The 70479-nt window shown below is 38.5% G+C and overlaps 7 protein-coding genes across 12 annotated transcripts in view; 4 read left to right on the top strand and 3 right to left on the bottom strand.

The window, feature by feature from the left end:
* The window catches only part of LOC144475981 (lachesin), an 82258-nt gene extending 80015 nt beyond the window's left edge, over window positions 1–2243 (bottom strand). Inside the window, exon 1 of the mRNA XM_078192471.1 lies at window positions 2069–2243. The gene's annotated coding sequence lies outside the window, so the exon portion shown is untranslated. The remainder of the gene's footprint in view (window positions 1–2068) is intronic.
* Window positions 2244–3103: 860 nt separating this feature from the next.
* Ints7 (Integrator complex subunit 7) lies at window positions 3104–7401 on the bottom strand. Its single transcript, XM_078193073.1, has 13 exons — window positions 7162–7401; window positions 6683–7002; window positions 6381–6605; window positions 6074–6323; window positions 5935–6008; window positions 5717–5862; window positions 5295–5640; window positions 4968–5227; window positions 4695–4895; window positions 4516–4609; window positions 4337–4440; window positions 3680–4175; window positions 3104–3498 (listed from the first exon to the last, which is right to left on the bottom strand). Exons 1-13 carry the CDS (start codon window positions 7250–7252, stop codon window positions 3220–3222), a joined length of 2886 nt encoding a protein of 961 aa, XP_078049199.1. The 5' UTR covers window positions 7253–7401; the 3' UTR covers window positions 3104–3219.
* Window positions 7402–8014: 613 nt separating this feature from the next.
* On the top strand, window positions 8015–10203 carry Cdc37 (cell division cycle protein 37). Of its 2 annotated transcripts, XM_078193585.1 has the most exons (6): window positions 8015–8132; window positions 8208–8255; window positions 8678–8811; window positions 8885–9332; window positions 9417–9722; window positions 9804–10203. In XM_078193585.1, exons 2-6 carry the CDS (start codon window positions 8223–8225, stop codon window positions 10089–10091), a joined length of 1209 nt encoding a protein of 402 aa, XP_078049711.1. In that variant the 5' UTR covers window positions 8015–8132; window positions 8208–8222; the 3' UTR covers window positions 10092–10203. The 2 variants fall into 2 exon arrangements, with proteins under 2 accessions (XP_078049711.1, XP_078049710.1); XM_078193584.1 differs by having other exon boundaries at window positions 8039–8255.
* Window positions 10204–12097: 1894 nt separating this feature from the next.
* Window positions 12098–26122, top strand: Chd1 (chromodomain-helicase-DNA-binding protein 1). 3 transcript variants are annotated; one of them, XM_078193582.1, is made up of 21 exons: window positions 12098–12561; window positions 14992–15104; window positions 16061–16342; window positions 17400–17588; window positions 17663–17832; window positions 17911–18547; window positions 18628–18835; window positions 18910–19187; window positions 19260–19986; window positions 20060–20305; window positions 20394–20561; window positions 20648–20771; window positions 20837–20988; window positions 21064–21422; window positions 21492–21723; window positions 21963–22082; window positions 22160–22387; window positions 22472–22798; window positions 22880–23370; window positions 23457–23570; window positions 23643–26122. In XM_078193582.1, exons 1-21 carry the CDS (start codon window positions 12556–12558, stop codon window positions 23860–23862), a joined length of 5391 nt encoding a protein of 1796 aa, XP_078049708.1. In that variant the 5' UTR covers window positions 12098–12555; the 3' UTR covers window positions 23863–26122. The 3 variants fall into 3 exon arrangements, with proteins under 3 accessions (XP_078049708.1, XP_078049707.1, XP_078049709.1); XM_078193581.1 differs by having other exon boundaries at window positions 22877–23370; window positions 23643–26121; XM_078193583.1 differs by lacking the exon at window positions 16061–16342 and having other exon boundaries at window positions 22877–23370; window positions 23643–26120.
* Window positions 26123–27779: 1657 nt separating this feature from the next.
* Window positions 27780–31295, top strand: LOC144476156 (saccharopine dehydrogenase-like oxidoreductase). 2 transcript variants are annotated; one of them, XM_078192787.1, is made up of 8 exons: window positions 27780–27917; window positions 28551–28733; window positions 28843–29018; window positions 29105–29421; window positions 29495–29635; window positions 29709–29799; window positions 29943–30205; window positions 30293–31295. In XM_078192787.1, the coding sequence occupies exons 2-8, from the start codon at window positions 28562–28564 to the stop codon at window positions 30396–30398; spliced, it is 1266 nt and encodes a 421-aa protein (XP_078048913.1). In that variant the 5' UTR covers window positions 27780–27917; window positions 28551–28561; the 3' UTR covers window positions 30399–31295. The 2 variants fall into 2 exon arrangements, with proteins under 2 accessions (XP_078048913.1, XP_078048914.1); XM_078192788.1 differs by having other exon boundaries at window positions 27796–27905.
* A 747-nt stretch (window positions 31296–32042) lies between these two features.
* On the top strand, window positions 32043–57453 carry LOC144476046 (GTP cyclohydrolase 1). 2 transcript variants are annotated; one of them, XM_078192601.1, is made up of 6 exons: window positions 37029–38305; window positions 40438–40651; window positions 44943–45152; window positions 50549–50714; window positions 51958–52074; window positions 54162–55125. In XM_078192601.1, exons 2-6 carry the CDS (start codon window positions 40474–40476, stop codon window positions 54289–54291), a joined length of 801 nt encoding a protein of 266 aa, XP_078048727.1. In that variant the 5' UTR covers window positions 37029–38305; window positions 40438–40473; the 3' UTR covers window positions 54292–55125. The 2 variants fall into 2 exon arrangements, with proteins under 2 accessions (XP_078048728.1, XP_078048727.1); XM_078192602.1 differs by lacking the exons at window positions 37029–38305; window positions 40438–40651 and adding an exon at window positions 32043–32170 and having other exon boundaries at window positions 54162–57453.
* Window positions 57454–57575: 122 nt separating this feature from the next.
* Window positions 57576–62686, bottom strand: LOC144476045 (uncharacterized). Its single transcript, XM_078192599.1, has 8 exons — window positions 62656–62686; window positions 62284–62575; window positions 61942–62044; window positions 61210–61437; window positions 60581–60754; window positions 60322–60512; window positions 58223–58599; window positions 57576–57785 (listed from the first exon to the last, which is right to left on the bottom strand). Exons 1-7 carry the CDS (start codon window positions 62684–62686, stop codon window positions 58308–58310), a joined length of 1311 nt encoding a protein of 436 aa, XP_078048725.1. The 3' UTR covers window positions 57576–57785; window positions 58223–58307.
* Window positions 62687–70479: the final 7793 nt, after the last annotated feature.

Raw genomic sequence — 70479 nt, 5'->3', positions numbered from 1 at the left:
CGACCAGTGTGGTTCACTTTTCCGTCGTTGATTCTGTAAATAAACATCTGTACATATGGAGAATGAAAAACGATTGTTGGCAACAGCTAAACAAGCTCAAGATACTAGCTGAAACTATCTTAGTCCATTTCCATTGCTAAAATCATTTATTAAATGGACTTCTATTATAAAACGTTAACAGCATTTAATAAAGGTGGATTGTGCACTTCCTGGACATTAGTGTATGTGATACGACTTCAAAGTGACATGTATTTCAATCGATTTGTCTATTTTTATGTACGGCAGTGATAATGGACCTGCCAATTTAACTGCAATTAAACATTAAAATACCCGTTTTTAGAAGCTGTTTCCGATACAGCTTTCTGCCGCATAAATACCGTAATTAATAGCTGTTCGAAATTATATTTTATCCACGGTAATAATATAAATTCTTACACATCACGATCATTCGGAAATTGTCAAGTAAGAAAATGTGGAGTGCATAAAAAACAAGTTGCTTGAGATTAAATAGCAAAAACTTCACGCAAATTTCTATTTATACGGATCATTATGTAAGAATTGGGGAAAGATTGCTGCCTCGCTGATTATAATTCCGCGATCTAATTGTGTGAAAGACTTAATTTGATCGTAAGTAGACAAATGAGATCCGCAATCTGTGATGTGACGCCTGATTAATTAACTACCACTGTATTGTGCTTGCATCCTGAGGTCTCGTAATACCCAAGAATTGAAGAGTTAAAAAGAATGCAGAAATGAAAAAGTTCGAACCGTTCTATTCAGAGTACTCTAATCGCAGGCCGCCAAGAATATTCGACTATTAAAAACCAGTTCCGCACAGTTAAACGGGTAATCATTCCAGCCAAAGTACTGGCCGAATACTCGGTTACAATGGCTACAACTCCTAATAGCGTTACAAAAGCAGTTATTCCAATTCCCCACCCTTTTCCTTGATTCACGGAGGTCAGATTCGAAAATAGCAGTAATTTCGAAATCCAGAACTATGTCCATTATTATGCACTAAGGATACTGTTTCCGGCGGGGGTTGCTTGAACACGAGTAACATCCTACGGTTCATTTAAGAGAATCATTTTCTACGAACAGTCTGCGAACAGCTCTTTTCAAAAATTGACGAATACATTTATTTACCGAGGAACGCATTATAATAAAAACTTCGTAAATTCTACGTAAATGTAACTTTGCTATATTTTAGCGTGTTCAACGTTCATCGTTTCTAGTATTAATACTTTTAGGCAACCAAAATATACAAATGAGTTTCGAACTAGGGAAATTCAACTACTTTATGATGGCATAAGTTGGACAAAATTTGTTGAAAACTTCATTCGATTGTAAAGGACATTATTGAAATCGTGGTGGCGCATCCATGAATAAATTTCTTTACCCAATCACGTATTCGAATAAGAAACCCACAAAATCTAGATAAATTGAATCTTGTCGTTTTGATTAAGCAACACAGTTTGAAATTTGAAAAATGTGATTCGAGATAAGAGATAATGGAATCGCGCAAGCTTGGTCACACATCACTTTGAATAAAATCACACAGAAGTACTTGGGACAATTGTTTGAATCCGAATTTATCGAAGTACAAGCTAAAAAATGATTTAATTTGATGGCCTGTCAAGAGAAAGCTCATCTCCATGTGTAAATAAACTGACACACATTTTTTATATATATTTATCAAATCTGATATTTAAAATAATAATTAACCGATTTCAATTTGACATTTTGACTGCCGACCCAACAACCACAAAAGTTGACTAAAGAAAATAGATTTAAAAATTGAAATATGTGATAACGTTCATTTTTCAATGCACTTATATTCTGTGAATATAAAAATGAATATATTGACACGAAAAATAATTTTTATGCGTATGGATAACGTAACATATATTTATTTAAACTATTTCTGTATTCCCAACTGATTTTAAATTTTAGTCAGCGCTGATAAGGGGTCGATGGGAAAACTATGGTGAACCAGTTGGAACCATGATGGGATTACTCGAACAAATGAGGAATGAAAAAGCATTAGAAATGAGTAGGAAGGACTTACCGCGCGCACACGCGTGATGCTTCGATAATGGACCGTGTCAGCCAATGATGCGATGATCTGAGGGCATAACTGTTGCTCTTCTGGGGGATGACGATCGCACGGGATGCGTCGCGACGCCGAGGGATGCCGCGTGCCGTGCAAGCGGGCAGACGGTGCGCGACTGTGCGCCGAGCACCCTCGCGATCTCCCTTTTATGGGCCTTCTCGCGGCGCGTCTGCCCGCTGCTTCTCTGCCCCCCTTTTGTCCCCTTTAGCCCCCTTTCAACCCTCTTTTACCCCGCACCCCTCATCGAACCGCTTTCGCATTTTGCGAAAACGCGGCCAATCGTGGGCAGGTAAAGGTTCCATTCCACCAGGAACAATCCTACACGCAATTGCCGAGCAGTTCCCCCTTTTCATTAACGCGCCTCGTATGGTACCGCTCGCATAATCGTAAGGGCCTTTCCGGAGAGAAACGATTCTTAATTGCTCGGGTAACACCCGGAGCTCCTCTGTACCTGCAACAGTAAAAGTTCCGTGAAAGTTACCTAATAACACAAGCGCAAAGTTATCACTAGTCTGCGGACTTTCATTCACGATCACTTTCTCCAAAAGTTGCTTTAGAAACATTAGAATAAGCGCGACACTGTATGTTACTACTGATCAGAATTAAACAAACATACTTGCTATCTGTATCTACATTAAGATCTACCAATGATTGTTCTTTGATTTTAATGCTAAATTCTGATTCATGTCCATCGTATACTGAGAAATCGTCCTTTAAAAATTTCTTTGCAATTGCTTATTGAAGCTAAGAAAATTGGTGGTTCCTGGTTTGAAAATTGTATAATAATTCCATGAAATTTGACTTTCTCAACATGATAGCAAATAATCCGGAATATTGATCAACAAATAGGAATTATTTGAGTGTCTCTTAATATCGCACATGTGATTGATTCAGGGGATTGGTCAAGGATAGATTTCATTTTAAACAAACAAAAATTGTGCAAACTAAAAGAGGAATTAGAAGAAAATAACCTGAGTCGCAGAAAGTTCATTCTTATCCTCAGTTCAAAGCAGGAAGGGTTTTATTGTAAACTCCTCGCTTTTATTGTAGACTCCGTTGTAAATACAAACAATTGTGTGTAACAAAAATGATGTTTAGACATTCGTTCACGGTAGCTTTCTTTTAGCTGGTTCTTCGTGTACTCTAACTTGGAGCGTGGAACGGGGTCCGCACTTCCAAACGTTGCCATCTTTGTCAAGTATACTCGCGCTCGCTGTGACTTGATACTGCCCGCCCCCTGTGTTCGTGTTGCTGTTTACACTGGAGCTGTTGCTTGCGCATGCTGACGTTCCCGTAGCATTGCTCCCAAGGGAGAGTAAAAACTCACAGGCGAAGAAGTCACGATGCGGAGTAACAGTTTGTTGCAATTCATTCGCGTTGGAATCCTGAAGAACAAAAATGTTTTTTGAGATGCCTCTTTACATACCAGCAAATTAAGAACACAGAATTTCTCTAATATTTTATTAAAAGTTCCTGTTAATATTTTTCCAGTAACTAAAACGATAAAATCTCAGAGTTCCTATGGTAGCAACATTTCTGAATCTTCGGTAAAACCAATATCCTCACCTTTTGGTCTGAATTGATCTTAGACGGTGGAGTGGTGGAAATGGAAATGCAAACGGCAGCAACAGATCTGTAAAGGGAAGCGCGGCGGCCGTGTCGCAGAACTCCTTCAACTTTGAGGGCCAATTGGCTACCCTGAGGCACGGACACAGGTTCGCCAAGTACACGGGGTTGCGGTGAGACAGACAACTTCACAGTAGTTGACTGTAACGATTGGAAGTAGTAACGAGGTATTGGCAATCTCATTTTCTTTCCAGCCAGTAGCATCACTTGCGAGATTAAACAGTTCACTCTGGAATGACTAATGGCCGCGTTCTTTCCTTCGCTAATCCAGGGTGGTGCCAAACGCCGTAATTCTGTACAACAACGAGCTAACTGACGCATCTCGACAGTGTCACCGAAATCAAAGTTTACGTCGCTCTGATGATATGTACAGATTCCCGAACCACCGCAAACCCGTTCGACGCTGTTCGCTAGCAGACGACACATTTCTTGTAATCTACGCATACTCAGTAAAGGAAAATTGTACTGGAAGTGTAGAAACTGGGTCAATAGACACTTCTACTTGTTTAATCAAGATATTTTCAATATCTTGAAAATTATAGTGCATTCGGATGAAAGTTCTCGTTGGCTAAACCTATACATTTTGGTAAAGGATACGCTTTTATATTTGCCAATGAACCAGGATCAGCATCAAAAGCCGATTGATATAGTTTCTGATAGTTGTCAGCACAATTTTTCAATTCTTGGGCCGATTTTCTCAACTAAAAAGTATTCAATAATAACAATGATGACATAATCTATTTGACATAATTCTAAGAAAATAAGAACAAAAATACCTGATGCGTTACTCGACCATAGCGTTGTAGGTCGTCTTTCGTTGCGAGCACTACTGCAACTGCAATGGCTGGCGGTGGAGCTGTACAAAGTGATCTAAAATATGTTTATATAAATATTTTTATGTTTATTGTACACTATGTTTTACTATACATTCTTGTAAGTAAAATATATACATTACCTGCATGAATGTAACAGTTGAACAATACCTTGTAGAAATTCACAACGGAGTTTCGAATACTCGCTAGCAAATTGCAAGCTTCGCAAAGGCGTACTGGCAGCTTTCAACGATGCACATGCACTAGCATAACGTGCAATAGCTCCGTTTAATTTTTCTACGATGAAAACTTTCGCCTTGTTCTCCGTTTCTTCCGTTTTTTCCCTGTAAACGGTAACATTTAATAAATGAAGATACATTAGCAAATAGTATGACAAATCTATAGATTCTACGAACATAAGATGACTTTCGGCTTTTGTAACTAATTCTAGACCAGATAACCAAAAGTGCAGTTGTTCGGAAGCAACTGTTTCCTTTAAACTTTTAAATATTTGGGTTGCTATTGTATGATGACCATATCTTGCAGCACTACGCGCGATTCGGTACTTGGCCCAACCATCCACACTTCTAATAACTTCCTCCACTGCTTCGGTGCATTCTGTATTCCATTCGTAGCCTCCAGCCACCATTTGAAAAAGTAATGTGCACAACATGACCTTTGAAAGAAATTTATTCGTGTAGATTAATTATACTCATTTATGTGTCCAATAATCTTGTGTTTACCTTTGTATGCACATGTAAAGTTTGCTTAAGCTTCGCCAATATGTCCGGTAAAAGCGTAAGTAAAGTGTTTTCTCCTATGCTTCCAATGGCACCTAGAGCTTCACACAAAGCAACTGCTTGTTTCTCACTTTGACCACCTTCGCTATTCGTATTGAAAAGAGTACCACCGATAGCATCCACAAATACAGAGCAATGAGTAGATTGTGCCCAACATAATTTTACTGTTGAACGCAGACAAACTCTTAGTTGATGCAAGTATTTGTCATCCAGGGCTAGTAATACAATTAAAGATTCAAGACAAGATACAACATCTTGTATCCCATAGACGGGCAAACCTTCTTCATAGCTACAAATATGAATTAGAATAAAGAGAAATTTCTAATAAACAAATAAATTCTTCAAATATGAGATTGAATACATACCAGTAACATGCAACTCTGGATAAAATCGTAATTGCTTTTACTGCTACAAAAGGGTCAGGAGAGTAACAGGCACTTACACATAAAGATAACAAAGGATTTCCTTCTTCCCTATTTGCATCGCAGGTAACTGCACTCTGACTAAGTACCTACATAAAATTAAAAACGTTATTATTAATTTCTTAAACAATCTTGACTTAATTTTATAAGTAATCAACAACCTCGATCACATCTAGTGTTCTAATAAGAAGATCTTTGTTTCCAGCACCGTCTTGTAGAAGTGTTGTGGTACTTTCTAAAATATCAAGTTTATTAAATAATTTCCTTTGCAATATAAAATTGTATACACGTTACGTTTACCTATTAAATTATTGAGTGCACCTTGTGGCCACAAATGTGCTCCTTTCCTTGCTAAACTGTGCAGTAGATATAAAGCATGACGCTTGATTGATAATCTTGGATCATCTTGTAAATATCGTAACAGAAGTACTACTTGTTGTGGAATATCAATTAATGTAGCAGAAGTTAAGGTACTTAAGGCACTTAATGTCACTCTAACAAATTCAACTGCCGGATAATTAGCAAGAAGTTCCATACACAATTTATTTACCTGTAATGAATGTAATATTGAAAATCTTTTAAATATGTCTTCATTAAATTAACATACCATTGAGGCTGTATAACTATCGTGATGCATATATTGCAATATAGGTATAAGCTGTAGTTTCATTGAAGCTGGTGTTGCTTGACCTCTAATCATGTCAGATATTTTGCTACACATGGATACTGCAAACAGTTTTGATTGTGCAGCAAACATTTGTGCTGCATAGATTGCTGCTTCAACTTCAACTGAATCATGAGAATCCAATGACCTCCTTATACTGTGATGAACCTTAAAAATTTTATAATTTCTTATATTAAACTTCACATAATTAGAATCGAATTTTAATTTATGAATTTACTTCTTACCTGTTGTCTTTCTGGAATAATTCCAGCTACGCTGCCTAGCGTCCTCAAAGTCAAAGCTCTAGCAACTGGATCATTAGAATGTATCACACTATAAATACGACGTACAAATTCATCAACATTCAGAATCTTGTCTAAATGCTTCTCACTTTGTTGACACACTCTGAGCACCCAGACACGTAAAAAATTGCTACCAGTACGAAAAACTTCAGCTAACTTTAGCAGGGAAGAATTTATCAATATAGGAAAAGGATATTTCTCAAATAATCGTGGAAAACGGACTATTGCCTCACATTGTTCTCCAATCTTTGAAGAACGTAAACCTGAAAAAATATATTTATTAGCCTTAAATACAACATATTAGTATACGTTTGACAGACAATTTATTAATCTAGTTTATATACAACATTGCTGGAGTATAAACATTCAATACATGTTACGAAAATCATGATTCGAATTTAAACTAAAAAACATAAACACACCTTTATCTAATTCTATAAGGGCTGTATTTGCATCTTGTTCCGGTTCACCAAGTCCCGTGTCATTAAATGCATTCATTCGCATTCCAATCATTTTTGTTAATGTACCGAGTACATTCAATTAAAGCGTTACTAATTTGCTCTTCATGACATGACCAACATGTAATCCGTTCCGCGATATTTACACCACTCCGCGTGTAGTGAATGGACTATATCATCTACATATACATAGAGCCGTCTTCCAATTCAAGAACCATATTATCCCCCACCATACTACTGCGCACCCACCTTTGCGCAGTAATTGTAGAAAAGGACGGAATATAATTAAGGGAGACAGAATGAACCCAGCGGTCTTTATGTGTGAGTATTCACACGGACAAGAATACATAGGCTGTCTCACTTTACTCTGTTTGTGGTCGCGCTCTTCCCGCGCATTCGTACGACTGGCGCTCCATCTGATACGCGCGGCGCGATATTCGACTTGTACTTTTCGCCGCGTAGAATTATCGTCCACATTTATCAGCGAATTTGCGAACGATTCTCAATGTATATTGAGATACGTACAAGTGGAACATCGCGCCGCGTGTTTCAGATAGAGTACCAGGTGTACGGATGCACGAAAAGAATGCGACTACAAGCATGGTAAAGGGAGACAAGTTACATTGATCATCGGTGTGACTGGTTTCGCTTGTTTGTGTCGATATCGTGCTCTCTTGCTCACTTATCACTTCCTCTCTTTGTCTAAAACTGTGAGGGCAGCACTGCATAGCTGTGGAGCATCAACCAATCAGAGAAAGACAGTTTCTGTACCGTACCTCAAATTTCTGAGCTCTTTGCCCCTGGCATAGCGCAATATGTTGAGGCAGTACTGTATCTCGTATGGATGGGAGTTTTGTCTGTGTTCACGTCAGTGCAGTTGACAATTAAACTTTGCGAAGTGTGAACGTCTAATTTCTACGTTCTAAGAAAGCGAGGTGACATTTTTTATTGCTGTTACGCTTAGAAAATATCTAACGTGATAAGAACTTAATATTAAAGAGGATTTACAGTCAACCTGGGGAAGAATGGTGGACTACAGCAAGTGGAAAGATATTGAAGTAAGAACCTCCATTTTGGTCCAGTATACTTACGGAATATTCTAGAGTGGTAGTAGAACTTTCGAGGATACAATTCATTTATTGTTTTCGGCGAACTTAATACAATCAACTAGAATGAAATTAAATGTTCTTAGTCTGATGAAATGGAATGCATTCTTTCCTTCTTTATTTATTACATGAAAAAGTATTTTGTTTACACAATTATTTCGTGTATGTATTGAATTATTAAATTCATATAAATATCTAATTTTTACTATGGATCAGAAGTTTCTTGAATTACTTCTGTCTCTAATAAGTTAATTTTATTGAAATATTATTGTGTGTGAATCTATTTTTGTCTATCCCTTCGATTTATTGTGATAAAAGCATTTTTCTTTTGTAATGTCATAAATGATAAGTAAATTGAAATTCCTTTCCATTAGATCTCTGATGATGAAGATGACACTCATCCAAACATTGACACACCATCATTATTTAGATGGCGTCATCAAGCCAGAGTAGAAAGAATGGAAGAACGGCGACGAGAACAGACAGAACTTGAGAAGAAGAAATCAGAGTAAGTTTAATTTATTTATTTTCTATAAAGTACTGATCTTCTATGTTGCTCTATAATTGTCATTTATTTGCAGAACACAAAAGAAATTAAATGAAACGAAAGAGCAGCTTTTAAAACTAGAAAGTGAAAAAAAGGATATTGGTGATATAGCATATTCGTTGAAAAAGGCTTTACAAGACCTTGAAGATGAAGAGAAAAAGATTAAAGACAAGGAAGAAGAAATTAAGAAGAAGGAGAAGCTAACACCGTGGAATGTAGATACTATTGGTCAGGATGGTTTCTCGAAAACTGTAATTAATACAAAGCCAGCTCGTAGAGATGATGATTCTGGTCTATCTGATGAAGAAAAAGAGAAGAAATTAAAACAGTTTATTAAACAATATGAAAAGGAATTGAAAGAATTTGGTATGTTAAGAAAGTACGATAGTAGTAAGGCGTATTTGCTTTCACACCCACATTTGGTGTGTGAAAATACTGCAAACTATTTAGTGATTTGGTGTATTAATTTGGAAATGGAAGGGGTAAGGATATATACAGTATTTGCATTAAAATTTTGAACTATTATTCGAGCACGTCTGTATTAACAAGAATGTTCTTTGTTATAGAAACATGACTTAATGGAACACGTTGCTCATCAATGCATATGTATACAATATATTTTGGAATTATCAAAGCAATTGGATGTTCCTCCAATAGCATGCATGGGATCCTTTTTCACTCGTATTGAGATTGCCGAAGTTGAATATAAAAATTCATTCGACAATGAACTTAGGGCATTCAAAGACAGAATACGTAAGAGATCTGCCGAGAAAGTAGCAGATGCTCTCAAAGAAAAGGAAGAAGAAGAAAGGCAAGCACGTCTTGGTCCTGGTGGTCTTGATCCGATTGACGTATTTGAGAGTCTTCCAGAGGTAAAACTATATTGTATTAATATTGGAAAACAACATTATTTTAACTGACGTCACATTTGTCACGATGATACATTTTTTTAGTCTCTACAAAAGTGTTTTGAAACACGAAATATCCCGTTATTGCATGAAACATTAGCGGCAATGCCTCAATCAGAGGTATTTTACCACATGGAACGGTGTATCCAAAGTGGCCTTTGGATACCTGATGCAAAACTTGCAGAGGCACTGAAGAAAGATGGTACCATATCATTGGATGACACGCAAAGTGATACGAAAGATGAGACGCAAGTTGAAACGCAAGTTGAAACGCAAAGTGAAGTGGAAGGCGAAACACAAGGTGATACACAGGCAGCAGCGGATCCTGAATAACGTGAATCTTTAAATTATATGTGTTGACATTCTTAACTCATTTATGCAAGTATCTTCTAGATTCATGAATATGTTAAAATAAAATATTGTCAGTGGACAATGAAATATGAAATTCTTACCATCGTTGGCTTCTTCTTATTGTAAGAACTTTGTATTATCGTGTTACGTTTTGGATTACTTTAAGACTGAATTGTCGCATAATTCCTACTTATAATAGGATGTGTGAATACAACAAAATCGTTGATTATACAGAATTATTAAGTCGAAGAATGTGATATGTTTTATTGTAACTATATTACGTTGCTCATTTCACATTTTCGTCTAATATGACGTTTGCACATATTAGTATTGTATATACACCGTTAAACATAATAATTGCTTACCCCGGTTATGTTTTCCGCAAGAAATAGCGAAGAACAGTATTCCCAACAATGGTACAATATTATCGGCAAAGAATGGCAGTGCCAAACACATATAATGCTCTCTTACTAACAAACGCATTTTGATTTTAATCTTTTACTGTAATTAAATGCCTACAACATTGATAACGGGTAATAAAATAATCAATGTAAAAACGGTACCAAGTATTTCTGTCATTAAAATTTAATCTGCTAATGAGTTTTTAAATCAGGTTTTAAATTAGGTTAAAGTAGGAATGCTGTTCTTTGCAGCATTTCTCAATGCGAGAAAATGGGATGGACATCTACTTTGTTTACTGGTGTACATGACATGTAATGCAGGCAAAACACGTGTATGTGTATATAAATTTTCCCACGTATTCCTCAAGTGAACACTTAATCTCTTTTGGCGTTACTTTGTATGTATATTGAAAACTGTATAAAAATTAATATAAATAAAGAAAGTATATCCAATTTTTCTAAAGTTTCGACAACAATATTCGTGTTTTCTGTAAATAGATAAGTACAATTTTTTATTTATTATTGTTTCAATGATATCATCCTAAATTGCGTTCTTAAAATTACTCTTTCTTTTGGGAAATTAAGCAAATTTAACGAAATAAAAGAATTCCAAGAAATTCTAGAAGAACTTTAAGTTTACTATAATATAAAGTTATTAAGTTGTTACACATATATAAAATATCGCGTTCTTAATTATTATAATAAGTACTTTTGATTCGTTTTACCCGCCGTATGTCGAACGAGATATCGAAATACGATATTGCGAGATATCGATTTTTCACCGGAAGTTGTAAATAATCGTATCTCGAACGAACGACCCTTTCTTCCTTTTCCGGTACGACGTGCCACGGGCGTTTGGGTAATATTTTTCGTCTTTCATTCTCGTCATAATACGTTAGTTTCATCGCCTGCGAATACACAAGCTGGCTTTCATTGGACAGGGTAAAACTATTTACTTTATTAAAAATCATTTTTTTCATATTTAATACATTCTCTACTAGAATTATTCGATTCGATTGATTTTACCTGCAATCTGTACCCAATCTGATGGAAAACGTCAGCATTTAGACATTTACTTCGCTTCATAAAAATGCTTTTATACTCTGCATGCTGACATCATTAACGTTTATACACTCACCTACCACACACATTTATCGCCTGCTTGATATAAATTAAATAATTATATAGTTCTAAGCAAGATTAAATCTCTGAGCTCCAAATATATTACGCATTTACGGTTTCCACGAGTGACTTAGCAAAATGAATTTCAAAGTACTTTACCGTTTATAATCGAACGTTGTCTCTCATGAGATTACAAATGAAGAGAATAGTATTGATTAATTACGATTCGGTTGAATCGACCTGTATCTCAATTAGTACGATGAAATAAATGTTAATATCGAAAAACGCAAGTCGTTAAGCATGGTTATATGATCTGCTCGATCATCGTAATTGCGCATATACAGAACAATCGAAAAACCGTCGCCAGGAATTCTGGGTAAAATATCCATGAGTAATCAAAATGGCTGTCTTACAACGATTTCCGTTCGGCGTCTACGTTTGAACGTAATTCATGAAACGGTAATTTTTAAAATCCATTATCCACGGAATCGTCGTCAATAATAACGTAGAGTCTAGTGAAACGTGAATTTTCTCATATCTTATATAGACATGTGACGTAAAATACATTTTTATTTCATTTAAAAGACGTTTGTAATAAAAAGGGTTTGGGTTGTAGACGGGGGAAGGGGAAGTACGTGCCTGCGTGCGCGCGCGCACGCGTTGCATGATGGGACGACAGTCGGGAGGACGGTCGGGGAGGGCGAAAGAACGAGTCGAGTTCACAAAATGGCGGCCGAGCTCAGGCCCGTGACCATATAGTACGTGAAAATTCGATAATTTTGCACGATGTCGCGACTCTATACATCCATGGTCGTTTAACATTGCGAATACGTGTATACGCGGTAGTTTAATTGTTAAATTAACGTGATCTTGTGCGTTGTGCGTGTAATATCGAGATATCGGTGCGACGCGCAGACGGGACGATGCAGGTGAGTGGTCGGGTTCGAGAATTGTTTAATTCTTGGCATTCCTCGGGATATTTTACCAACAATTGTTTGTTTTTATTGTAAACGCGAACATAATTGGTACTTTTGATGAACAATTTACGCGATATTGCTGCGGTGTTGTTTGGAATAGGGAAAAATCACATTGTCACATGCGTTTCAGTGTAGTATGATCAGGAAAATACCTGTAAAAATGTAAAAAATCATAGTAATTTGTTTAAAATGATTTCTGTGTGTAGGGCGGGGCCCTATGGACCTTATGAGCTCAGGGACTTACCTCTGCTAAATCACAATTTTTCATAACATTACATAGTTCCCAGTCTCTTAATAACCTATATGTTTGTTTACATTCGTTCAATCTGACATTTATCACAGAAAATATCATTGTTCCACCCTAATTTTCGTTAAAAATGATTCCTTGCATTCTCCTTCATCTTAGACTCATGGTTAATAAAAAATTTGAAATGGACCCATTTTTGCAAATTAAGCTCAAAGATTATGATGCACATTCTCTCCACTATGGTCGAGATTGTGTAGCAGAATCTACTTTGAAAGTTAGAGGAATTAAATGTTCTTCAGTTGGAAATTATTAGACATATTCAAACATTTTTCTTCTAAAAGAATCCACAGATTACTCTAATATTTGAACATTTTTTTCTCTTGTGGATGAGGTTTGATTCTTTATTTTTCCTCTGCAGAATTCAGGAAACTTGGATTTCCATCTTTGGTGCATCATGCAGTCATTTATGTGTTTGTGATTAACAGAAAGATGAGATATTTATGACCTTCATTTTATTTTTCAACAAAATCTATTAATGATGGTTGCAAAATTAAAACAGAAAATGATTTGTATTAATCAACAGAAACATTTTCAATAAAGATACTGTTACAGCATTTGTTTAGATAATGAAATAATGTGGAACTTTCTTTGATGTTTCTATTAGAAATATCTTTGTAAGTTACATAATCTTCAATCTCTTGTAATATATGCTGTATTTTTATCACTCTCTGATGGTAACAAAAGTATATAAAAGTAAATCGTGATAATTCAAAAATGCTAACCAGTAAATTTTATGCATTCATTCATATTTCAAATAATGATACACAATTGATATATTCTACGACTTCTTATGTCTATTAAATTATAAAATCATTGCCGTAAACATAGCATCTATGGAAATGTATCATCCTTACAGCTGAAAGAAGTTAATTTTTATTCATTGATATGAATATCATTAATGATGTATGTAACATACATTCTTAAAAATCAAAGATAATTATGCCAGAAGTATATTCCTTCTGCCCAGAAGCTATGTGTATCTGTACTTAAAGTAATTGAAATGTTCAAGAAGTTTTGGATACATAAAAGTCTTCTGTTATAGGAAGCAACGTGTTATATATCTCATGTTTCCAAATAGTATTATGCTTCACAATACAGAATCATGTTGTATTTCCTGCAACATAAAGCGTAATCTTACTCATTATTTAGAATCTATTAATAATGGATGATTTACATTTGGATATACACAAGATATCATTTTAATATCGTACATATGTTTCCATAGTGTTCAGTAGAAAATTATTGTGTGTGAGATTTTAACACGAACCAACGTCTGGTACAGTTATTACATTAATGTAATGTAAGTTCAGCCAAGTGTTTTTTAAAATGTACTTGCTGAATTGTTCAATAAAGTTATAAATTATTTAAACGTTGAAATAAACTTTTCTTTTAAGACACCCACTATACCTTTTATTAGTTATTTACAGGAAGCGACTTTATCTGCTTTAGGCCAATCAGTTATATGAACATCCGCAGAATTTCTAGTATCTCGTAGTACTGGATAAACATATCAAGTGTATTGAGAGTTCTGGTGATAATGAAACAATAATTTCAAAGTTTATTCAATGGTGTGCATATTTTTACATTATTTGTAATTATTCTTGTATTTGATTATTGCTACCAATGGCATTAAAATATAATCTACATAGAAGCATCTAACAGAATTTCAAACTTCCAGTAAGATGAATTGTATGGGCTACATTGAACAGCTTGGAAATTAAGTGTTTCAGGATTACAAAATGGTGGACAAGAATCATAAAATGGTGGAAAGATTCTTGTATTGGTAGATGGCACTACTACTTCATACTTAAGCTATTCTTTCAAAATTAAGAGCATATTTGTAAGTTATGTGTAATACTTACAATGCAAAAGAAAACTAGTAGGCGACTCTTATTCTGAATAGCATACTCAATAATTAAATGTAACTTGGTACCAATTATATTGCATGATATAAATAATGAGACTTGAAAGTATTTGTATACAGACTTTAGAGAATGAAAGATATTCCAAACAACACTGCGGTATACCTATTTCTGAAAATTATACAATGTTAGTTTGGTCTGATTGATTTACAGAAAACATTAGAATCTGAATCTGGTAAGGAATCTGGATCTGATTCTGACAATGAGAGCAAGAGCGATAGCTCTTCCTCTGGAAGCAATACAGGATCTGGTTCAGGATCAGAGAGGTGGGTATTGAATTTATCTTAGTGTACCCCTTTAACTTCAGAAAGTCCAATACATGCAGAAGTTTATGAGGATACATATTTATACAGTATATTTTCATTTAACTTTGTTATAACATTCTTTCAACCTTTCACGCTTGTATATTTCTTTTTATTTGTTTATAGGCCATTATGTAATTCCTACTGATGTAACAGTGCTAATAATAGCAAGCCGTATTCAATTATTAGTCATTAATCATAACATGTACCATTTTTAGATATAATTGTATTCGGCTTTCTGATACATAAGGGCTTTCCTTTTTAAAGATTGGTATCACTTGACTTTGTGTATTGCTATAGCTTTATATAGCATTAACATGGCTTTGACAATCATGCTAATTTAATGTTTCCCTCAAAATTTTTGTAAGCATAATCTTCAGATTTCTGTTATTCATGCAATAGTACCTGTTTCCTTGTATTCTAAAATGATTTAAGCACTAGGTAAGCTAGTTTTCTGCTTCTACTCATTTTTCTGGTAAACAGATTTGTGTCAATAAATGATGAATAGTGTATGTCTCCTTAGGTCATACAAAAACACAATACAGTTTTATTCTCACATACCACTTGGAAAGTATTTTTCACAGAATCATAGCAAGTAGTTATAAGAGGGCATATTATACAAAAAGTAAATTTATTTTACTATTCATTATGCCAGCAAATGTAGATAAAATAGAACTATCAATGTTTTATATGATAACCTGACATTGTTAATAAATTCTTAAAGTAAAACAAACCAGAATAAAGACTTTATAAGTATCCAAGTAACTTTAAATTTGTGATGATCAATTTCTGATTTGTCAATGCTTAAAAAGAATCTTTGATAGTTATTATTCTATTGTTATTTAAAATGATTTGAAAATCTACTTTACACTGTACTAAGAAGATTAGTGAAGTAAATCATTACCTGGCTGCTAATGCAGTGACTCTAGCTCCTCGAGTGGTTCCGGGTCTGGATCAGGTTCTGATTCTGAGAAATCAGAGAAGTCGGATGCACCTGCACAAAGTGATAGCTTCCAGAGCAAAAGTTCAAATCACAGCACAGAAACAAAAGTTAGGCTTAAAAATGAGTCTAGTCGTGAGTGGGATGAGAATCCTGATATATATGGCATCAGGAGATCTGGGCGTTCTAGAAAAGAGCCTGAAAGGCTTGCAACACAACGTGAAAGCGATAGTGATAGTCGCAAGAAATTTAAGAAAAAAAGGTAAGTAACTATCAGAAACTCAATCAAATAATTATAAAGTTATCAATTCCATAATTATGTGAACCATTTCTGTAGATTGAATAGATATATTATAAAAACAGACATTGAGTCTTTGAATCACTTCTTTGTCTCTAATAATCATTCAATAAGTATCAATTACATTAAGGAATATTGAGACCATTAATAGATTTAAATTATATATGCTTAAATATTCTCCAAAATATTAGAAGTCATAAAGAAGACATTTTTTATCAATTGTAGTTTTCTTAGGTAACAGAAAAATAACTTCACTGTATATTCATTATCAATGCTCAATTTCTGCATTTTAGATTGTACATTATTAATAACATATCTTTGATAGGTTTGTATCGTATTACTTTAGTAGCTGTAATAATTTTTCCATGCTTCTATTTACTCTTGTTTGTGTGTTGGTGTGCGTGGGTGTATATATAGCACTCTATGTTGAATATGATATGTATTAATGTGCTTTCATATCACATTTTAGTTTAGTTATAGTATGAACCATTTCAACCTTTTATTTTATATGTTAGTGGCTTCAAATTTGAAAAGCTTTAATTAACATCAACTAGTAATTTTGTTGTTACCATATTTGATCAATTAATGTTTCAAACACGTTTCACCTAAGTATTTATTATATACTCTGATCTATATTGTCAATCACATTAGAAAATGTATTTATCAAATTAAGTTCAAGAAGAAGCATGCTGATTATGTAATTGTACAATAGAATACATTTTTTTTAGTTTACGTAGAAATTAATAAAGAATAATAATTCTTATTTAAAACAGGAAAACTGTATTTTCTATTTTATTGAAATTTTTGTTCTTTATTTCTTTGATTTTTCTTACAAATTACTAATATTTTGCAAAAGTGTTCCTTCTTTGTTATGTTTGTGACATATTTTATAGTAATTTAATTTGTACTTGGAATGAATTAAAAAAGAAGAATTTTGTTTGTATTCTATATACTTATTGTTCCAAATAAAACTAATTCAGTCATCTTCAATTTTGAACAATTTTTCGTCCTTTTTTTTCAGTTCTCACAATTCGTGGAACTCGGAAAGTTCAGATTCTGAATCTGATGATATTGAAAGTAGGAGACCACCACCTAGTAAATCGTTGAATAGACGAGCAGCTCAAAAGGCAAAAGAAAAAGCCAGAGCACGGAAGAAAAGAATTTCAGAATCATCTGAAAATTCTTCCTTTGACAGTGATGATAACAGAAGGTATTTAAATCTAGATTTGTACCTCAATTAACGACCTGTTGAAAAAGGATAAAGTATGAATTATTATGATTCAGACAAGTTACAAGAAGAACTGGTACTGCAGTTAGTTATAAAGAGGAAAGTGAAGAGAGGACTGACAGTGAAGACTTGGTGGAAGTTGAAGAAGGCAGTACAGCAACTGCTGAACCTGACAATGCAGAAACAATTGAACGAATTTTGGGGCAAAGACTTGGTAAAAAAGGAGGTCAGTTTTTCACAAAATTATATAGATGCAGTTTATAGATATATTTTGTTCTATTGTTTATATCGTACCTGTTTTCAGTTACTGGAAATGTTACTACAATATACGCCGTTGAAGAGAATGGAGATCCCAATCCGGAAGATTTGTCGAACGAAGAAACGGAAATGCAGTATTTGATCAAATGGAAGGGTTGGTCTCATATACACAACACGTGGGAGTCAGAGGAATCGTTGAAAGCACAAAAAGTGAAGGGACTAAAAAAGCTAGATAATTTTATTAAGCGAGAACGGGAAATCAAAAATTGGAGGGATTGTGCCGGACCCGAAGATATAGACTATTTTGAGTGTCAAATGGAATTGCAGCTGGACCTTTTAAAAAGTTACAATAATGTTGAAAGAATTATTGCTGAATATAACAAGCCAGATTCAGAACACCCAGATTACTACTGTAAATGGGAGAGCTTACCATATGCTGAGGCGACATGGGAGGATGGAGCACTAATTATCAAAAAGTGGCCAGAAAAAATTGAAGAATTTCGCGGTAGAGAAGAGTCGAAGAGAACACCGAGTAAACATTGTAAAGTTTTAAAATCAAGGCCCAAATTCCACCAACTGAAAGGACAACCAGAATATATGGGTAGAGGACGAGAATTAATTCTTAGAGATTATCAAATGGACGGACTGAATTGGATGATTCACTCTTGGTGTAAAGAAAATAGGTATACTGTTAATCTTAAATATCAGTTAGAGTTCGAATATCTAGTGTATTATAAATTCAAATAAATTTTATTTTTCACAGTGTTATTTTAGCAGATGAAATGGGTCTTGGTAAAACTATCCAAACGATATGCTTCCTCTATTACTTGTTTCATACACAACAACTTCATGGGCCATTTTTATTAGTAGTTCCTCTTTCCACAATGACTTCCTGGCAAAGAGAAATGGAACAATGGGCACCAGATATGAACTTCGTCACGTATTTGGGTGATGTTACTTCCCGCAATGTTGTAAGTATTAGTTTTCATTGACTTTCTTCTTTCATTGAAAGAATATTATGAACGTTTTACATATATAATTGTAGATTAGAGAATACGAGTGGTGTTACAGTTCAAAGAGACTAAAATTCAATGCCATACTTACGACGTACGAAATAGTACTTAAGGACAAAGCATTTTTGGGTGCCTTAAATTGGGCCGTGCTGTTAGTGGACGAGGCACATCGATTAAAAAATGACGATTCCCTTTTGTATAAAGCACTTGCCGAATTTCACACAAATCATCGGCTTTTAATAACTGGTACTCCATTGCAAAACAGCTTGAAAGAATTGTGGGCTTTGCTACACTTCATAATGCCTACTAAGTTAGTTAATTTTTACAAAAATAATAGCACAACTGTGTTAGACAATCTCCATTGACCAATTCATTTTCGTAGGTTTAATAATTGGGAAGAGTTTGAGAAAGAACATGACAATGCTGCTCAAAAAGGATACTCCAAACTGCACAAACAATTGGAGCCATTTATCTTACGACGTGTTAAGAAAGATGTGGAAAAATCGTTGCCTGCCAAAGTCGAGCAAATCTTGCGCGTAGAAATGACGTCTTTACAAAAACAGTACTACAAATGGATATTGACAAAAAATTATAACGCTTTGCGCAAGGGTGTTAAAGGTTCTACTATGACGTTCTTGAATATCGTTATAGAGTTAAAGAAGTGTTGTAATCATGCGTTCCTTACAAAACCTACTGAGAATGAAAAAAGGGACAGCAATGAGGATTATTTGCAACAGATAATTCGCGGTTCCGGCAAATTAGTTCTTCTCGATAAATTGTTAGTTCGATTGCGAGAGACGGGCCATAGAGTATTAATATTCAGTCAAATGGTTCGGATGTTAGATATTCTTGGCGAGTACTTGCAAAAGAGGCATTTTCCATTCCAAAGATTAGATGGAAGTATAAAAGGAGAATTGCGGAAACAAGCATTAGATCATTTTAATGCAGACGGATCCCAAGATTTTTGTTTTTTATTGTCAACTAGAGCTGGTGGTCTGGGTATCAATTTGGCTACCGCTGATACTGTTATCATATTTGACTCTGATTGGAATCCGCAGAACGATTTGCAAGCGCAGGCTAGAGCACATCGTATAGGTCAAAAAAATCAGGTATTTAAATATAATATCTCGGTTACTTGCTGGATATACTTGATTAGTACTAAATTTTTACGAAATTATGTAGGTAAATATTTATCGACTAGTAACAAAAAATTCGGTAGAAGAGGAAATAGTAGAGAGGGCGAAGCAAAAGATGGTTCTCGATCACCTTGTGATTCAAAGAATGGACACGACTGGTCGTACAGTATTAGATAAAAAGAATGCAGGGACCAATAACAATCCATTTAATAAAGAAGATCTAAATGCAATTTTGAAATTCGGCGCTGAAGATCTATTCAAAGACGAAGAAGATGGGGATGAAGAGCCAACTGTAATATTTCTGAATAATTTGAATAATTATAAATGAAATTATTACGAGGGTGTGGAAAAAAATTAATTTTCTATTTTTATGTAATTAGTGTGATATAGACGAAATCTTAAGAAGAGCAGAAACAAGAGACGAAGGGCCATCAACGGTAGGAGATGAACTGTTGTCTGCGTTTAAAGTAGCTAGTTTCGCTGCATTTGAAGAAGAGTCTGAACCTGTTAGTCAGCCTAATGATAATGACGATGAAAGTAAAGATTGGGTAAGACTCATTTCCATTTTACCGTGAAACACTTCATAATACGTTTCGATAGAGAAAGTGACTATGTATTGATTGGGTTTCTTCAGGCGGAAATTATTCCAGAAAATTTCAGAAAAAAAGTTGAAGAGGAAGAAAAATCTAAAGAAATGGAGGATCTATACTTACCACCAAGAAGTCGAAAGACCTTGCAGCAAATTAATCAAAGCGAAGGTTTGTTTTGTATGCATTAGTTTTTATTAAAATTTTATTAAATTAATATGCTGTTCACTATTTAGGAAGGGGTAGAAAACGAAAGAAGGCTGATGACAGTGAAGATGGTGAAGATTCCGGAAGTGAAGCCGAAGGTAGTGACGACGAACGTCCTAAGAAAAGAGGTAGACCGAGGGTTACACCTCGAGAAAATATAAAGAGCTTTACTGATGCAGAAGTATGTACATTTATGATCCCATTGTAATTTCTTGTGTATGTACAATAGGACAATGATAATTACTTTATTGTTTAGATACGAAGATTTGTGAAAAGCTATAAGAAATTCCCTGCGCCATTGAAACGTCTAGACGACATTGCTGCAGACGCAGAATTGCAAGAGAAGCCAATGTCGGAATTGCGTTTCTTAGGAGATCAATTGAGAAGTAGATGCGACGCTTGTATATCTGAATTTGAAAGTACTGCCAAAGAAAACAAAGGGGAAGAAGAGGGTAAAGGACCCGGTCGCAAGAGAGGTCGAGGCCCAACGTTCAAAATTGGTGGAGTTATGGTTAATGCAAAATCTTTCTCGGCTGCAGTAAAGGAACTTGAACCTTTGGAGCAAGCTTTGCCATCAGATTCGGAACAACGGTCTAATTGGCACATAGACACTAAGTAAGTTTATCTAAATTTTCTTTTTCATTACATAAATACGGTTTGTAAACAACACTTTCATAATTACAGATTTAAACCTGCAAACTTTGACTCCGAATGGAGTTCCGAAGATGATTCTAGACTTCTGAGAGGAATATATCAACACGGCATGGGTTCGTGGGAAGCAATAAAAATGGATAGTAGTTTAAAACTTGGCGATAAAATTCTTCCGAATAGCAAGCTGCACTTGAAAAAAATTAATGCGCGAGCTGAATACCTTTTAAAAGTACTCAAGAAACAAATTGATACCAAACTAGGAGTGGTAAGCAGAAATCTTGTATTTCTAATGATTTGTATAGAATTCCTTTATACTTTTTTATTATCTTAATAGGATTGCATCCTTATACCACAATTAGAATACCAATACAAGGTAAATACCCAACCCACAATTTTCCTTTTTCCTATTTCGTATACTTTCCATACCAATTCATTCAACAGAAATTAATATAAATTTTAATTATTTTTATTCGGTATACATATATATTTTGAAAATCATTTTAGACCAAAACTAGAAAACCAAGGAAGCCAAAGGAAGTGAAGTCTGCAATTACAAAGGAAATTGTAGAAGAGAATGATAGTTCGGGTGATGAAAGTAATAAGGCGAAGTCGAAAATGGAGAAGGTACATTGAATATTTACTTGTTAATTATATTATTCACGAACAGTAGTTGAAATTTTTAATATTTGTGCCACTTTAAGCCACCTGTAAAGAAAGAAGAAGAAGTTGTTGTAAAAAAAGAAACTAAAGAAGAAATTGAAGATGTGCCGGAGGAAAAGAAGAAGGAAAAGAAAACTAAGAAGGAGAAGAAAGAGAATAAAAAGACTAAAAAAACCAAACAAGCTGCCGGGCCAATGCATTTTACCGCTAACAATGAACCGAGAGCTCTTGATGTTCTCGGAGATCTAGATCCGTCTATATTTAATGAGGTTATTATTAATTTTATTATGACGTATTCTCTGTAGATTAATTATGAATTATAATCGTAAACGTTCTGTTTATCTTTCACACAGTGTAAAGAAAAGATGAGGCCCGTAAAGAAAGCTTTGAAAGCTTTAGACAAGCCTGATCAGTCGTTAAGTGAAGCAGAACAGGTCGCTCATACAAGGCAATGTCTCGTGCAAATTGGGAATCAAATTAACACTTGTTTAGAAGAATATAGAGACCCAGAACAAATCAAAGAGTGGCGGAGTAATTTATGGTACTTCGTGTCGAAGTTCACAGAGTTTGATGCGAAAAAACTTTATAAGTTATACAAACACGCGACAAAGAAGGGTGGCGATAGTAATACGAGTGCCACGTCCAGCCCAGAAAAGAAGGAAGAACCTGCTAATGCCAAGGTATCATAAGTCAATTTATTCGTTTTTAATTAACCTAATATTACTGAAGAATCGATTGTAAATACCTATTTTTTCCAGAAGCATGTTGATAAAGCGTACGATAAACATATCGACAAGCAACAAGTAGATGCTAACAAAGAAAGTAGGTTACAAAAGCGTAGGGTCGAAGATATGGAGGAAACTTCTAATAGTAGCACACCAAGTAAGAAACACTTCTCAGCGATATCTGCTGTAAGCAATATCAACAATACATCTACGGTTACTATTGGTGCTATTACTATCACTCCTATTACATCGACACCAAATTCTACGTCAAGTACCACTAACAGTACGGACACACCGAGACATAAAGAAAAAGAGTCGAAACACAACAAAGATGTTAAAAGAGACAGGGACCGCGACAGAGACAGAGACCGAACACACAGCGACAGAAGTATGGACAGAATGAGCGGTGGAAAAGATGAGAGGATCAGGAGAGATAGTGGTGGTTACAGCATAAGTGGCCATTACAGCGGTAGCAGAGAAGACGATCATTGGCTGTCGCGTGATGGAAGAGATATGAGGGATGGAAGGTATATACATAAAATGTCAAGCCAAATATTGTTCGATAATAGTTAATTGTCTCGCAGTTGAATTATAATGATTGATTAATTTGTAGATTTGGGGATCACAAGCGCGATCGTTTCGAGTCTTATAGCCGAATGTCTAGCGGATACCACCGTGATAGAGACAGGGATCGTGATCGCAACATGCACATGACCGATAAGAGAAGGTAAGCTAAAATGAAGGAAATTTCTAAAGAGATCTTTTGAGGAGATCTCAATTTCATGAGATTGGTGTTCAGTGATTATTACAGATATCCGTCGGGACCGCCAAGCTATGGATATGGTCCAGGAGGATATGGGGGTGGAGGTGGCGGTGGTTACCCTCCATCGGATATTCCTCCAAGTCATTTTCGAGGGCGGGCATATCCTGGGGATGGTTATCCGAGCGATTGGCGACCAAACAAGGATTACAGACGAGACTATGACAGAAGACCTCCTCCACCAAACGCCAACTCCTAGTGTTCCTTCCTTGTCACCGTACTCGAATGCGTTGTCGAACGGTTATAATCATCGACGGAGCCTTGTGTTGTTCTACCTGACTGAGCACTGTACATTACTGCTCGCTTAAATGTGGCTATATGCTAAATTCTTTCACACAGGTTTATTCTGTGATTTAGTACCACTCGTGACTTGTACCTATGTATAAAAAGTCTTATTCCAAAATGCTTACTTAAAATCTGCAAAAGAAAGAGAAAGAGAAAATATCTTGAAAGATTAGGAATCTACCATGAGTCCTTTTCAGATTTTTTGAAGGAGAGATTGTGCAAGATATGGGTAAGATAAGATAATACCGGATGTATGCCGGTACATATATTCTTAGTGTACAATTAATAATTCTTTTTTTTTATATATATATCTTGCAAAACACAGTGATAACAAGTCCTTAAGTTTGTATTCGCTAACATTTTTGTCACACGTACGAGGGATTTACTTTTATGTACTCGGAGACCTTTTATTACAGTGCAATTATAGCAAGATTAGTTCGATAACGAACAAAAAATCAAATTTGTGTTCCTTTTTTTTTTCTTGTTTCTGTTTTTTTAATGTATATTGTTTCGTACGTATATTTGGAATTTATTGATTTTTGAAACTCTACGCCTTCTTAAATCTCATGTAATATATTTTGCATTTTTTCAATAGTAATCATGTATGTTCGACAGATGTTTAGCCTGTATACTCATTAATTCAGACTACATACTCTATGTTTCTCAGCATGCGTCTTCTAACTTTTACGAATGATTTTGTAGTTTGATGATTTACCTAGTATTGATCGGTATCTTGTTGCACTGCAGTAAGTATTAAGCCGTCAGCGTTTTACTTAATACAATGATGTCTGTAAAATTGTACAAATTAGTCGACATTATATAAATTTTCTATCAGCTGAAAAACTCCACTGATATCTTGCAACAGAAAAGGGAAGAAAAAATACCACAGCTATGTAGTATAAAGTTGGCGTCTTTCCGCGACAGTATATATGGTCTACATGATCCTGTATTGTCTCGATAAACGCATGTATTTATTGTAAAATTAGGGACAAAACGATAAAATATGATATTTGACGAACAGATATAATCAAATAATGTCAAAAGGAGAGAAAACACACAAAAGAAATATACTAACTTACTTCTCTTTTATAGAATTTATACTTTCGCGATTGAAAAGTAGATAAGAATTCTATTTTTGCGTTCATTCTTTTAAAGTACCATAGTTTTGTATCCTATTCTGAAACGATGTGAGATATTGTAAATATTAGCATAAGGCGATAGTTATATTCGATGTATATTTAACTATGGAGTTACTGAGATAGTATTCTGCTTTCTCGTAGAAAGAATAAATGAAAATGGCTAACTCTCCCTCAGTTTCTGCTTCGGTTAAGAATGGTTGAATATAACTATGATAACGTGATTAGAGAACGAGGAAATGAGTTTTTAATCATTCAACGATCAATATCTCTGAAAGAGTATTAAAAGAATATTTCTCACTTAAGTCTTAAATTATGGTAAGGCTTTGTAAAGTGCATAAATTTTTTGCGAGAACATTTGTATTTTGCCGTTTATCAATTAGAATGCTACAAGATGATAATCAATTGCGCTATATTTCCGTAAACAACAGAAATACACTTGCGAATTTTATATCCGTGAAGAAGAAAAAGATGAAAGTGGTGAGCTTTTATGTATGTATGTACGCATTCATTTTTTTGAACCTAAGATCACATGATTATTAAGAACAGGTAGCATCATTTATTTTCTACTGCCCAAATTTTTTATTTCATTGATGCCTTACCTAGGCTAAAAAACAGACAAAAAGAAATTATTTTTTAGATTATTGTATTTTAGATTATAAAATTTAACGATTTTAGCGTGCATTTCTGTAAATAGCAACGCATATACATGTGATGGTGTTTGGTCAGAATTAGGTGACAAATTTGTATGGATTATGTTAAAAGATATTTTGTGTCTCTCGTACATACATGAAAAGAAAAAAGCATTGATTCATTGAAAATCACATCACTATAGAAATCTGTTAGCTTAGGTTTTTAATTGCAAAGTGATATTCTAAACAGTGAGCTATTTATAATTTATTACTAGCCGAATACAAACCGTGAATAATGAGGCAAAGTATGTTGTAAATATAATATAAGAGAATGAAATAAATGATGTAGTAAAATAATTTAATACCGCATAATTAAAATGGATCATATTTTATTACTTACGAAAGTACATTCAATTAATCGTTTGCTAAAAAGTTAAGGAAACATAATAAACATTGTTCATCGCCTACCAGATCATTCATTACATTTGCTATTTACAATGGTCTCTTTTTATATGAATTTTTAGTTTTATAATATTCTAATATGAAAACATTCCATTCTCTAAAAATTTCATTCAAGTTTTCTACTAAGTATTGATTTATCCAAATAATATAACGAATAGATAATAGAACGTTTGAATATTAGAATATTGTAAAAATAATTGTTCAGCTAAGGGAGCCTCTATTGTATTGAAATCATCATCATACACTTCATACAAAAGCTACAGTTCATAATGGTATTGTTTACATTGTGTAGAAGCTTAATGCACAGTTCTACGAAATACACGAGGTCGCTATTCCTAAAATTTAGATGAAAAATGAAAAAGTGCTCTAGAAGATGAAAATCAGTTTATTCGTTTATTTGTCTCTACAGCAAGAAAGTTTATTCTATTTGGTGTCCTATCTTGTGAAATCTATTAATTCTAATATTAAGGAAAAATTAAACTGCCTCGTGGAAATAAGTGAATCGAAGAGAAAAATCATCGATAATTTAAAAAAAAAGTTTTTAATGACAGAAATTTGCTATAGTAAAACAAAGTCGTTATACTATGATCTACACGTGATTATTTAAAAAATAAAGAAAATTATTATGTTTAAAGAAACATTCTGGTGGACATCCAAAATGCAAACTGCTCAATAATTTCGCAGAGGAAACTCATATTTTCCGATGAAAAGCATTTAAATTTAGGTAAACCTGACAGTTTTCATTATAGATTATTTTTCTAATCTTAGGAAAGATAAAGTTGTAAGTTAGAAAAATCAAATGGGTAGAGGAAGTACGTAACAGTGTAGTCGACAATTAGATTACAGTTGAAATAGCAACATCAAGTTTATTAGGGCTAGACTAATAGCCTTGCAGCTGATGCGACGTAAAACCACTAAGAAAAAAAAAAAGTTTATTATTATTTTACAATGATTAATAAAACATATACGTTCCAATAATTCAAGAATAATTATCTGAACATGACTGTCAAATGGCTTTACAAAATTATATTTTTCAACACGATAATTCAATATATTAAAAATTTGTTATTTCAGTTTTATCTCGGCCCCTGCCTGATCTCCGACCACAATTATTATCGACACTTGTTGGGGGATACTTGCATACACAAAGAGTTTATGCAAGTGCAAGACAATTCAATAACACAGAGGAATTAACACTTGTATTTTAAATAAATGCGGTATCCACTAAATTAAAAATTATAAAAAAAAACTACAAAATTTTTATTACAATGCATGATAATAAACAAAGATGATAATACGCATTGTTAATAAGTGAACACAAATTATTTTTCATAAATATCTATTTATTTTGCAGCAATGTACTCTCTATCTTATATGTATAGATTTGTCGCACTCCTTTTCTTTGATAAACGTTCAATATACTAGCATCAAAAGGCAAAAGAGAATATACGAATGATTTATAACTATGATAACTCATATTTTTTAAACGACTCGTTTCGAAGATGACTTATTGAACATATATACATATATGTATACATATATATATATAATGTAGTTGTTAGAAATCCCCCTTCCCTACTCTTGTCTTTTAGCTTGTCAGCATACATGCATTATTACTATGGATACCTGAACTCTGATCAGTTAAAGAGACGCAATTGAGTGAGAAAGAATCTCGAAATTCAACGTGCCGGCGAAGTTGACGTTCTATTTCTTTTGTCCCAAATAAGGTGCGATATTCGGTAAGTATATCATTACTATCTATTAACGAAATGCTTTAAACTATTACTTTTACACTGACAAGCAAAATTGCATTGAAATCAATTAGCCGGCAGGATGAGTTGTCAAATCCTATGGGAAACGTAAAACGCAGTTCTCACGATTAGCGAAATTATATGTTTACGTAAAAAGTTTATAACCTACCTAACAAACAAAAATAAAATATTTATTCATCTATTCATCAAATTATATTATTAGCGATATATATTACATATAATTCGCTAGTTTCGGAACGCGTAATAAACCTCGTATGTATATTACGCGTACAATATACAGGTAAAAATATTTTTTAGAAACCTGTTATGTTAGTAAAACAGAAAAAGCGGACTTCATGAAGTTATAAACATCGAGACAAAAAGTGCACAGTCCCATTTCCATAATCTAAGTAGTTTTTTCGGAGATATTGCGTAATATCGCTTCAGTGATATTGCAATTCTTAATATTACCTTGTAGTTATATTTAAACATTGCCATTCAATCTTTTCATAGTTCTAAATTGAAGAGAATTGTATGCGCTTTGTACATAACAAGGTACACACATAAGTATAATGTTTCTAAAATATATTAATGGTATTCTAATGCTATTCTATTTTATAGACATTATCAGCATGGCAAATGATAGATTAGATATTGTAATATTTGGTGCTACCGGATTTACCGGTCGACAAGCTGTAGAGACAGCAGCACGGTTGTCTAAGGAAAAAGGATTTAAGTTTGGCGTTTCTGGACGTCGCAAACAAGCTCTGGAAGGAATAATTAAAGACTTTGCTCCTGATATTGGTAAAATTGTTTTTTATACACGATAGTTGTATAATTTGAGGAATATCCAAATAATGTAATATATAATTTTATATTGTAGAAATTCACTAATTGTATTTAAATATTTCAGAAAACGTACCCATAATAGTTGCTGATTTGAAAGATGAAGAGTCACTGACAAAAATGACAGAGCAAGCCAAAGTGGTTGTCAATTGCTGTGGCCCATATAGATTTTATGGAGAACCAGTTGTTAAAGCATGTATTGCTACTCGTACTCACCATGTTGATGTCAGTGGTGAACCAGAGGTCTGAGTGATAAAATTATCTTTCTAAAACTCCTTCTAAAAAAGATTTATTAGTAACAGTTTTTAACTCTTTTATTTATATTTCAGTACATACAAAGCATGCAATTGAAATATGACAAAGAAGCTCAAGATGCTGGTGTCTACATTGTAAGTGCATGTGGATTCGACAGTATACCTTGTGATCTTGGAATAATATTTACTCAAAATAAATTTGATGGTGAGGTCAACACCATTGAAACTTATCTAACCGCTTGGGTAAACACAAACGTTGATTCCGCACTTATACATTATGGAACTTATGAGTCTGCTGTCTATGGTGTTGCTAATTATAGTAACTTACGCGCTCTGCGCAGTAAGTTATATCCAGAAAAGTTGCCTGCACTTGAGCCAAAGTTAAAGCGAAGGTTGGAAAAACAATATGCTTTATAAGTAATACCTATAGTCTATATGTACTAATGTTAACAACGCTAATTTCAGAGGCGTGTTTCATAAATTTATGTCTTCCTGGGCTACATTATTTCCAGGATCCGATCGTACTGTAGCTCTGCACACTCAACGATTTTTATACGAGAAATATAAACAAAGACCTGTACAAATTCAGACATACGTTACATTCAAGTAAATCATTTTATTTTTATTCAATCGTGAATACGAATTTAGTATTAATCGATATTGATATCTTAACAAACAGGTCCCTTTTCTCTATGTTGGTGACGCTGCTTTTCGGTGCCGTTTTTGGAATACTGGCTAAATTTGAATGTGGTCGTAACATATTGCTGAAGGTTTAACATATTATTATCTTTTATTCTTCGTAGAACAGGGTGGTCTATTTAAATATATTTTTTCAGTTCAATATATAATTCTGGACCATCCTGCGCATTATTATGCACATTTAATTTATAAACATTTCTTTAATTTGTTTCAGTATCCTTCATTCTTTACTGGTGGATATGTAAACCATGAAGGTCCATCGAAAAATGTGCGGGAACATACTAATTTCAAAATCAAATTCATTGCAAATGGCTGGACCGAGAAATCGGCTGAACCTACTGATAAGCATAAGACCAAACCAAATAAAATGATGATTACTCAAGTCCGTGGTGTCGATCCTGGATACACGTCTACATGCACTATGCTGTTATTTTCTGCCATAATGATTCTTAAAGAGTCTGAAAAAATGCCGGGAAAGTATGTTTAAATTTACATTTTGAATCAGATTACCTCTGATTTCCTTTAATATTATCATTGTTAATAATTCCGTTTGAATGATTTCAGTGGTGGTGTTATATCTCCTGGTGCTGCATTCGGTAAAACATCTTTGATCGAGGAATTAAACAAAAACAATATTCAATTTGAAGTACTTTCATCAGTGGAATCATAAAATGTCTGCGCTGCATTTCTATCTGCATTTTGCTGTACCATAACGGAGGTGATAAGTTCTAATTTTCTAACTGCATTTCAATTTAACACTAATAGTTTGGCTTAGGTAAGTAACACCGACTCTGTATAGATATATTTTATATTTTGTATAACAACATTTTTATCTTGTCAAGCACATTTAAGAAGCATTTTTAAAAGAGTCAATATTTTTTTAAACATTAATGACTGGATTATGGATAGTATCAGTAAGTTCTTTTGTATCAAAATACAATATAGTTTTTTATTGTAATTACTATTTCAACTTTTGTGATATTATGAGGTTTCTATCTTGGAACGCAACAGCTATTACTATAATGAATATCAGTATTCGAAGAATTTGTATGTCAAGATATTTCGAATCTGTTTCTACGTATTACGCTTTACGATTGTTGTATATGAATATATGTATACAACGATATATATTTGTTATATAACAGTAATATATAAAATTAGAGTTGGTCAAGTATAGTCTGATTATACATTAATGACAATTAATATGTAATTGGTGATAAAAGTAGCAGAACAATTTGCAATCGCTACAATTGAATCATGTAATCGGAATCTGCCCAACTCCAATATAAATCTATAACTAATATATTGATTTTCTATATGTCAAATGTTTATTGCACAGAAAGCTTAGTAATATCTAACAACTATGTGTTCTTGAACGATAACATTGTTTTCGCTTCTTCAATATTTGTTTTAATATTTACTTTTAATAGTGATTATAACTTGTTAAAGTTAAATTTTTTGTTATTTATAGAGGTATATATAAAGGTAGTATGTTATAATAGGAATGTATCCTAATCGTTTTTTTTTGTATTCTGAATAAAAACTGTTTTGTTCATTGAAAACAAATGGATTTACACTGTAATCCCACAACGTCATACCATTACTATTAAGGAAGTATACTCATGAACCAATTATACTACGTCTGTTGAAACAACGATGACGATCATGTGTGTACGCGGAACAGTACCTTAAGCAATCAGTTTATATAACAAAATTATAAATATTAATTCATTAACAGCGTTACAGAAAAGTTTATTTTACCTTTTCTATTTTGCGAAGTTAAAAACAATAAGGATCGCTAATTTATCTAATGTGCATGCAATTCCTTTAAATATTCATACATAAGTTCATGAATATTTAGTGGATCATTTTCCATAAATAGAATCAAATGATGAACTCCATCTGGAGTGTCCTTCTCGATGAAGTTCCTACTCGTGATTAGATTGCGGATTTCATTAGTTAATGTCATATTATTTTCAAGGTATTAACAGTTAAAACGAATTTCCATATTTTACTGAAGCTGTCCATGGCTGCATCAGAAAATTTTGATCTGACATAAAGATCCGCAGTCCATTTACGATTTAATGCGTCGGTGATAACATTCAATTATTACTTTTTTTTATCCCCCAATCACAGTAAGACAGTAATTGCTTCTGGTTACATAGGTATTGCAGTAAGGACGCAGCCGATCTAAACCGTGGTGACAAATTGAGCATGGTAGAAGTAAAGGGGGTTTTCCAAACGTTTTCCGGCCTTACTCACTAGATATATAAATCTGTTGACTGAAACCGAGCTTAGTACGTTCTTTCTCTTTAAAGAGAACTTGTTGCTGATTACTATCATCGTTCGCATAACTGTAGGATTCGTTTTAGTTCTAGTTACACTTCTGTAAGGTATCATAGATGTCCAAGTACACAGAGAACCTGCACAGACTGAATAATGGTAAATATATTTTTCGTATTCTCATTATTACTAAATCAATATCATTTTTCTCATTACTATCAGATCTGTAAAAATTTCTTTGTCTACTTTCCTGTATTTGTTGATTTTCTTTTCTAGTTCTAACAATGCCACATCCGTTAAAGTTTTGCGAATACAGTTTGTTCTTCCTTAAACGAATCGTCAAATATTGACACGACACCAGGATTATCAATTATTTGTTCAGAGATCGAGCGATTTTCATATATGAATCGCGGTGTATGGAATCAAATATAACGGAGCAGATAACCGTGATAATCTCGATCCTAATTTTTTTCGCTCGTCAAACCAGAAACGTATAGATTTCCGTGTCGCGCCTTTCCATATCCATTGCCATTTCTTTTTTAAGCGCATCGTATTTCACGTAGATTGATATGCCAATCATATAGAATATCAACGAAACGATATTAGGGAACGATATCGAATATCTATATAGAGTAAAATACTGAAGCTAGAGTGACAAATATCAAGTGTCCTCTTATGGGGTAAAACACATGATAGAGAGCAAAGAACTGTGTTGGATTTCCAGTGTCACAACAAGAAATTTATAAAACCATCAAAATCATTATTCCACATCCTGTAATATTCAGACTAGTTTCTTTATTGAGCTTTCATTTGACTATAAAATGAATGACATTGATCTATGAATGATAATACTTGCGCGGCTAAAATATACATATCAAATATAGATATACATATAGCTATCTGCATTGGATATGCGGGCATCGTTGAATGCGAACATCAACAGTTAGATCGAAACAATGGATGAATACAAATGGCAGATTAGTTCCTTATAAGTTAACCAGTCTCTTATAGTGAGAATAATTTCCATAAAAATAAATTGAACCCCTTCCCTAGGCCACCGACTGCTCAGGCAATCTACGTTTACCGTGTTTTTAGTACAAAAATCATTTTCATGCTTACATTTGATTTTGTTTCAGAACATCCATTCCTCTTGTTCATAAATTTCATTGTTAAACGTCTAATTACGTTCAGAAGTATTTTATCGCTTATCGTAGAGAACATATACATGCAATATACATACATCGTATACACGTAGCAACATATAATATCTTTTTCACAATCAGTAATTGTGATCGTCTGTTCGTACGGGTCCAAATGGACCCAACTTTGGCCTGACAAAGCCAAACGAATCGGTTCAATAGAAATCCGTCATGGAAACAGTCACGGTTTTAATTGCCGATCGGCGACCAGCGGTACGCGGAAGGATTTATCGGTTCCATGGCCACGGTAGAAGAAAGGAAACGCGCGTTACGTTACGATTCGGGGTAGATCTTGATCCCCGGTCGTCACTAGCTCTCGTCTCGTGGCATTGGATCGGTCTGCCGTGTTGTTACGTGAGAACGACCTCGAGAATTCTTCACCAATATATACGTACAGCATGATTTTCTACGCGCGACCGGCTGGCCGCTGCCTTTCCTTCGGTTTTTCATCCTCGTTTTCAGCCGGGAGCCCCGGTCTACGGCAAAAACCATCGGTTTGTTAAGTCGGCTGCGCCGTGCCTGGCCGCGTTTAAATAACCGCACACCAGGGAGAGACGGACGGGTATTCTCTCACGGATCTATCGGTCCCCCGGTGTTATAGATCGCTCATTGTCTCGCGCGGACACGTGGCCAGACGCGATCGATAATTATCGGACCGGTATCCCCACGGGCCTTCGGCTACTGCTCGTTATCGATTGCAGCAAGTAGTGAAGGTCAGCTGAACTCGGACGAGTTTCAGTAGTGCGACTTGGAAATACGAGCGTGGACCTCGCCGCTCTAATTCACCGCACCTTCCTGCTGCGACCTGTTTCTTTTTCTCTTTTTTGTTTTCAGAAAGAAAAACATTAACTATGAAGTGCACTCGCAGTCACAACGCCTGTCCGTGTACCTCCCCGCGTAGCGCGTCTCGAACAACAATCGGTGGGGTGGACGGTTGATAGTTTCTATGACGGTCTTTTTTTTTTCGAAGAGGATTTCTTTTTGTCGCGATGCTGGATGCGGCAAGTGTTATAAAACAATCTAGCCTTCCCGTGTCAGATTTTTATAGTTCACAAAAAATATAAATTTTAGACTGTGAAACGATGATTTATTTTAGTCGCTCGTCTGTTTCATTTAATAGTAGCACATGCAGCACAAGTTTATTACATAAATGCACAGAGAATTCATCTTCATGCAATGTACGAGATTTTTTAACGGAGAAAGTAATTGATTAGTACATTTTACATTACCGACCTCTCAGATATTAATTCAAGTCTTTTTAAGGCAAAGTAAACATTATTGTAAAATTTTTATTTCTATGAGAACCGAATATTCTAGTTAACAAAAGAAATATCCAATTTCAATGAGACGCCTTAGGAAGATGTCGCGTATCAAAAATCCGGAGTTCGATTATTTTTCGCAGAGATTGCGATCGTTTAATCGGCGAGCGATTTTCATTGCGATCGTTTTATCGCGTCGATTCGTCGAGATCGAAGATAAAAAGTGTCGACGGCATGCGAACGATTTTCGAAGCTATTAACCGTGCAGGCATAAGTGTGCCGTTAACTCGAATCACTGGAACCTACCTTCGAGGCCCTTGTCTCGTCTAATAGCCCCGGCGGAATATCACGATAGCCTTATCGACGTTTAAACTTAATTACTGAAACAGCGAATGGCCAGTTGAACGCCGCCATCATACCTTTAATTATTGTTAGCGCATACTAATTACTTGTAACAACAGCACTTATAATGGAATATCAATATCGCGTTACGTGGTTAAGTTACAGGGACACTGCTGTGCGAGAGTGTTCGCGTCTCTCCCCCCCCCCCCCCCTCTCTCTCGCTTTCGAAGATGTATTAAATACTGTGTACAGTTTTTTGCGCCCCATTATTCTAAAGTTCCATTTAAAACATCAGCTTCTCGGATTTCTTTCACACAAATGAATGAACATCGATCAATAGACAACGACCATTGTGCATTCATACTTCTCGCTCGCTGTGCCCATGGGATCTATAACGCGCGATCTCGCAGTGACAATCTTTTTGAAATTCCACACCTACGCGAAGATTCAAGGATCCCGAGACCATCGAGATCGTCGCAATGAATTAATTCGGAATTTATTCGAACATCTCCGGACGCGTACTATGATCAAAATCTGTAGTTTGTCATTGGTGAGAACTAGAAATCTAATTGACATAGATACTGCTTTCGCGTTCGAATCGTTTTAATCGATCGAATTTCGCTGCACTGACCTTGATTCACTTTCGTCAGTTTCGGTTTCGTTAACGATCTCGTCTGCTATTCGCGAATGTAGCGTACTTTTCGTAGAGGAATCGGTGAAACTGCAACGCTCGAACAAAGGCACCGGTTTCGTAATCGTAGCGACATGAAGCGCGATCATTTAAACTGGGTGATCAAGGTGCCCACTAATAATTCTTCATTCGGGGATTTCTGTGCTCGCCAAGGCGAGGCTTGACTCACGCATCGCATACCTGGAGCGCCGGTGTATACGAGACCGCGGTAAACGGTCCTGCGAATAGAAGGAAAAGGGAAGCACTTGCTCAAGGAACCGGTCTCTTGGAAATCACGGATGACGTAGATCGTGATCCGCGAAGCCGTTTTTTCTGTACTCTTTTCGTGTTGACGCGCGAAATCTCTCCTCCGATACGTATTTCTATTCGCAGACGCTTCGCCAGTTTTCCTCCAGGATTCCCATCGCTCGTCCGCCTCTTTCCCTCGTCGTTAATTAGCTGTAACGCAATTACAGTACTCGCATCTTTGTTAACAAACGTCTAACAAGCAACAGCCTTGACCGATCCGTGATCTCTCGTTTAACGAAACGGGTTCGATTCGACCGGACGAGCGCGGGACTGCACCTTGTGGAAAACATGAATATACAAATTGGCGGTTCAGTAGCCAATCCAGTGCAAGTCCACTTTTCTTTGAATGCGAGCTGCGTAGCGCAAACACATCTTTATCATACGATCTTCCGGTCGATAAATCGACGTAGTCGATTTCTTCATAAATAAACAATAGATAGCAGCACTTATATCGACTCACGGAATGACTAAACGAAATTCTTCGGGCAGAACTATTTTCTTAAAAAAAAAAAAAAAAAACAGCAACAATTATATAGTCATCCTTGTCAACTTATAATAAAAACTGCGCTCCGCATTATTAGCGACATATTTATTCGTTTACAGTTAATTTGCATAATTGTTTATTTGAATTTTGAAATAGGTAGACTGACGCGTAGATGGCTTTTGAACTCTTAAATAGTTACTGTAATGTATGCTGTTGTAGTGTACGCAAATCGGTGCTAAAATGATTATTCATTACAGAAATATTGTTAGGCAATAATATTATGCAATATCATCGTGCAATATTAGCGCCAAAGTAAATGGCCCGTGCACGATGACCGAAGAAGTGCACACAAATGGAAAAGTCTTGTAGTGTTTCGCGGCTCCCGAGATAAGACGGATGAGCGAGATGAAGAGATGGGACGATAAAAGACTGCAAGAGAGCCTAAGCTATCTGCGCGCACAATCGTGTTAGGGATCTGCTAAATGGATCGATCGCTCCGAGTACAATACGATTCTATTTATTCAAACTCGTCGAGAGAAATGACCACTGCAATAACCTGTGATCACAGATAGTAGGGCCCGGTTGCCCCCACCTCTCCACCGTTATCGCCAAACTTGAACTCCAATTTCGACCCGGACGTTCAGTTGACCGTGGAAAATCAGTCTATCTACATCTTCGTTCTTGTAACCACAAGTTGAAACTATAATTGTAAGTCGGTTGCTCTGCAACGACCGGGAGGCGAAGGTGTAACTGCGATTTGGGTGCTATAACGCAATTCTAGAGTAGGAACGCAGCCCCTCCTGCGATCGGGGAACGATAGTGCAACTACAGTTGAGTGATAATGTAGCAATAGTGCGATAATGCAACTTCGGTTGCAATTAGGAGTAGCAGTGCCATCTTAAATACAATCGAGAGACGATAGTGCAACTCAGACTATTTTAGTCGATAGTCCAATTCCGGTTGCAATCGGTGACGATAGTGCGAAGTCAACTGGAAGAAAATAGTGCAACAGCAATCGGGGATGTTGACTAATAACAAGAAACCACTAAAACGAAGTGAATTACAAATTAAGAAATACGTAGAGAATCATGCTATCGCTCCTACCATAGTACCAAATCTGCACCGAACCCGTCAAAAGAAGACTCCCGACAGTTTTCTGCCAAAAAGGTGGCGACGAATCGACGAGCCAGAAAACCTGCAATTCTATCCGTGCAGTTCCGAGCAGCACTCGAAAAACCCGGTTCCAGCGATCTCTGCGCAAGCGAAACCTGGGTATTTCCCTCTGTCCACCGTGGCGGGAGGATCCAGGGAGGATCACGGAGAGTGGGAGCCGCGGATCCTCGCTCTCCCGTGTCACTCTCACCGTGCACCGCGCTTGCATTCTGCCGATATATATCGATCAGACGGCGGCGACCGGCTGGTCAGTCGCGAATCCATGCTGTTCGTGGATCGTGTTCGGTGGTCAAGTTCCTAGATAAAACGGACGACGAATCAACGCGAAAACAATATACATATAAAAGCAGTGTGGCACGGTGCAAGGAGAGAAAAAAAGAAAAAAAGAGAGAAAGAGATAGAGAGAGAGAGAGAGAGAGAGAGAGAGAGAGAGAGTTAGCGGGAGAAAGAGAGAGAGAGAGAGAGAGAGAGAGAGAGAGAGAGAGAGCTGGAGGGAGAGAGAAACGAAGACGGAAGAGACATATCATATAGGGGACATTCGCCACGGTTTCGCCGCGCAGCGCGCCGGTTCAGTCACACTGCGTCACTCGGCCGAGCGACTTCGCGCGGCCCTTCTTCATTTTCCGAGAACGGGTCGCCTCTGTTTTTCCTCGTTTTCTCCTCTTTAATCGCGCCTCTTCTCGCCTCGCGACACCACCCGGTGCACCACGTTAGATCGGTATCCGCCCCCGCGCTAGATCGGCACACGTCGATCGTTCAGTTGGTGACGAAGAGAGATCTACCGAGGGCGGCCGACGATTTTTTCCGAGCTCCGCTGCCAGGGCGCACGTGAACCGACCGTACGGAACCTACTGACGAGTAAGTTTCATCAGCCTCGTGCTGGTACTCCCCCCGATTACCCTGGATCATCGAGCCGGTGGCCGCGCGCGCGGTCATCGATCACGTGGCGATCTACACGCGTACAGCCGACTGGATCTCCTCGATCCCGCGCGCGCTGAGATAGCCGGCTTCGCGAAATCGTTTTATGGAAAACGGGCGACGGTGATCACTGTGACAACTCCTCTCTCTCCGTTTTTGATGTACGAATTTTCGACGGGAGGACGATCGAATACACGCTTTCTGCCGTCGAGAACGTCTAATGCGTTTCGCTACCACTGGTCGCGTATACTTACCGACGATAGTTAATGCTAGAATTACCAGCCAAATTGAATGGTTTCTGATAGTTTTCTTTCATTGTTCTTGATACCATAAAAATGTTCTGCTCGATATTTTTATACGAACTTTATTTATATTGTAATAAAAATTGTAGGAAGTTTGAATAAATCCTATCTTGTTATTGTTATAAATCAATATATATTAGTCACATTTTTAAGAAATTTTACATATCGTTAATATTTGAGTAAAATTTTATGCTGGAATAAATGTATGTTTTATTGAATTAAAAATATATAGTACAGTGAAGAATATAATATAACGTTTGTATCGTTTTAATTAGTGTATAAGATAAATGAAAGAACATACAGAAAGAATGGAAAGAAATACAAAATTATAAAATTCGAAGAGAAGAAAATTAATATTTTCGTTGATATAATATAAATTTTTATTCTATATTTAGAAGATTTATTTCGTCCAAGGATATGCATATCAGATTTCTTAACTTTTGTCGGTATGTGTACATGTCATATCCATTTCTTGAAGGTCATTTTAGCGGAGCTCGGGTCCATTCCGACCCCAAATATAAATATTGATATTTGGTTTCAGTATGGTCTTTAAAACTATATTAAAAGTTTGTTGAATGGAATTGATAAACAATATTACAAATAATTCTAAGCGTATAGTACTTGGCGTTACAATTAAGAATGTAATTTTATACATAACTTTTCTTTGTTACATTATTCGTCTGTTCATAAAGTAGTTGTGACGCATTTAATAAAATATTCTAACGATCCAGACAATTGACAAGAAAAATTGTGGTAGCGACCGTGTTAAACGGACTCTTATACGGTGATTTATTTGCTATAGTTCCCATGAAAATTTGCACTGTTGAGCACTATTGAACCAATTCATAGTTTTATCTGTGCAGAGAATCTTAACTTCTAGTGCTAGGTGGTGATTTGATTTTTACAATAACAGTAAAGTAAATCCTTAATTATCCGAACCAATGGCACCACATTTGCTATAGTTTTCCTTGACAGTAACTTGCGTTTTCTGAAAATATTACAGCCTTGAAGCGCAGATTTGTGCAAATATTTTTCTATCCTAGATCGAGCTGAAATCGTCATCGATTTTGCATCAATAATTGTAGTAGAACACTAATATTTGTGTATTGTACCATTCACTTAGTTAAATCTACTGACCATTAAAAGCGACCAACACGTGTTGCTTTATAATAGTAAGAAGATTGCATACATTTAAACATTTCACAATTTTTACTGAATCGATCTTAGCATTAACAAATTGATCGAATAATTTTCCATGGAAATTAACTTTTACCAAATAAATTAACCATTATAGAAAATAAATCATTAGATAGCGGTCATTTCGACGGTCATGGTAGGTTTAGCATCAAAATTAAGAATACAAAAATTGCTTCAAAGGGTTGAAGAGTCAGGCCATTTTGAATTACAATATTTCCATGAACACAATTGCTAAACTACATACGTTATTAAAATATCTAGAATCAAATCCTATTCTTATCGATGTTCGACCACCATAGAAAATACAGACGCGCAATGCATTTCGCTTACCTTTGAAAAAATGCTTAGCAAAAGTTCTGATCGCAGCAACTGTAAAACAAACGACAAGGCTTTCGGTAAAAACAAAGTGCCCTACAGTGTACTATGCTAACTCCGTGAGTCAACGATATCACCCGAATTCCGAGATCGCCACGTCTTTTTTTTTTTTTGCCGACGTTGACACTCGTCGCGACAGCCATATTCGCCAGCGGGCGTATCTGTTTTGTTGTCGAACAACCCCCTTGGTCGGTTTAGAAGCGAGCGGTAACCGCTTGGACCACCCGACCAGCCATGAACGGGATCACGAAGATCATGGATAACAACTTTTACGACGACGAGAATGACCGCGCGATGATGATCAAAAAGCCGGGCCCGTTGAGTACCACCATCTCCTGGTCGGAGAGCGTCGAGGAGACCAACCTGGACGTACCGGGGACACCGAGGACGCCTCGCACGTCCACCACCCCAGGTATCACAGATTATGCGTATACTAAAAGTGCTTTACGCTCGGCTCTTTGAGCTCGTCCCTTTTGACATCCCGGAGTCGGCCTCTTAAATGATCAGAGAAGGTTTTTAGTGGTCAAGGACGTCGCCGAGGCATTCGACGGCGAACACCGTGATCGCCGTGCTATTAGACACTAACGCGACACACAAAAATCACATAAAAATTTGCTGGCTCTTTATCGGTGTTGTTTCGACGGCAAAGCGAGTTCGCAAATAACACGAACGATAAAGAAACGTTGCTTTCGTCGCATGCCGTTAATACGAGATTTATAACACGCAGTTCGCCTTTGTGTGGGAACACTTTCGTGGACAGATGAATGGAGGTTAATTGGTTTTCCGTTTCTATTATCTTCCCTTGGTAATCGTACGGAGAAGCCACTGAGACGAGATCGTTTTATTCGGTCTACCACTATTGTTTCCTAAGTTGTTCGTCCACTATCACGTAATAATTTTCTCGTATCTGTGGAGGATGTTGCTGAAGCCAGTTAAAATCGTCAATTGCGAACAGAGAAATGGTCGTTCCACCGAATGATTACATTACATAAAATAAATTTGTATATTCATACAAAACCAATTTATGCAACTATTGCATTAATGGAGGAGCTAAGATTTACGACGCGAACGACACTTTCGCATCAATTTTTTACCGAATCGGTGTGAAAAAGTATCACGCTCGAGGAAATAAAAATGTGATTGATTAAATTTCTTCCATTTAATTTAATTAAAGTTGCAAAGTGCAGCCGCACGACGGCATCGATTACTTTCACGTTTTCGCGTGTCGCGCGAGTCTGAATAAAATTAGGAGATTGTGGTAAATAAATTCGTCAGCCAGATGAACGACGCGATATGTCGAGGCGTTAAAGGGTAATGCCGAAAGGGCATTTTAATCAGGAAATTACGGGCGTCGAGGGTGGGCGTCGGGGTTGGCTCGCGAACGAAATCAGCGCCGCAAAAATTCCGCAAAATCGCGAGTCTCCCACTTATTAAACGTTCGCTGACAGGCGATGCCAGCGATAATCGGCGGGCCCGTTTCCACCTGACTCTCGGAACGTTTCCGCCACGTTTTGTCCGCGCGGTTCGCCTAATTGTTCCCGCGAGAGGGTCTCGCGCGGCCGAATAGTAACGATCGCGCGCGCACGGCATTCGGGGCCGACCTTTTTAACGAAATCTCGTGCAAGCGGTCGCTATCATTGATCAGGCCGCGGCCCGTGACAAAGTTTTTCGAGACGCGACTCTCGTTCTCTCTCGCCATAGTTTCTCGTTTCCGGGTCGATCCCGCCCGCTGATCTCAAAATGATAAAAAAACCCTGGGAACTGTCGGGTTACAGTTACGAGGATCCTGTGTGTAACGCGTAACTGTAATGCCCACACTGAATGCGTGTACGATCGTCGCCGTAGCATGACTATCGACTTTCTGTGGGAGAACGCCTCTGCTTTTATTTCGGTGGATAACGCGGGGAAAATTCCGGCACACCTGTGTCGGTCCCACCTGCAGGCGCCGTTCTGGATACGTCGCCCCTCCAGACTACCGTCGGTCACGATCCGATTCATTTTTCCGTCGATTTCCATTCCGCGATTTCGTTGGCCGCTTCCTCGAACGATCGCGAACCCTGGACAATGGTTAGATAAATCATGTTGCCACATTTTTATCGAGGCTCGAACGAATCTGTTAAATCTTTTGTTCGTCGATTACGGGGTTTGTGAGTTTACGACGGAAATTCGTAGGAGAATAATATTCTAACAGTTAATCGAATATTTTCCTTGCAACAATTACCAGTGCCAGGGTTTCAGTGGAAATAAATTGTTCCGCTTAATTACTGTTTTCTGTTTCATTTCAAGATTCTATTTCGACCTTTCTTTTCGTCGTTTATGCACCGCGTCGGACGCAGTCGCAAGCCAATTAATACACATCTTGCGCTAACCGTGCCGATACACGGTCTACGATATGCTAACAAATCTCTGAATAAAGGAGCTGAAACGGAATTGAAATTCCGTAAACATTCCATTGATAAAAATGTCGCAGTTTATTATTTCACGTAGAAGCGTGTGTTATATCGGATTTATATATTATCGCAGCATCGCGCAGCTGAGACATAATATTCTAAACGACGCTTTCATGAAATCCAAAGACGGGGAGTAGTTTCCAAGCCGGCAGAAATTTAGATCGCGGGAGCCGTAATTTTCCAACAATCGATCGCTAATCGTTTCGCGTCCCGCGCGTCCATGGCGAAACGCAGAACAGAAATCCTCGATAGCCTGGCGGCGTGAACGTCGCAACACGATCGAATTACGCGATACGGTTCATTAGCGAGCGATGTCTTAACTTTGTTCGCCGTCCCAGTGAATGCGCCAGTTTCCCCGAGCCTGGATCCCGATCCTCGCGAATAAATCTTTGCTGAAGTCTGTCTCTCACGCCTGTTAACACGGTTTAGATCGAGGCTCCGTGTCTTCGTCGGATATCGAGATCGTTGTCGTTATACAAGCGACGGCGACTTATTTGCTGCGCCGTGACGCGACGGGAATCTGTGACGTTTGTGGAACCCATCGTTAATCGTTATGCAACAGGTTCGGCTGCGAATCGGACCATCGAACTTGTATTCTAATTCGTACCGATCGTCGCTCGAAGATCGAGATTTGGAATGTTATTTCGAATAATATGTTATTTCATAATTACTGCCATGCTTGTGGCCACTTTTGAAATAACAATGCTTGATATATATTATTTTAACGCTAGAAGTACCAAACCAGTTGGAATGTCTGGTTTTTAGGTAAACATTTTTTAGAAATATTTGGATATATATTAGGATATAATTTTTGGTATTATAATATAAAGTGTACAAAGTTTAAATGAATCCAGTCCTGGTATTATTCTGAAACAATATAATACTAGTCGTGTCGAGGGCTCGATAGTTGTGTTAGATAATAGTTTATTTGATTATACATTTTATTTGATATATTATAATATATATTTCATTTCGGTATATTTTAAAATATATTTTATTTACATTATATTTTTATATACTTACTTCTTTTATTAAAAACTATTTCTTGCGGAATGACACCCCTTTTCTGCACCAGTGAATGATTATTTTCTTTCAGTAATATTAATTGGTCACAGCTCTCAAATTACAATTATCAAATAACTTTATTAATGAGGTTGCAAGTTCGTTTTCATTCGCTCGTTATTTAGTACACTAATCCTCTCCGTTTTCTCAAAAATCTCTAAATAGTTTGGTTCAATATTGGGCAAGTTATTCCTTTTCAAAGAGCGTCCAAACATCGATGGAAGTCGCTGCAACTGATCCGCGTTTTCTGCTGCAGGATGTTCGCGTAGATTTTCTCTGAAAAGGAACGTTTGCTTCGCAAACCCTTTGGTGACTAGCGGACAGGTTTCACGGGGAAATTCATGCTTCCATAAGCTACTTGGCTTTAGCTCCCTTTCATCTGTTACAAAAAAAACTTCTTTGCGTCGAAGTCAAAATACCGATACGATCGATCATCTAAATCATTAATTGTCGCGTCATTGAAAGACAATCGAGAGTTAAAAAATGATTATTTCAACGGCATCGTTACGCAATTAAAACGATTATAAAACATCTGTTATCGTGATCGGTATAATTGCAAAATACGATAGAATCCATCGCTTCCGGACTGTTTCAAACGCGTCGCGAATTTTATCGAGTTTTCCAGCTGCAATCTCTGAACACTGGTTTCCGCGTTTGTTTAGAAACGGTCGGTGTATGATAAAAATAGGACTGTATCGGCTATGTATTTCTAAGGAAAAACGGAAAAAAGGAACGATGATTTTCGTTACCACACGCAGACAGATCTCCGGTCATCGCGGGTCATCGCTTACGATGATAGCGTTGCTAATGTTAATAACGTGATCTGGCTGCTTTGAAATTGAACAATCAAAATGAATTACAAAAAGAAATCGTCGCGAATTTGAAGGACCAGTGAGTTTAACCCTTCAAGTCTGGCCAATAAAATATAATAACACTCTTCGCGAGATAATCTTAAATGTTTTCAATCACTTTCACTGTTTTAAATTTCGTCTACTCATTTACAGCACCTTGACCATGCTATAGATATATATAAATATTTTTTAAATAGACAAAAATACTAAAGGGAATATATATAGAAATGTATACCATAAATCCATGAGATTCGTTGTCCACCCATACGTCTCCGATGAAATTTTCGGAATGAAAAGAAATGCACGGGATGCTTCAGCCTTTTCGTTGCTCGTTTTACAGGCCACGAGAAATGCACGTTCCATCACGATCTGGAGTTGGATCACAGGCCGCCAACGCGGGAGACCCTGCTACCGGAAATGTCACGGAGTTACAGGCTACTCCTGAGCTCCCTGGGAGAAGATCCTGATCGGCAAGGCCTTCTGAAGACCCCGGAACGTGCCGCGAAAGCTATGCTATTCTTCACGAAAGGCTACGATCAGAGTGTCGAAGGTGCGTCATTCTTGTATCATATTTTTCTCCGTTCGATAAGGGTAGAGTGTGGCGAGCACGGCAACGGTGAGGGGATGGATTTTTGTTCGAGCGGTTGCGGGATTTTTAGTTGATTTTTTCATTGTTGCGTCGAGGGTGGAGAGACGATTTAAATTAATAATCTTCACTTTCAAGTAGTCTGACTATTACAAGTTGTTATTAGTTATTTCTAGTTACAAAAAGTTTTTAATTGTTATAAATTAGCTGTTAATAGTTACTATTAGTTATTACAACTATTAATAGTTACAAACAGTTATCATTACTATGAATAGTTTCCTTCGTTTAATATTGAGCACATGTCGGTACCTTCTTCCTTGCTCAACAAGGGTAGACTGCGAGAATGATGATAACAGTGATCACAATTGACACGATCCCGAAGCAGAAGAGTGGTTACGCTTACATAATTGAGAGTATCGTAAGCACCTGTTGCCACCGGAGACGCGACACCAATTACGCGAGTTACGGTAAATCGTAATTACGTGTAATCACGTGTGATCGATTATTCCTTGGCGCTCGTGAGTCAGCTTGTAAAACTGCCGTAAATTGAGTATTGTTACGCTTCTTCACCGACGTATAACGTCGCCTTGGCGTTCTGCATGGATACCGTTTACGCGATAATCAAGAAGGAAGGTTAGCGTCGAGATTACGAACGACGAACCGAGAGGCGTCGATCGAGCGAATCATCCCCGCGGATAAGGTTGAATGAAATATGAAACCGCGAGTAGTATAGACCCCACTCGAGGAAAGTGGCGCACTTTTCGTTTCCCTTCTGCTCTTCAACCGGCTCGAGGATCCGTCACTCGGCGAGAAAGAGGATGATCCGAGAAAGAGAGAGAGATAAAGAAAGAGAGAGAAATAAAGAGAGAGAGAGAAATAAAGAAAGAGCGCGATCGAGAAAAAAAGAGAACGCCAAAGCTCACGATATAAATGGGTCTCAGGGACGTGGAGCCAGCCCGAGAAGAATACCTTTCACCTTTTCCTTCCATTTGTCGTCGACTAAGTACGACCGCCACCGTTCCGAAGTAATTATAAGCCCGCCGAACAAAATGGCGACGCACGGGCAAGGTCCGTAACGAGTCGACTGTTCTCTCTCCCTCCTTTCGTTACGTCTTAACGATTCTAATTGCCCTCCCTGTTCGACGTCCAGTGACTCTCGGTGCCGTATCACGGCTCGATTAAAATTCCCTTAGCTATTCACATCGCCTGCCATCTTCTTCCGAAAGAATCTACGCTATTTTAACTAGCTTCCACGACGATACCCGTAGCTGCATGTATTTTACTTAATTCATAAATATCTGACTTAACTCGGAAGTTTATTTGGCAATTGACAACAATAATCGCGGATTCATAAAATCTCTGTTAATTTTTATAATTCCTCGATAAATTAAAACGCTTTGTCTACTTATAATCTACTGTCTCAATTGCCGTTCCATTTTCTATTTGAAAAGTACCTATTTTATTCGAACGTTTAAACATATTTCATCCCTTCTCAGCCGAAGAACAAGTATTTACTTTGACAATTTGTATATTAAAAAATGTCAAGTAAATCCTGAAACAATCGTGAAATAATAGAACAGTATTTACCGTACCACCTTTATTTTGAAATCGTGGAGAAATACGAACGGTGAAAGGGGTGGTTCATGTTTTTAGAAAGAAGAGCGTAGGTGTTCCATTAGATTGATTATCCCCATTCGCTTCTCATTTTTACGAAAGATTTTCTTCGGCAGGAAAACATAGAAATTTTACAAAAATTTCACTTTTTGCAGAAAGAAAAATATCTTGATCGCATACTCGAGTCCCTTTAATATTAGAACAACCGATCGAAATGCTTGAATTTATTTTTTTCTGTTACAATCTCTGACGTTACATAAATGTTTCTGGGAGAAATTTTTGAATAAATCGAATCCTGCTATCGCTATAAGACAATGCGCATCGGTCTTGTTAAGAGCTCGGTAATTCAGGCGTTGATCAGATTGAAGCTCACGCTCGACTTAGTTAAGAGAAACGACGTGTTTACGTGCGGGATTCCGTGAGCCGGTTGTCCGCAATCGTTTTAAGTAGTCTTTGATAAATGGCGCGACCCCTGTCCGCACGAGAAATTCATCGACCAAGCTACAGGTGGCGGAGAGACTTTAATTCACTTGGACTTAACCCCTCTCTCCCCCCTCCCCTCCCCCACCCCGTCCTCCTACCTCGCTTCGGCGGAACCGCCCTCGAGATAAGCCCGGTTAACGGTGCCCCGACTCGATCCAGTGAATCTGAAACGACTACCGGAGAGCACTTTCCTAGAGAAAGCTCGGTCCACCCTCTCCTAACCACCCTATGCCACCAGCCTGAAGCCATTCCCTTCTCACGATTTCTCTTTGCCTTTCATTCCCCCGACCTAGTCCAGACCATAAGCTCGAAGCAGAACTTCCGTTCGAAATGTTCGTACGTTGCCGCACGATGCTGTCGCGAACCCTTTTCTGATCGTAAAACGTTTAGAAATTTCGCATTTATCACCAATTTCGTGGCAACGTTTATTGGCAAATTAGAAAACGCGTGAAACAGAAATGTTGGAAAAATTGCAATATTTTAGCAGATCAAGTGGTAGTTAATAATAAATTGGCTTTTTTTCCCGATCGGTAGTCTGCGAATTGGTTGTCATGATAACTAACAATTTGTTATCTATTATTGAGATAAATATGTTCGATTGTACAATATTATTATACAATTTTTTAAATATTAAATACCTTTCGCGATGAATTAAATAAGTCATCGTACCCATCGTACGTGTAATTAATTACATATCTGCAACTTTTGCAACAGGATATTACGTGAATGTATCGACATTCGTCCTTAAAGGGTTGATGGTTCAACTAAATCTTTAAAAAATTTGTCCTCGAGAAATAAAAATATGTAATATATTTTTCATTAGAATTGTAAGAACATTTCGCGGATACGGAAAACGAAAACATTTCATAAGATGATACAAGGAATAATAAAATGACGCGAAAAGAAACTTCGACCGCTCTTTGATCTCCCGGGCGTCTCTTCACGCTCTCGCGACGCTTCACGCTCTTTAACTCGCTTTTTGATCTTTCGCGCGAGTCTTCACCGCGACGACTTCACGCTTTAACGACTCGCAATAGTCGCAATGCTCTGCCTTGCATCCGAATCCCTGAAACTGATTTCCTCGCGCACACATGCGCACATTTACATCGATACGCTTTCTTAGAGTCTACAGTTCACCGAAAAGGACTTATTACATCCTCATTACACCCTTATGACTTGTAGTTTACAGAATAAATAAACGTACAGTCTGAGCTGAAATAAACAAAATTATTATTTAGTTTGGAAAATAATAAAAGGCAGAGGAAGAATAAAAAATCAAATCTCCAGATTTATTTCATCGATTATTACATGAATGTTTGTTGAATATTCTTTAAAAATTTTTGGACTCTGGATCTCGAGGTATCGTATCCATCAATGGTCGAGGTCTTTTTCTTCGTACACCCTAAATGATATTCATACTTTCCTCAAGCGTCCTCGACTTCGTTGTTAATCACGTATTTAACTAAACCCTTTTCGCAGACACGGTCAGTGCTCTCGGAATTTTTGGCCGGCCTGTAGGCGGACGTTCTGTAAAAGCTTTTTCTTTGCGAACGAGAGAACCCCATAATTAGGAAGAAGGCCGGCGCATTGAGAGCCTAATTTCAGCCACTCTGTGCGAAACGGGCGGAGAAACAGCGACGTCGATTACCTCTCTCCGCTGAACAATGACGAAATCGAAAAGTCTGTCGGCTTCGGTGACGCGCCAAATTGAAAGTGTTAATCGAATCCCGATGAAAGGATGATCGTCGCCGAGCCACCGAATCGAAAAATTAAACTGCTCCCTTTGTGTATCAGACGCGGATAGCTGGTAAATAGACAACAGGAAATTGTCCTGACTGGCTAGCTGTGAAGGAGCTCTAATCTCTCCTCGAGCGTGCAATCTGCCCACGACAATACTGTTGGTACAGCACCAAAGACCAAATAAATTGTTCGTGACAATATCCTTATTTGTCACAATTTTAAAGTTAGCAAAAGTGATTGCACTGATTGACTTCCATTTACTTATTGTCGAATTTAAAAACTTATTCTTGTACCTAATTTAAAAATTTATATTTAAATAAAAAGAATTTATTTCATGGCTAAGTTCAAAGGTCCATGGCATAAACAATCTCAAGTATTTTAGCTTGAGATAAGTACATCACGCGCGTCAAATATTAGTAAACACGTGTAGACTAAATCAAGATAAAGCAGTCAAGAAAATGGGAGCATTTTCTTTCCGAAAAATCTCAAAGGAGATCTAAGAGCCTCGAAGGATCTATCTTGATTCACGAAAAGCATCTGAACCGGTTACTACGTGCCGGGGAACCCATTGTATAATACACGTACGCCACCCACACGGAAACCATGTTGCATTAAGGATTCATTGGGTAATTTTTTATCACGATCCCGGCTCGGTTACGTATGGAAATATACAGTTGATTAACGCGGGGCTACGGATCGTTTCATCATTGTCGGTCATTGTGAAGGTGTTTCTTGTTAAGGTTGCCGTGGAAACCGTGGAGAGCACCCTCCATTATACCTACCCACTAACACCTACGTGCTGCCGAATCGTACGTACGCGCCGGTACGCTAGTATCGACGCTATAGTAAGTAGGTCAATATCGAGTAAATCACAGACAGGATCGCGAGGACCTTAACCCACGCGCAGAGAGGATGTTCTTTCGCGGAGCAATTTAAACGACACTGCTCCGCTATCTCTGTTCGTTTATGCAAGAACGGGCTCGTCTTACAGTCCCCGAGTTCCCAATTAGGAACACTGTTAAACAATTGTACTTTTGACGATATTTCGTTATTCGATATTCCGCGAGATATTTTATGGCTTCGTTTATTTCCATTTAGACATCGTGTAGGTGAATTTAAAAATAACTAAAAATTGCACAAAGTTGAAAGGTCTTCGGGCTATTAATTAGTAATTTTGTTACATAATTATACTTGCAGTGATATTTCGTGAATGCCTCGCCAAATATTTTATGGCTTCGTTTATTTCCATTTAAACATCGTGTGGACTAATTTAATTTTAAAATCCATATATAACTATTATTTCAAAGTAAGTTTATTTACCAAATTCTCGATTGCATAAAAGGGTACAAGCTATCTCAAAAATCTATTTTTCTCCAACTCTGATAATCACACGTTCATCCATTATTCATACACAAGAACGAACCACCATCAATTGAATCTCCTAATCGTTTTATACAACGCAACCCAATTGCAATAAATCTTTTGCGACTAACTCTAATTCAATGGTGTTTTTCGTTTTCCAGAGGTGATAAACGACGCAGTGTTCGACGAGGACCACGACGAGATGGTCGTCGTGAAGGATATCGAAATGTTCTCGATGTGCGAGCACCATTTGGTCCCGTTCTACGGAAAAGTCTCGATCGGTTACCTGCCCTGCAAGAAGATCCTTGGGCTCAGCAAGTTAGCCAGGTAACGCGAGCCGTGGTCCTGCACTTTATTGCACCGGGGGACCGGATTAATACTCGCGGGCTCGAGACTGTCGCGGCCGGTCTAATTAAATCTCGAGATTTCTCGTGAAATCTCGAGTCAAGATTTCCACACGTTTAAGAAGACCGATATCCTCTCCTCCTACGGAATGAAAATTAATTGCTCCCAGCTACTCCTCGCCGGGGCAATTAAATCCTTTAATTGAACTGCCATCTACAGCCCATGCTTATTCGATCGGCCGCGCTTGCGTTACACGTGTACGAAACTTTCTTAATTCCCCTATTGTGCCTTTAGACTCCTTACTCTCGGTATAACGCTATAAACAATCCCATTAAGTGTGATTTTATTGACGTAGAATGAACCACGGTCATATTTTAAGAGATGATAGTAAATTTCTTCAGATTTCTTTTTAGAGAGAATAATCTTTTTTGGAGAGAATAATTATTTTTCTAATATAAAGAAACAATGGTAATTTTTAGGCAGAAGAAGCTAGTGAATTTACTCCAAAGTCAACAATTTTTTAATCGTGTCGGAATCAACAAAGGCATTAATTTTTGGCATTTATTAAACGAAGTCTTCTTCAACAAATTTTTTCCTTAACTAAGTTTTCTTTGTTATTCGATTATATCTGCACATTTTGAACATTTACTTACTATGGCAAAATTATATTTTCTTCATCTCCATTCGCCAATTACGGTCATCATTTTCGATCGTTCATTCAAGATCCTTCTTAAAATAAAATCAGAAACTTTTATGGAGACAGTGCTGTACATCGAAAACAAATTCGAAGCGAGCTTCGCTCGCAGCCGGCATCGGTTCGCGCGAATAGTTATTTAATTTGCGTCGGAATAAAAGTTCAGCATGGCGGCCGTGAACCGCGCGCGAGAGTAGATCAGGCGAAATCAATTTTTGCTCGGTACCAAAGCGGTACCGCGGCGATGACAGCGGACAGAAAAGTTTTGCCAATGAACGGCCGCGACTCGAGCGCACCAGTCGAGCTGATATACCGCGTTTCACAACTCCGAGATAACGAATTGCATCGGCGGTGGTCACGGCCTTGATAAAGCGCGAAGAAAAGATATACGACGGCGCTTGCTGATCGTAGGCACGCCGAGCACTTTCACGCAACGCGCCGCTCGTTTCCAATCGTCGCCCGATCGATCGTAATCGCGGTAATAGCCGTCGTTAACGTTCTCATTGTTCGCTGTTTCTTTTTTTTTTCCAGAATCGTCGAGATCTTCAGCAGGCGTCTCCAGGTCCAGGAGCGGCTCACCAAGCAGATCGCCGTGGCGGTGACCAAAGCCGTGCAACCGGCGGGGGTGGCCGTTGTCGTCGAAGGAGTGTAGGTATCTTTGTCCTTTAACATTGAAAGGAAAATATATTATTGAACATTTCTTGCGGGGAAGCTGTGAAAACTGTGCGAATCACGTAGGATGATTCTACAGGGTACCAAAAGTACAATAGTATACTTTTTAATAACGTTATGGACATTGAAACATGTTTCAGTAATGTTCGGACAAAAGAAGACATCCGACCGATCTTCTTGAATATTTTTCAAATTTATTAAAATAATGGTCGTTCTCAAGGAAACTAATTAACAAATTAAAGAAAGTCTCGTTACTCCAAAGCTCGTTTAAGAAGCAATATGTCAAAGGTTTTCCTCAGAAATCCCTGACATTCTTCCCCTTTAATTTTCACAAGTGATTTGATAATTACGAGAATTTCTTCGGCTGTCAATTGGCTCCAAGGCTCGTCCCAAATTCGTTCAATCGATTGTCCAGAAGAGTCTGAAACGAGAGCGGCGAACGATCATGAACGCGATTTCGCGCCTCCCTCGGTTTCGTTCCTACGCGCTCGACACTTGAGCAATAGTTTTCGCAAGGACTAATAGCATGTAAGAATGCGACCTTGTGCTAATAAGGTGCTATCTCTCGGCAAAGAATTAAAGTGCATTCTCTTAGCGGAGGGAATGTTACGTTCTTCGGTAGCGAGCTCGGGAACGTTTAATAATTCCAATGTCCACGGGTTTTGAAACGCGTTATGCGATATCACGAGGATTACCTGAACTGGTATCAATCATTCTACCAAGTATTCCTTGACGTCATTGTTCCACGATTTGTCATCTTGACCAGCCTTTGATCATTCGAAGATCTCGTTTCCTATAGTGTTTCCACTCGTAACCTCATACCATTTAATTTTTCTCGTAGATAAAATAATTAACTCTTTGTTTTTGATAATTTTCTAATGACGAGGAAAATTTATATTTATTCTGTTTCTATAATTATTTTAATATTTAAATTCTGAAATTAGATGATGGATTTTTATGTAAAATAAAAGTTGCCTCAATTGACTGTATGAAACAGAAGTTTGATGGCAATGCCTTGTCTTTTAATAATATTAATAACTTTTAAGTAATATATTGAGGGCTCAGAATTTCTTGGTAACATTAAATAAGACTGTATGCATGTTCGCACGAAATCGTGAATGGTGGAAAATACACGTGCCACTCGTGATCACAGCTCGTCGGTCGCGCGATAGGGTGTGAGCGCTATCGTCACCATCGAATGCCATTAATAACATTAATACCATTAATACCATTAATATCGTCCGCGATAAATCAAATACCGTAACTGGACGGCGTAATCGTTCTAATCACGATCTGCGAGCGGCTCGTGTCCGACATCGAAGAACTGGTTTACTGGGAAAACCTCGCGACGACGTCAGGAGTCCTTGGAACGGTCCCACGACGACGCCTTAAAAATGCAGGGCCCGATAACGCGATCGATTACATGAATGTGTCGTTAATGCTAATCGTCCTGCCCTCCGTAACGGCACGCGACGATACAGCGGACACGCAGTACCCGCCTTGAACACTGTAATCTTCTGCTCTCGCCGATCAGATAACAGTATTCTGGCCTTAGATCCTGTTGGATAAAAAAATGTTAATAACACACCATTATTAACGCGTGGCCAACTAATTGCTACCCATTCTAACGGAGAGACTCGATTACACGTAACTATGCAAATCGTCTGATTACGGAGAGACTGTCAATGAGAGGTTTTCCTTTAGAAGACCATGCGTTATTCATGTCTCGTTAATGTACGTTTGATAGTCAGTTGATCTGAATGGCACAACATCAATCGAGTAAACGTTCATTGAAAACTTATTGCTTTTCTTATGAAAATAATAATAACTTTAAGATAATATATAGGATTAACGTCTCCTGAGATTTATAAGTGAATTAACCATGGAATTATTGAGGTGTTTAGAATTAATATTTTGTTCAGTGGAATTTTTATCCTAATTTATTTCATGCGAGGGGTGCAAAACTGATTATCAGCTGTAGAGTAGTGAAACTGCAAAAGCACATTTCCCCTAATAAATGCAACTATTTAGAAACAAATGACGAACTCGAAGATCTGTTGCAGGCACATGTGCATGGTAATGAGAGGCGTGCAGAAGATCAACAGCAAAACGGTGACGTCGACGATGCTGGGCGTGTTCCGCGACGACCCGAAGACCCGCGAGGAATTCCTGAATCTGGTCCAGAACAAGTAAAACGCGACCCCCGAGCTGTTCTTCACCGACGATGCCGTTACCATTGGTCGAGGGTCCACGGAACCAAGATGGCCCCCGACACACGATTCTTGCTCCCGAAACGTTTCGCTCCGCTGCTACCTCAAAAAAGCTTCCAAAAGGCAGTCGTTCGCGACGGCGTTTGCTTACTCGATGGCATACCCTCGAATATTGTTCCGTAAAATGAAATATTATCGGACCCGTGTCCGCGTTGTTAAACAAAATGGTAGAGCTCTATTAACGATTTTATCCGACGTCCGCTGGACGAGCGGCGAATGTTGGCCGGCGTCGTCCAAACGCGTTCTTAACACAGGGCGCCCTTAAACTGCTGATCGAATGACACAGAGACAATACGGTAGTTAACTCGCGCGAACCTTACGCGAGTTCGACCATGCCATGTTGGCGAGGAAGATGGCATGTTATGGGAAATGCCGCTTTCTGGCCCGGCGGGTCGAACTCGCGCATCGTTTCGCGATATCAGAGCCGATAAACGTGGGATGCTCGAGAACCACTGCGAGTCTATGATAGTTGGACGATGCTTCTGGGAACGCGCAGGCTGCTTTGTGACAAGTGGAAACCTGCGAGCGACAATCACGGCTTATATAAATACTTCTTGTGTTCTCGAGCGAAGGCCGGTTTGCTGATTCGATGATCTTTAAAGCGTTACCTACCGGTTTGCAACCCTCGGACGTTCCTCAGGATGGAAATTTACTAATTGTTCCTGCTCAGACTCTGTAATAGGATTCATAGGATGTACTACTTTAGACTTTCACATTGTAAATGAAACAAGATACGCAAAATTTGTATTTATCTAAAGGTCTGTACAATTTTAGATTGAAAAGCGTACCTACTTTATATTGTGAACATGGTAGCTCTCTGGTTTCATTGTAAGATGTACTCTTTTAAACTGTATAACTTTATTAATATTACATCATTTAATGTATAACACAAAGATAAAGCGAATGCAAAGCAGAGTATCATCCTAGAGTCTTTCACGCCATTTCTGAGGAACGTACGAGTTCAGAGGGTGCTCGCTGCAATAATATAATAAGCTGACTTGAAAGCGAAGTTACTGAATATGAGAACACAATTTGCGTGACTTTACTTTGAACGTTTTTCCATTATCCTGCCATTCTCGCAGGTCGTTCGACCAGTCACCAAGCAGTCTCTGTATCGGCAACGTTATCAGCTGCTGGACCAGCTGTAATAACCGTTTAGATTGTTGTACCTTGAGAATACTTTTGGTAGCGTTGCCAATGTAATACCACAGAAGCAACGAACGCGTCGTTGCGTCGGGCAGCCGCGTTTACGTCGACGAGACGAAGCCATTAGGAAATTCTACGGTGAGGTTTCTCGACCGGCCGTCATTGACGGTTTCAGTGGAACGGCCTCTTAAGAAAACACGTATTCTAGATTCTATGATTCTACATTCACCGTTCCTCTGAAAACGACTTTGTCGCGTCGATGCTTCGGGCTGGTCGTGAACTGTATCGTGCGGAACGTGTCGCAATGAATTATGCAACCGGAACGAGGAGGCTCGAGACTCTCTTTATGCAGAAAGAGAGGCAACGAAATTTTTATTTTTTGCAGAAATATGCAGTTTAAGGTTTCGGTTGTTATTCAATTAATAATTCGAATCTGCGGACGAGAACCTCGAAGAATCTTTGAATCTATGCTCGAGAGAGGTACCTTTCTTTCTGCAATGCGTACACGCGTTTTCGGTCGCATCTGTTCATTGGGAGACAGTCCGAAGCGGATGGTCGTGTTTCTCGTTTGTGGAACGTCCCAGCCATACGTTTCGCAACCAGGGACCATTGAGAGCCATTGCGTCGAAGCTGTTCATTCCGTTACTTTATCTCTTGCTGTTTGTATCATCTGTTTAAATGATCCGAGCGGTGGAGAGGATACTCGTGTTCGCGATACGTTAGAACGAACGCGCGAGAAAATTTTATGGTGAAAGTATAGGAGTTCGGACGCGCGATGTTCCAGCCATACATTGGGCGTCCAGAAGCGGTTAACTGTATAAACGGAGGAAAAGGAAAAGAATTATTTATCCTGTGTACGCGACAGCGCGTGCCACAGTTAATTTGATCGTCGTGTAATTTATGTGATTTCCTCGTACCCGGCGCTATTGCCGCAACTGTTTCATTCCACCGAGAACGACGAATGACAAATAACGTACCGTCGATGCACATCATTTGTTTAACGAATTGTATTTTTATAGTGACACCGCGGAAAGATGATCCGAGTACTTAAAAGACACTTAACCGATCGTTTTAACCCTTTCGCGACCCGTCGCTTCCTATCAGATTGCTTATTTTAGTTTCAAAACTGCAGTCAACTTTATTTCGTTCCGCTTTGGACAATCGTGAACAATCTGTGCACTCTGATTTACTATAAGATTTACAGATTCACAGATTTACAGGTATACAGGTTTACGGTTTTACAGATTTACAGATTTTCAGATTTACAGATTTGCAGATTTACAGAGTTACAGAATACAGAGTTACAGAATTACAGAGTTACAGAATTACAGAGTTACAGAGTCACAAAGTCACAAAGTTACAGAGTTACAGATTTACAAAGTTACAGAGTGGCAGATTCACAGATTTACAATCGAGTCGTTGGAAATTTATAAAATTGTTTCTGAAAGCAGATCTTCTTTAAATTGAATATACAACAGAGTAAATTTAATCGTAAATCTGAATTTACCATTGAATAATTTACCATAGAATAAATTTGAATTCCAATCGAAGCACGACCAATGACAAGCTGGGATCGCAGAGGGTTGAAATCTGTTTATTACACCGTGCACCGAATCGCCAGTCAGCCCTTCGAATGATCCCCAGATCGACCAAGGAAGATCGACGAATGCCAGATCCGTTCCAAAGTATTATTGTCGAATACCGTCGAATCAAATTACGCATTCATTGAGCTTCTAAACCGCGGGCGTGATTCAAGGTGTCACTCGTTGAAGGTTCAGACAATATTGCGCGTATTTTGGTGCAGCCTTCGATTCTATTTTTCCGGCATTCAACAAAAATGAAACGAAAAGAATATCTTAATGTTATTTATGAGAATGAATGTTTAATATTTATAATATTTTTGTGACAATGTTATATAAAGTTATATTTATACTTTCAATGGCGTTCCTGAATTTCTGCTTTCCGACGTCGACTTCCACGGAGTTCTCCGGAGTTCACCTTACGAGCTTTCCCGAAATCGAAACCGAAACGGTTGCGCGAAACCGTTCACGTTTCACGGTATCGCATACTTTTACTTCTTCCGATGGCACGACGGCGACGACCGCTGCCGATGTCAACGTCACGCGCGACATTTCACCGCGATGACGTACTCCGAGAACGTCATCGGAATCGCATTTTCACCGCGTTGCGTCCGCGACGCACAATCGGCGCGTTACAAGCCCAGAGAAATATTCGTGTCGTTGCCGGAGATCTTGACAAGCTTTCTGCATTCTAAAATGACAATACAATCGTTTATTCTGCCGGTAATTTGCTGGATGTCCTAGTATTTCTTCAAGAAGTTTTACAATAAGGGAAAGAAAATTCGATGAAACAAAATTCCTATAAATTAATCTTCAGACACGTAAGATAAGGAAAAATACCTTTCTCCATTTAGAAGAATCCTCAAAGTTGAAGATAAAATAAAAATATAAATAACCTTTACTTTATAAATGCATAAGCTGCATCAAGATTTCCAAAGTATGATAAGGAAATATGTCTCTCAACGCCAAATAATTTCTTACGGCACGAGATCAAATAAAAATATGAATAATCTCAACAAATCCACGCAGGTCACGAAGAGATATAATAAATTAGTTCTCAGTCTGTGGGAACAGTAGTTAAAAGAGTCGTATAAAAACAGTTAGTAGGACATAAAGACCGCTAATTACCGGAAGGAGCGACTGCTCTGGCCGAGGTGCTTCCGGTTCCGCGGTGAAAGGGTCGATAGTCCTTCGGGAGAGGAGAAAGCGGTGATCAGAACCTCGGGCACGGTGGTATCTCGATCTTCTTCATAACAGGCTGGCCGCAGATCCGAGGCGGCGGTGTGTCGGTGACGCAGAGATTTTCTGCGTCACCCTGATGGAGAAGGAAGACCATGCTGTTGCTGGACACTGTCTTCCGGTTCCTACCGGCCGAACAACACGGACTGCCGCAGGGCCGTTTCACTGTCATTGGCTCGCGGATGCATTTTCCGCTGCCGCTACGCTGAGTGACGCAACCTCTGGACATCCCGTTCGAAGGGACCCTCTTGCACACGGCTGGCTCCCTGATGATCCCACAACATAATGAAACAATAAGTGAAACATAAATGAATCATAGATGACTTAAAATGATTCCGGAAATTACTGCTCAAAATTGCAGTTCAAAGTGTCAAGAAATTATATGTCGCGGCTACCGAAATCGTAGATGCAGACTCGCGCTATAGTGACTGCGACAGATTATTTCTTGACACCCGGTGCGAAGATTTTAATTAAAATAATCGCGTTTAGGTAACAATATTTGTTCTAAATAATTATTAGAAATTCTTATCGAAAGTACAAATCTTTAACTATACGGTAAGACTTTGATTATTCGAATTCAAAATTCGTAGTTGATTTCTTTTTATTTTAAGTAAATTATTGATATAGTTGTTTTAGTGTTTAGATAAATTATTAATATAACAATCGATGTTCTATTGTAGTCCTAACATATTTTTCAGTTATAGTTCTGATTTTGGTTCCTATATATGAGCTCTGAAGTCTCTGAGTTTGAGGACGATCAAAAGGGGATTGACTCAGCTCTTTTTACAATAATTAAAAAAGATACACTTTAGCTCCTATGTCGCTATCGACAAAGATACTTTTTATGTTACACAGAGACCAACAGTCCGACCAGAATCACGATCGGTCTGATCACGATCAACCTTGTCCCGAAATCGATCAGCGAAATTAGCGACCAAGTTTCACATCCAACCACTTTTTTCCTGACACTGTGAACCGACTTCTACAGGGTCCCATTAACCTCGACTTAGAGCACAGTGCTGACCAGTCGCAAGAGCTGGCTGAAATTTTGAAAGGCTGATCGAAAGAGCCAAGGTGCGACGAGCGAGGTCTCGTGCCAGTTAGCCGGCGATTTGCAGAAGCTACAACATTGCGTACTGTTCCGAAACTCCGAAAAGATGACTCACTGATATCTCCAGGCAACGGAGCGAAGGAATTGCGTATTGGTGTTGTCGTAACGAAAATACATATACACATTATCGATTGCACGACCGACTGCTCGCAATAAAAAACACACACACACACGGGATAAAAGACAAGACGATATTGTTACGAAATTGCTGATGAAATACGTTCGGATTCTGTCGCCTGCGTTCCGTGATGTGTGACCGCTTCGCTATTTCGCACGATTTTTTGGCATTGAACGGAGAGACGCCATTACCATTCGATTATACGCTTTTTGCTTTCAGTCACTAATGAATAAGTTGAGGATGAATACGCAGTTTTAATAGAATTTTTTACGGAAATGTCCGAGGATGGACATTTCATTATCACTGTAGCTTGTATTGGTGATAATTGAAATTCAAAATAGATTGGAATTCTAGTAAATGAAATTTTGTCTTTCCTGTTTGGTGATGTTAGTTCTGATGTGTTATACATATATGCCACACATTTTTGTCAAATTTATACCATTGAAATTATTATGAAAATTTTTAATATCTCTAGACCCAATTGGAATTTTAACTATCAAGTTTCAATTTGATTGATATGGTATTAACGTCAATATTAAATGTTAATATTAAATTAATAATTTAGTGTTAATATTAAACTAATAATTTAATGTTAATATCAATTAATAATTTAATGTTAATGTCAAACTAATAATTTAATGTCGATATCAAACTAATAATTTATTATTAAATTGCTTCGCTTTCGTGGCACTTTTGGGGGTTGATTTTCGTCACACCGCGAGCTGACAATTAAATAAAGGTATAAATATTTTTACGAACGCATTGCCAGGGGGACAGGGGCTGCAGGGGGTGCAACACGGGATCGGCGGACTCCTCAGCACTCTCAAGGCTTCGACGTTCAAACAGGAAACGCCTCGCAAAAGCGCCCTTTGTATCGCGTTTTCATATTCTGCGCGTTCTCTGATGATACGCTGGTTCTCCCTCTTCAGCCGCGCTATTTCCGCTTCCAGCTGCTCGACACATCGATCGTCGAAATGTGAATATTTTGACGCTGTCAGAGAATATTTTCCGTTCGTACCTCGAGCTCTCGTCTCATTCTGTCCTTGTCCTTCATGATCGATTGAATGGCCGCGTCGGTGCAAAGAATCTCCACGGTTTGCATCGACGGCGGCGGCGTCCCCGATTGGACAGTTCGTGCCTCGGCAATCGCCTCTGCCTTGGAATCTTGTATCACAGGCACCTCTTCCAATTCCTTGTATAGCAAAATCACTGTGCGTTAGAATTTTTCAAAACGCCACATTCCCCCTTTCATCGTTTTAATTTGATGCTTGTATGCAATTTAAAGAAGTGAGAACAGCCGTCGAAAAAATATATTTCTTCATTTACCGCATAGCGTAAAATATTATATTAAATTATATTTGGGATTCGAGTTAAATTTAATAAAACTTGAAAAATAATTTTTGAGTAGTTCGATAATTTTTGAACTTTATGCGAGCGTCTCTCTATCGATTCAGCGAGAAATTTCGAGCCACGATCATTAGACTGCGGATCTTTATGCAAAATAATAATCTTGAAAACTTGCTTCCCCCCTTTTAGACATTCAAAATACTAAATTTCATCTACCGGCGAATGCACAAAGTCCGCAGTCTAATTATTGCGTTCGCACAACGCGGTGCCAATTTTCAACCAATGGCATAGCAACAAAACATGCGGTTCCACCTCTGGCTCCACCACCGTTTCCTTATGCTCCACATGGCGTTCCGACTCGCGTTCCGTCTCGCATTCCGCCAGCTTCTTCTTCAGATTCTCGATCTCGCAGAGCCGCGCCAACAGCTCTCTGCGCATCTTTTCGAGCGCCTTCTTACAGTCGTCCAACCTCTTCTCGACTATAGCCGTCCATTGCTGAATCCGGCCGAGTATGTCGACGAACATCAGCTTTTTTTAGGAGAACACCGCCGGTCCGGGTAGCAAATTGACAATCCGGGGAGCAGACAATAACGAATTAGAATAATTCGTCCCTTTTGCCGGGACGAATCGGTCAGACATGGAAAGAGTTCATTCAAAAGATCGTATCGAATCGGAGAGTGTTCTCTAGACTGCGGATTTTATACATTTGAAATTAATGATAAATCCCCGGGAAATCGGGCTGCTTGAAATTTATACGAAAAGAATGTTATTTTGCATAAAGATCGGCTATCTAGATCTCGAGTTCATCATCGTTGATCAGCGTGGTCCTTCGACGCGCCTGTCTCTCACGTACCTAACAGTTTCACGCGAAAGAGAGGGGAATGTAACTCGAACCAGCTCAACGAATCTAACACCTCGAGATCGAGTATATAAGGAACTCTGTAAAGTCTCTTTAGTCGTCGTACCCTCTCTAAAACACTCCCCAAAGTCCTCCCAATTTTATCATGGTTCTACTTGCGTGCGGGGTTCAACCTTTGAATCGTGTTCAAAGTTCTCGCCTAAGGTGGCCAATGCTTTACCGGCTTCTTGCAAGTTCTCCTGCACGAAGTCGATCATTTCGTCCATCTTCTTGTCTCTGGAGTCAAAGACGGCGCGAATTAAGGAACGTTAAGGAACAGTATATATTATCTCTACTTGATTAGCAAAACACAAGAACGTTGAGCAAGTAATCGGTGTCGCGTAAATTAACTTTTTAATTTCAAGTCGATTAGATAATGTACTTTAATCATACGAATGATTTTAGATCGTTGGCGAGACAGTGAACGTGTTAATTTCTATATCCTTTTCACTCGTAACAGGTGATGAACCTCTTACCCAACGGACCCTGGCACCTGGTCGATACAAGTGCAGCACGGTCCGCCCCTGGTCGCAGGTCTCGCAGCTTCCGACGTGACAGACTCCTTCACCTCCATCTTCTCCACAGTAGTTGTCGATACCGAAGCTTTTTCCGACAACATGGTCGTCGATTCTTCGGCAGGTTCCGATATGTCCGCGCCTCCCATTAATCGGGCTTCGGTTTCCATGTTTAACGATGATTTACGCCCTGTACCGCTGGCCGACCGCTTACATTTCAGCATTTTCGATGGTTTCCGGTTCACGTCGACCACTGCAAGTGATTGGTTAATTACAGTGAATCGGACGTTTAAACGTGTTTCGTCCGGTTCGATGCAGGCACGACGACCTTACCGGTTCTGGACGTGTTCAATGAGCGTGACATTTTGATTCAATGCCGATGTATCAAGATCATAATGAAATGTGTGTCCCGAAACGGCCGACTCCGTTTGGTTAATTTACACGTGATTTTGAGAGAACATTTTAACAGGTTCGTGGGAAACCGTGGACGCTGAACGTTGCGGTAATTGTCACTTGTTTCAATGCCTTTGGAAATTGGCGAACGGGAGTGTACGGTACGGTATAGGAGAATGGTAATGGTTCTTTCTTCTTTATTGTTAACGATGATAGTTGTAAAAGTAGATTTTTAATATTAGCAGGTTATTTTGGAAGTGCGTTTATCTAAATCCGTTTGTCAGTTTTAAATGTTGTCTGAAGTAACTCGTATATCAGTCACTTAATAATTGCTATTTAATAGAAATTGCAAATTTAAGTCTGTTAGATATACTTAAGCAGTGTGACACACTGGTATTATGTATGTATATTTTTTTATTTTTTTTTCAAATGCAATCCTTAAATATTTTAATTTTAATAAAAGTGGATTTATGCCACTTACAAAATCCAACAGCTCATATGCAGTTAGAATTAGTTTCAAATAGCATTGTTTTAAAGTACATTCGTGCAGTTTTATTTCGAGCTCTCAAACGTTAGTTAATATCTGCGTGAATGCATTCCAAAATCGATTCGAAGTAGCCCCTTGAGATCGAGTCATTTTACACCGAGATTACAATCGGAATTTAGTAATTTTTTAACACAATTTCGAATTCGTTTTTACTAGAAAATATAGAAAAGAATTTTAGCAACGGATCTAAATTAACTTTTCACACAATCGTGTAGTAATTAATTATTTACGAACGATTTTTCATATAGTTTTCCTATCATTTAGATGATAGTGGCGCCTCTTACGGAGGAAGCTGTAAGCTCTGCTAAGGGTACGAGGGTTCACATATAAATGAAATAATTGATTTTAATATTTAAGCTCCCACTTATACATAGCATAATTTAACTTTTAACTTATTGACGTATTAACTTATTGTAAATCGTAAATAAATTATTCCCTTTTATTCTTTAAAGTTTTATTTTAAACAGTCTTTAACAAATGCAGTTCGTTCGCATGCAACGATGAAAAGTTGAATTCACATTTTCAAGGTAACAAAAATTTTATCAATATAATTTACTAATTAATCAACGCTAAAACTGTCGCCAATAGAGAACAAACAAAATTGTCGACAATAGAGAACTAACCGTTGTTGATAAAGTAGAAAATTTAATGATCCACATCGGTCAAACCCAAAAATCGACTGTTAGTAATTTGGCCAGCAGCTTCAGCGTTTCGTCACTGCACCAATTGGCGCTGTACTTGAATCGACCTTCAGTTTTTCTCCGCAAGAGGCGCCACGCAAGAAATGCATCAATTTCAATTAATTTTCTTTTAATTGTTGCTTGCTTAAATTATACAGTTTTTCTCTTAATTCTGCTAAAGAAACAGGTTTCAAGTAAAATTAAGTGAGACTTAATATTCGCATTAGAAATGAATCTACGACGCAATTTAACATCACGCGGAACTCTGCAGGTTTGAAATTTTTCTATTACGTTTAATCTTAATCCATTCTTAACCCCTCTTAAAACGATTATGAAATGCATTTCTCTGTTTCACTATTTCTCTCTCGCCGGGCGCAAAGGGTAATCAAACAAATTGAAACTGTTTCATGCAACTCGACAGATTTCGCGCCACTTAGTATACCTTTTTCAGGCTAACGCAATTACGCGATCTACCATTAGCCGCTTTTTAGCATCGAGCATACCCTGATGAGTCCGTTCAACGTAGCTGCTTTTTCTCTTGCTAGAACGTTGCTTCCAGATAATTCTTTCCGTAAGAACGACGTCGAAAAAGTCAACGAAAATAAGCAATACGTCAGGTACGTCCTCCTTCTATTGTTTCATTCTCATCTTGCCGAGGGTCCCCCAAGAGAGACAAAACTTGGAAACGGGAGCACATGTTCCGCGGGCGGAATACATGTTTTCCCGCAGTCTTTTCAAAAAAATGGCCCCGCTGCTGTAGCCCGGGCCATAAAAAATTCCTTTCATATGGAGGAGAGCTAGAAATGAAGCTCCCCCAAGAAAACCCGGCTATTATTCATGCTCGCGGCCGGCGAGAAACAGGAAGCAATAGACCATTTTTATTAGTTACGTATACTTCTTTTATACGTCTCCGTGCCTCGTCGCACAAAGGGCCGACCGCGGGACGACCGAGCTAGCACGCTGGAAACTTGTCCGCATTCAAAACACCATTCTTCCCCCACCTTCGCCCGGAGAGATGTCGGCAGCGAGTTAAAAAGAATCGCCGCGGAGACAGGAGCGGTAACAAACAACTTTTTTCGAAGCACTCCGTTGCCGTCGAGAACCAGTCCGCCCCGTTCGAGCATATAGTTTGATTGCCTCAAAGCCGGAGCCAGAAGCATCGGGGACGATTAAATTCGTCTCGACGAGCGACTACGCGTTCCCAACCCGTTGCCGTCTCGAGGAGGGAAGTTCGGTGCTCGAACAAGGGAAACTTGGCGACCCCGCCGCGACGATCCGCACGGTCAACGAGCGCGCACTTCGCCGGGGAACTGTGCCGGCTCAATTACCATTTTTTCCCCAAGAACAATTACTCGCCGCGCAAAGGATAAAGGGACGGTCTTAAAAATCGCCGCTTAATATGCATGCGCATAATCTGCTACGGGCTGATATCGCGGCGCATTAAAATCGAAGCCCGGCATTCTGACCGCGATTCGTTCTGGTCGAAATGTCCCCAACGATCTGCCTAAGCTAGACGCTTAAGTAATAAGTCCGTAAGATTAGACGACGCAATTTGTTCACGCTTTGCCCAGAAATGGTAACTATCTAATTGCTCTCTTATAATTAAAGGTAGATTTTTGTAACATCGTTATCAAATGCTATTATTTATCTGAAATGGTAATGACTTGAATCTTTTGCAATTACAGGTAAACTTAGGAGCATTATTTTCATTGAGACGATTTGGAGAGGAAGTTTATCCAGTGATAATACGAGGTCGATCATTCATTATCTAAAAACGAATTACACTTCTTTATAAGGTAATAAGTTCTGTTATTCATAAGAAAACTATTTTAAGCACCCTAAAAACAGTTGAAAAGCCCTCAACAATCAGTTGCAGATTTTTCAGGACGAAGGAACCAATCGCCGCCAAGTTTTTAACAATCGATTAATCACGAGCTGAGCTACCAATTCCCACGGATATAACTCGCGGAGCGTTCGTTAGGAGGTCGCCGACGTTTGCATATTTGTCTTATTCATTAGTTCCTGATTTTCATTAACGTAAACGATGACGCAGCTGCGACAGATACTCGGAATCGCTTGTACGCGAAGTTTGTGCGGACACTTAGGACAAATAAACGTACGTTGGGGTCGAGTGGCCAGGAACAAGTAGAACAGAAGCGAAGGGTGCCGGGGAGCTCCTCTTTATCGTCAGGAGTATCGGTCCCGGCGAAGATCCATGCCGCGAAAGAATTTCAACGACACGGGGAAACAATGCAGCTGGTGTTTAATTAGCGCGGTCGTTGAGCGAACGGCGCAGCTACAGACAGTTTGTACTTCGCTGTCGGCAAAGTTACTCCCCGTGATCATCTTCCAATTACCCCTACAGTTTATAAGCTTCGTGATACAACTTCTGATCGCGAGTTCGAGACGTAACGTCTTCGCATAATTATCGGATAACACTATACAGGATGTTCCAAAAGTCGCTTGCAATTGGGGATTGAGATGTTCTTGAGGTCATTCGAAGTAACTGTTTCCTGAGCGTAAATGCAATCCGCGACGATGTTTACGAGTTATTAATAAGAAACATTGGCCAATCAGAGGCGATCTCGGCTGGCGCGAGGTGGTCCAGCCAACGAGCGGATGAAGTCCAGTTATACTCATTGATTCAGCCATCTTGCGCTAGCTGTTCTTGCGTTTTATTGGTTACCATTTTTTGTTAATAACTAGTTAATGATGTTTCGGAGAAGATTGTTGTAAAGGAAAAAGTTACTTCAAATCACCTCAGGAGTCCCCCATTTCCCAATTTTGGGACACCCTGTATAGACGTAAACTATCTCGATCTGGATATCATCGGGAAATCAAAGCCATCGTCGATCTATAATCATTTTTCTGTACATTCCAACAGCCCTCGCCGAGTTCCCAGCATCGCCAATTGAAAGCGTGTCTTTAATTAGTGCGGTAGCCGAGTCAACGGTGTAATTAAACTCGGAAACACTTTGTGCTTTGCTGCGATCTCTTAATTGCACTCGGCAGTGTCTAAACTTCGTAAAACGTTTGCCGATGGCGATCGTAGAGCGTTTTATCAAGTGCGAACGATGTAACAGCTGCGGATTATTATCAGGTCGCATTAAGGGAATCCGTGGGCCGTCTCAGTCGGGCTTTTACCAAGTCGACTCGACGGCCGCATCGATTCGCAATTATTTTTCTGAATGTTTCCGCCGTCTTCGCGGGGTTTCCGCGAAACACGTTCCGCCGTTAGCTCCGATCACTATTTTTATCGCGGCCCGATGGCGCTAAAGGGCTTAACGAACCAACGGGCAAGAATAAGCTTCATTAGGAGCCTCGACGTCTGTCAGAGGGGAGAATTGAAGGAGCTTGAGCGGTGGAACGGGAAATTTCAATATCGCGATTCGCGCGGATTGCGCCGGTGAATTTATATCTGTTAACCAGCAGGATTGCGGGGATGAATTATTATCTTCCCGCGGGCCCGTGCCCGAATCCATGCACTGGACTAGCCAGACGAATTTCTAAACAATTGCCTGCTCGAGAGACTCTAGCCTGCGCCACTCGAGGATCTCGCCTCCGCCGCAAATCAGTTCATCCCCCTTCTACAATAATTCATCGTTGCTGTACATAATTAACCCTTGGTTAGCGGTTCCTCCCGATTGTAGCCGACGATGCCTTCGAACCGTTGCTCTGTTTATGAGAATTTGTTAGCGTGGAATCTTGCGAGGACTTCTACATTCGGGCACTTAGCCCTTGATGGAACTAATGGGTCGAGTTAGCGCTGTGTTGTGAATTTATAGAATGTACACATTTTATTTATTTATTAATGCTTCAGATCAAATGGTTTATTAGTAAGTATAGAGTTGTTAGATGTACATATGTTCGATATTACTTATTGCTAGTTTCTAGATTTTTATATTTTTTAAAGACTTGCATATTAAGAATGAATTTTATGTTATAATCTCCGGAAATTCTAGACCGTGGATCTTTATGCAAAATTAATTATTAGACAGAGTTTAGACATAAGAATTTAGATATATTAATCAGAATTATCCCAGGAAACGATGCTAATCAAAAGCCCTGGTTAAACTACCTCGCACCTCTGAAACGAACACCACGGAACTACAACACCACCGAAACGGAAGTCCGTACACTCGTGCCATGCACAAAGCTGCAAAATCCGTCGGCTCTTTAAGTATACCTTTTCACGGCAGCGCAATAATAATCCTCTCTCCCGGAGCGATCCGCCGGTTAGTCGGAACGTGTCCGACGCGTTGGTCGACGAGTCGCCTGTTTGTAATTAATTCAGCCGGGCATTAGCAGAGAAGACTCGCCTAGTCCACGGCGAATAGTCGTCGAGCACGCACTAACCAGCTCGCGACAGCATCCGCACGAACCTTGTAAATAACAACACTGTGGTGTGTAAAGAGACAGAGTTAAACGCGACGCGGGGGCGGCAGCGCGCGCGAGCCAGAAGTCGAGCACGAACGGGGAGCAACCGAAAAGTGGTATCCGTCGCAGGCTTGCAGGATATGGAGAGAGAGAGGGAGAGAGAGGGAGAGAGTGCTGGAGAAAGAGAGAGAGAGAGCGAGAGAGAGAGAGAGAGAGTGTGGGTGGGAGAGATGCCGAGCGTCTCGACGCCTCGGTCCGCTCAGTCACCGCCCAGACCGCGCCGCGAGCGAGCGATTCCACCGCCGGGGCTGTCGCCCTCGTCCTTCGGCTCTTGGTCCTTGGTCCTTGGCCCTTGTGTCGCGGATGTGTGCCGTGTCATACGCGTTGTGGTCCCCGCTGCACCCTCGGTCCCGTCGAGGCGAACAGCCTGGTGAACGGCTCGCGATCCGGTTACACCCTGGTGAACGGTTCCGCGCACGTGTACAGAGAGCCGTCGTCGTCGTCGTCGTCCCGGTGTGCAACCCTAACGTGCAGAAACGCTGAGAGACCGTGCACCTCCCACCATTTTTGTGTCTTGCTTATTTTTGCTGCTTCGTACCGTTCTTCCGTTTCGTTCGATCGCGATCGTGGCCACGTGAGCAGCAGTTTCGCCGAGTGTCGGGCAGAAGTGCGGAACTGGAGTACGACGGAACGGGTCCCGCGGTAATCCGGATCCTCTGGAGGCAATCAGAAGACGGTCCAGGTCCATCGCGGCCAGGAGATGCCGGAAAGTCAAGGTCGTTTTATTTACTCCGGCTACGAGCAACCCACGCGTTGCGTCACGCGCTACGGAAACGGTTCTCGTGCCTCGGCTCGATCGTCGATCGAATCTCTTTCCGCTTGCCACTCGAAACAATCAAAATCTTCGTGATGTATCTGGTAGAGGATTCGACGATATTCGAGAGTCTTGTCATTGTCACAGGATCCCGGAAGAAAACTTTGATTTTGGAGTAAGGCTGCGTCGCTTCTTAGAAAATCGTAGGGCGATGAAAGGGTTCGATCGACGATCTCGTGGATTTTCGAATTCCTTCGATCCGATGGGTGGTTCACTCTTTCGCACTGCTGATCGAGTGATTAGATCGTGGCCCTGTCAGTGGAACGTTAACACCGTTTGTCAGTGTCGAGATCTAGAGTAATATCGTGGATGCTAGACGCACCAAAAATGATCAGCTGATTTTTCTTTATTCCGCTTGTCCAAGCGCGGCGAACAGCGACGAAGATTGATCGGAAACGGTGTGGTTGGAAAGGTTACGGTAATTGCAAACGATACCGAGGGTAAATCAAATTTTGACCAGGGAGTACAGTGACTCGATTTCACAGGATGTTCTGAAAATGTATTTGCGGAATGGAAATTGTCTAGTTGCGTGAAACGGGAGTCAAATAGAAAGTTTGAGCTAACTAAATAGACATTCATTTCAGAGACGATTAATCGTGATGTAGCATATATTCTATCGGTCGTGATGGTTTCACGTTGATTTTAACACTAGAATTAACACAGAGCCCTATACGCGAATTATGTACATATATACGTCATTTTATAATAGTATCGAAATTAGATTTATTTAAACTTGCTACTACTTTTATTATAACATATGCTGCATTAAAGAAGTTCGTATAAAAATTTCGAACAGAAACATTTTTACAACATCAGGATCTACGAAAACAAAAAGCGTGAAATGAATAAATTAAAAAAAATTGAAATAGGTTAATTTAAATATCATGCTGTAAACTGAAGCGAACAGAATGATTTATTAAACTTTAAAAAGAAGTCTAAGTGAAATAATCCACGAAATCATCGTGGTCTTTTCTTTTTAGTCTTCGAAAACTTTTCTGCGCCCCGATCTGTCGCAATGGAATGCGATCAGGCGATCTTCGATCTCAATGTTCAGGTTATCCCGGACATTTACAGTTTCCAAAGCATTTCGGAAAGTTTTCTCTCGCGGATGGTCGTTTAGCATCGTCGAATCCTCGCGGGTCCTGTAAGTCTCGAAACAAAGATCCTCCGGATCCCATGATGCTCGTGGCGTTGCGCTTTGCGGGACATGAGGTCGCGGAGGACAATTCGCAGGGGACGCCGGGCATTCGAATCACGTTCCCTGAACCATGTTCAAGGAAACGAGT

This window comes from Augochlora pura, chromosome 10, assembly GCF_028453695.1.
Source record: "Augochlora pura isolate Apur16 chromosome 10, APUR_v2.2.1, whole genome shotgun sequence".
Taxonomy (NCBI): Eukaryota; Metazoa; Arthropoda; class Insecta; order Hymenoptera; family Halictidae; genus Augochlora; species Augochlora pura.
The sequence above is the reverse complement of the archived record's forward strand: the minus strand, read 5'-3'. Positions and strand labels throughout refer to the sequence as shown.

Coding starts and splice junctions, on each gene's coding strand:
- Ints7 (XM_078193073.1), bottom strand. CDS start 7,252: ATGATTGGAATGCGAATGAATGCATTTAATGACACGGGACTTGGTGAA. Junction 7,003..7,161: donor CCTTATAGAATTAGATAAAG/GTGTGTTTATGT, acceptor ATATTTTTTCAG/GTTTACGTTCTTCAAAGATT. Junction 3,499..3,679: donor AGATCAATTCAGACCAAAAG/GTGAGGATATTG, acceptor TTTGTTCTTCAG/GATTCCAACGCGAATGAATT.
- Cdc37 (XM_078193585.1), top strand. CDS start 8,223: ATGGTGGACTACAGCAAGTGGAAAGATATTGAA. Junction 8,256..8,677: donor GCAAGTGGAAAGATATTGAA/GTAAGAACCTCC, acceptor CCTTTCCATTAG/ATCTCTGATGATGAAGATGA. Junction 8,812..8,884: donor CTTGAGAAGAAGAAATCAGA/GTAAGTTTAATT, acceptor ATTTATTTGCAG/AACACAAAAGAAATTAAATG.
- Chd1 (XM_078193581.1), top strand. Junction 22,083..22,159: donor CGAAGTCGAAAATGGAGAAG/GTACATTGAATA, acceptor TGCCACTTTAAG/CCACCTGTAAAGAAAGAAGA. Junction 23,371..23,456: donor AGAGATATGAGGGATGGAAG/GTATATACATAA, acceptor ATTAATTTGTAG/ATTTGGGGATCACAAGCGCG.
- LOC144476156 (XM_078192787.1), top strand. CDS start 28,562: ATGGCAAATGATAGATTAGATATTGTAATATTTGGTGCTACCGGATTT. Junction 28,734..28,842: donor AGACTTTGCTCCTGATATTG/GTAAAATTGTTT, acceptor TAAATATTTCAG/AAAACGTACCCATAATAGTT. Junction 29,422..29,494: donor GAGCCAAAGTTAAAGCGAAG/GTTGGAAAAACA, acceptor CGCTAATTTCAG/AGGCGTGTTTCATAAATTTA.
- LOC144476046 (XM_078192601.1), top strand. CDS start 40,474: ATGAACGGGATCACGAAGATCATGGATAACAACTTTTACGACGACGAG. Junction 50,715..51,957: donor GGGCTCAGCAAGTTAGCCAG/GTAACGCGAGCC, acceptor TTTTTTTTCCAG/AATCGTCGAGATCTTCAGCA. Junction 52,075..54,161: donor GCCGTTGTCGTCGAAGGAGT/GTAGGTATCTTT, acceptor GATCTGTTGCAG/GCACATGTGCATGGTAATGA.
- LOC144476045 (XM_078192599.1), bottom strand. CDS start 62,686: ATGTCACGCTCATTGAACACGTCCAGAACCG. Junction 61,438..61,941: donor ACTTTGAACACGATTCAAAG/GTTGAACCCCGC, acceptor TCCTAAAAAAAG/CTGATGTTCGTCGACATACT. Junction 60,513..60,580: donor GAATGAGACGAGAGCTCGAG/GTACGAACGGAA, acceptor TGTGTCGAGCAG/CTGGAAGCGGAAATAGCGCG.